The sequence below is a fragment of the Cupressus sempervirens genome, chromosome 1, assembly GCF_028749045.1.
Source record: "Cupressus sempervirens isolate cs-2001-9-10 chromosome 1, ASM2874904v1, whole genome shotgun sequence".
NCBI classification, from domain to species: Eukaryota; Viridiplantae; Streptophyta; class Pinopsida; order Cupressales; family Cupressaceae; genus Cupressus; species Cupressus sempervirens.
Genome location: NC_143118.1, coordinates 774,353,737 through 774,425,825, shown reverse-complemented (window position 1 = coordinate 774,425,825; position 72,089 = coordinate 774,353,737).

Genomic DNA, 72,089 nt, shown 5'->3' with positions numbered 1-72,089 from the left:
AGGAATCAAGGACATGGAGCCTAAGTTAATAACATAACCATAGAAACATAAAATAAAATAGGGATGAAAGTAAATAATATGATTCTTTTCAATCCCTATTCTAAAGGACTAGGTTTAGAGAGATTAGTGTAAACCAAACAAGTAAGTAGCTCTAATGCAAACTAGGTCTAGGAAGAATAACCTAGAAAAGGTGTCCAAATCCTTAAAAACCCTAGATGATGTGAGGGGATAGAGATAGATAAAATGTAGATATGTTGAAGGGAAAAATAAGTTAGAGAATGCATCTTTAGAATCTATTTGTATGCTTGTTGTGCTAATCAAAATAAATGGAAATTGTTGGATCTGGGCTTGAAACTAAGCAATAGATAAAACCTAGAAATCATTTGATAATCTATTAGGAGTGAACTGATGATCATGGGTGGTCTAGTCCCTATTGATGAATTAGGGGTGGCCTGAATGACTATGATAGAATATATGTGACACCAATCCTAATTTTGTAGTTTTGAAGAAAGTCAAAAAGGGTACTTAGATTTGCAACCTATTCATCAATTTGATATCCATAACCTACAATAAAAAGGGTTTTTATTATTGTTGGGGGGTTTTCCTTGGTTAAAATCCAATTCAAGAATTAACCTTGAATTTAAATAGTTAAAATAGCTTGAATGTAAATTAAATATACACATTCACCTTACAATAGTATGATCTCTCAAATCAAATGCAATGTGCTTACTTCACCAATTAACTTAGATCAAGAGGATGAAGATGAAATAAAGGACCTTGAATGGATTGAATAATATCTTGAAGATAAAATCCTTCAATTTATTTAATTCTTGAATCCTTGATCTTTGATGATGGAATTCTTGAATGAATTCTTAAATACTTGAAGCTGTGGATGCTTGAAAACTTGCAGAGAGCTAGAGTGTGGATTCTTGTGAATGAAGTTTATGTATTCTGTATAAAAAATGAAGCAAATGGAGGGGTTTATATAGATATTGGAATTGACTAACTTGTACAAGTGGACCTACGTAGGAATTAACACCCCAAAGGTATTTGGACATAGGATTTGAATATAAGACCCAACATAAGGCCCAATCAAGGGTGTATTGTGACCCTAATGTACTCGTAAGGGGTAAACTATGGCCTTGATTGACCCATCGAGGGTGTACTACACCCCTGATTGGTTAGGGGTGCACTTTGCCCTTGACAATGAGGGGCCAAAACCCATGAGATCCCTTTAGGATCCCAAAATAGGCCTTGATTCCTAAAAATCGGGCACAAAGTCTAAGATATAGGTCTTTTGATGCAAAGAGCATATTTCAAGTGGATAGATGAAAGGAAGAGACGACCTAGGGTTTATATTCTACCTCAAGCTTAATACCATGAAAATAGGAGCTTTAAATAGGATCTATTAGTTTTTACCCCAATTCCACCTAGGAGAAAGGACATAAAAGGGAAGAAAGAAGGAGAGGTGTAAGGATATTGATGATCCAATATTAATAGGTACTAAACCTTCATTAAATTTGAGTGCGTCCAATTTAAGATGGTACAAAGTGAATGGTATATGTGAAAGAGAACAAAAAAGTAGTGAATACACATTGAGAGGTGAAGATGGATGCAAAGAGGTAATTATAAAAGTAGATATAAAGAAAATAGAATTTGAAGTAAGAAGAATGGATTTGATAGGAAAAATATGTCGAAGAAAGGTCAACCAACTTATTTTTACCTAGCTAATAGTTAAAATGAGGGAAATCCCTTAAGTGGCTAGACTTTAACTAGTCTTGTTTTTGTAAAGTCCTTTAATATGGTGGACTCTCACATAGAGTTCTAAAACCTCTAGCTAAGGTAGATCCTAATAGATCTTAGTGTAATCCTAACACTGTACAAAGTACTCCTAATAGGTTGAACTCTTAGGAAGAGTTTTTGTGAGTTCCTAATAGGGTAACATTTCAATTACACTACTTTTTACCTTCTAACGTGGTTTTTTTATGAAACCAAAATACTAGTGTTATGTGTTTTGTGTTTTGTGAATGATTGGAGAGATTATTTTATTCCATTACTACATTTATTTGGTCTAATGGTGTAATCGGTGATATAGGTGGCTTAAATTGGTAGATTATTTATTATTTATTGTACTAATTCACCCCCCCCCCCCCCCCCCCCCCCAATTACCATTCCATACATATAATTAGTATCAGAGTGTGGGTCCTTAAAGAAGAATAGCTTGACAACTTTAGGAAATGAATCCAAAATATGGAAAGGTGCATGTATCAAAAGGAGCTTGAGGAACAAGTAATAATGATTTATGAACTGAGAGATAAGATGAAAAAATCTGTCACAATAAGAAAGGGATTGAATGCAAGATTATGTGAAAGTCAAAATTTCATTGACAATATAGAGGAATTATCTGATGGTGCATTTTTTGAACAATATGAGAAATTGATAGAATATTTGATGGAGAAAAATGAGAAACCCAAGGAGAAAGTAAAGAATCTAAAAAAGGAACTTGAAGGACAAGCTATTAGTACTTGTGAAAATCTTGAAGCTAAGAGAATATTATAAGATGCAAGAAAGCATGCTAAAAATGAAAAAATGTTAGTTGATGATGCATTGAAGATGAAAGAATGATAACTTAACAAAGTTTAAAATGGATTAGGAATTAGCATTTGTGTAAAGACAAAAGTAGGACACTAGTGTTGAAAATCATCAAGTCATGAGTGAAAATGAGAAACTAAAGAATGAAGTTGAAATGTTGAAGAATGATACAAAAATTGAGAAGGATAACAAGGAAATATTGTATAGGTGTTAGAAATAGGAAATAATTCAAGTGGAGGGGTAGGTGGAGGTGAATAAATATTCCAAAATTTTTTCCCCAAATATGGATAAACTTTAAAATAATCTTATAACTTGCATAAATGAATAAACTAATTAAGTAGAACAGTAAACACAAACATATACTAATGCAACACAAAACATTACATTTTTTTAACTAGGGAAACATTGGCCAAGGGAAAACCCTGATGGGGATGGTACGCACAAAAATGATCCACTAATCAAAAGTATCTTGTGAAAGATGTTGACCTTGTTAGGAGTCTATTACATTTGTATAGTATCTCGATCCTTGTTAGAGGACTATACCTTGTTAGAAACCTCAACCCTATTAGGATTTTTTATTACAATTAAAAAATGTGTGCAAGTTGAGCCCACTACCCAAGCATGAAATATACAATTATATACAATATTTAAAAGAGTAGTTACAAGAACCCCTTTACAACTACAAATATCTTCAATATCTAATATGACCTTTATTTATCAACTTTGTATACTATGCCTTTCAATTATTTACCATAAAAATTCTCACTAAAAAATAATCACATACTTATCACAATAACCATCACAAAAGCATTATACAACTTTGCATTGCAAAAAATCTCCTTTATACCAGATTGCTTGTCCAATTGACCTTCTTTCCATTATACGTTTCTCAAAATGCAAAACTATACATTTCCCACTTACGGTTAACATCTAGGATATTTTCCATAATTATTCAAGTAATTATTTTGGTAAACAAAAAAATTCCTTCACATAAAATATATGTTTCATTAATTATGTCTTGTTCAGTCAGCTCATTATTGCAACTGGAAAAAATTTGGAATAACTCAATATGTATTGTATGTACTACCTCATGTTCTTACATGTACTATCCTCATAGTCTATGCTTCATGTACCTAACTTCACACATGTGAATAATACCTATGTGAACTGCACCAATAAAAACTCTAACTGTACTGTTAGATAAACTTCATAATACTTAGAAAATTTTCTAAGTCAAACTGCCCAAAATTTATCTCCATATTTTGCTCACTTGACACTGATTACATGTTTCCATAAATGATAACTCCAACTTATACATCGAGACAAATGTCCAAAAATCTCCCCCTTTGGAATTGATGGAAACATATGGGTAAATTGGCTAAGTCCCAAAAATGCAAAATCTCAAAACTTGTGAAAATATTCACATGGCCATCACAAAACTTCAAAATGTCAAAAGGTGGATCATTTCTATTTATACTTACTTCCTTATATCTTACTCATTATAGTATTACTCCTCCTTTAATTATATTAGATATCACATATTATACTCCCCCTTACATATATAGATAATTTTCCTTACTACACTCCCCTTTTGAAATTAATAATAAAGGTTTGTCAAAACACTATATACAAATGAAAGTTTGAAGTTCTACCTTTACAGTTGTTGACTGGATATCTGTGAGATGTAATCAGAAAAATTTCTCTTCACAATAGAGGAATATGTGTCCAATGTATCCTTCATTGCATCTAATACACTTATCAGTGCACACAATCTATATGATGCAATCTCTACTACATTCAAATATTTATATGAAAATTTTGTATATGATGCCTTGGATGATAGGAATTCGTCCAATCATCTCTGTACATGATCTATATTTAGAGTATGGTGCTCTCTTAATAAGGAAAACCTTTTCAATATCCTTTCTTTCTTCAACTCTAATAGCCCAATATCATCATGAACTTTGCTAATTATTCTCTCCAAGTTGATAATATGTACATTAGGACTTTGTGGCTCATTTACAAGGATCTTAAATTCTTCTAGTTTGACATTCAACTCATACGAGATATCCTTTATGGAAGCATATGACAAGGAACATTTTCCATATAGTTCTTTTCCTTCTTTCAAGCATCTTCTTAATTCTATAACACTTGTATCAAGACTTTTCAAGTCTCCTCTAATGTTTCCACAAATGTTCTTAATAATTCAACATTATGAAGGGTTTGTGCATTTGTAGCTACAACTTCTAATAACAAGTGAACTCATTATCCAATTGTTTGATTACTTATTTTTCCTTTACCTGTGGGTTTGATTCAATAATTGTTGCTGATATAATACTTTCCAAATTTTCTATCACTTCCACTAATATTCCTTGAAGACTTTTCAATCTTTTGTTCTTTTCAATAATTTTCTAAAAGATGATATAAAGTTACATTGATCATCATCATCATCTTTAGAGAATGTTGCTAAAACTGATTCCAATGGTAATCTTGAAGAACTTCATGTTTATGCACTTCTAATGTAATGCCCACCCATAGTTTGTTTTTTCATTATATTTACCAAACTCTTATGCCTATTTCATGGATGTGTTAGTTTCAAGGCTATTATTTCATAACTTAGACTAGAGATATATCAATGATGATTTCTTAGTTGACTAAATTTCATGTGTCATTTAATTATTATGGTTACTAGTGCATTAATGATGTTTTAATGATGATTACTTCATATTCATAATGATGTATTATTTTATCTGAGCATTTGATGTTTGACTTATAATTATTATGGTACTTACCCTATACTTTCATGTGTATGGTGCATGTGTTTGTTTTATCTTTCTATTTATTGTGTTTGATGTGGTTAAGGGAGGGAGTTGTAGTCACCTACTACTTGAGATCTATACAATGTACCACTCCTTACCATTGCTTATTTAGTTTAGATATATTTATATACATGTGCATGCTCATCTCTTATGAAGAATGTAGGTACTAGACATTGACTTCCCTGAATTGCTAAGATGAGTGTGCCCTATCACAATAACTCAATGGTAAGAATGGGGAGATAATGTTTAGGTCCAATCCTAGCCATAGCCTAATTACTTGTCCTGAGAAGGAGGACGTGTAATTGACTTTTTACCCTTTAAAAATTATGAGTTTATCTGTGTTTGTGTTGTTTGATTTTGAGTTTTGATTTGTTTTGGTAATGTTTCTTTTATGTGGATTTTTCTCTGTGATTTATTTGGTAAATGATTTAATTAAAAAACTAATTAAATATGTGCTTTAATTTAAAAGTCTTAGTTTAGCAAATTGGTTAAAGAGAAATTAGAATATGATGACATTTAATTAATTAAATACGTACTTCAATTTAAAAGATTTAATTTAAAAGTCTAATTTAAGAAGCTGGACAAAAAGAGAATTAAATTTAACAAGTTTGATTAAAGTTCTAATTTTGGTGTATTTATATTTATTTAGTTTAATAATAATTTATTTAGGATTTTTATTTTAATTAAATAAAATCTAAATAATATTATTAGTTAAATTAATAAATGTTATATTAAAAACATCGCATGATTTAATAAGAGAGAAAAGTTTAATTTAATAAAGTTTATTTTAATTAAATTGCATAAAGTGTGTACATGAAAATTAAAATATAATAATTAAAAGACAAAGAGTTTTCACATGATTACATAATCAAAGTAGTTGCATGGTCAAAGCCCTGAATTGGGGAAAAGCTCTTTATTAGGAAACCATAGCTCTTTTCTCCATACACAGGTTTTGGGGAGCAAAATTCAGAATTGGATCAAAATAATTGTTGAAAGCTTAGGGTCTAGATTTTCACGTGTTCATAGATTGTCTCTAATTTTAGCTGTGGTTTTGAGGTAGGGTTTGAAAACCCATTGTAGAATTTTATTGAAAGATCTATTTACTTTGTGTCTTCTTGGGTGCTTGCATAATGCTTATTAATTTATTATATTGATTTTTGGATAGAGAATTGTGTTGTAGATTTTGAAAAGAAAAAAAAAAACTTATTAATTAAGAAAAAATGATTGTGAAAAACTATAGAAAATTATTATGACTATATTCTTTTAAAACCCATTCTAATTCCATTGTAGAAAATTGGAAGAAAATAATAAATTGAATAGTTAGGGTTTCAACTTTAAATTTATCATTAGAACTATGCGACTATCATGAAATTTCTAAATATAGATAAATATTCTTCTTACATCTAAAATAATTTAATTGCAATATTTATTTAAAAAACAAAAGACTAATTGAGAGGAAAACATGTTGTAACTAAACATATACATGCATGTAAAAATAAATATGCAAAAAATAGAAAGCTAAGTATAGTATGGTTACATGCATGTGAAAATAAATATGCTAAAAATAAAAAGATAAGTATAGTATGGTTACATTCATGTGAAAACAAATATGCTAAAAATAGAAACTAAGTATAGTAAATGGTTCCATGATTTGAAAGATCAAAGACATGCAAAATACTAATTGAGTGTGTATTTTTATTTTATATAATTTAACTTTTAGGTTTAATTATTTAAAAATTATTATTATTATTATTTATTTATTTCAAAAATTAAATTCATATTACTCATTAGTTATAAAGTGTGTGTTAGTATTAGTGATTATTTAAGTCTAATTAAACTCTTAGTTGCATATAAATAATTTTATATTTATTAATGCAAGAGGGAGGTTAATAATAAATATTTAGAATTTTATTATATTTTAAGAGAAATTGTGGTAGAGTTCACTTTGTAATCATTATTTAATAACTATTTGACTTTATGAGAGAAATTATAAATAATTTATAACTTTATCTCTAGTTACATTATGAATTAAAGGAAAAGTAAATGTTAATATTGAACTTAAATAGAAGTCAAATTAATATTTTAGAAATGAAATTGATATTAGTATTTAATCTAATAATATACATTTATGTTATTAATTAAATAATTTATGATTTAAGATTATTTAAATTAATAACACAATAGTATTGCATGATATTTTATATGCACAAAAAGATTGGATATTTAAATTCTTATTGTTTTAAATAAGTATATTAGCATAACAATTTATATTAACATGTATATTCTTACTTTATTTCTAAACACATTCTTATGACCCAAACTAAACAAGAGAAATTGGTGGAATTAAATCATGTGGCTAAAAACTATGTATTTTTTAATATTCTATTTATAGTCTTGTGATGTTTATTTTCTTGGTAGTTTTTATTTGTGGGTTGTTTAGCTGGCCAACTTAGGATGTGAACTAGAGGCATTTTTGAGATTTTCTTTTATGATTATTTGACTAGATGTCATGATGAACTTTATGATTTGAATTGAGATTTATGTTTTATGAGCTTTATGCTATTAAGCATTTATGAGAACTTGAGTTTCGAGAACCAATGTTATTTTTGGGTTGCCTGTTAAGGAACCAAATTCGATCAATGTTACTCTATGGTATGGGACACTATTGTGATTTGTGATTTTTGGGAAGGTAGTCTAGGTGCATGCCTATGAGATGGCTTGCAATGGGGGCCGGGGCCCAAAGTGGCTGCCAAGATAACTCATTGTAAGTTGTGTAACAAGTGATAACATTGTAACTAAAATATCTTTCCTAACCCTTTCCTTAAGATACATTAAAAAGATAAGTTAGAAATGTTTTCCTTATCCATGCCTTGAGTACTTGTATAGACTAAGGATGGGAATGAGATTATACCTAGTGAGAGGTATGACTAGTTTCCTCATCATCATGAGAGGGTATTCTAGTTCCGCATAGAGTCACTAGGGGGTCTGGGTCTTGAGAGACTACTAGGATAACCTTAGAGCTGGCTCATATAATGACACTCCATACTATGTAGCCTGAGTCTCCTTCATATTTTTTTAATATTTGCCTCTAATTATGTACTTGTTGGATATTACTTTTGATGGTGCATTTATTGTGAGTTTTTACTCATTGATTAGATGTAATTTATTATTAACAATTTACTTTTTTTAATGAATGATTAGTTATTCATTGGTGGTGTTCTTTTTATTGTTGGAGTTAGTGATTTTTTAGTTTACTTTTATTGATTACAATTGTTATTTGTTGGTCATTGTGCTTGTGACACTTGACATTGATTTTGAGGTGACTGTATATTTTTTATCTTCGCATTTATACATTGAATTGGTATGAGATATTAGTATTGGAATGATTGTCCTTTCAATTTTGTTTATCTCTTCTTCTTGAGTATTTTGTGTTACACTTGAGGTAATTTTGGCTATTGTGATTCCTTGCCTATGATCATTTTATGATTTGATTATTTGTGTGTGGATTGTATATTATCTCTCCTGCACAATGGGAGTGGGAGCCTGATTAGGTGACCACATAGTCGGGAGGTAGTGTATTCTTACCATTTGGGTCCCCTTTAGATTGATAGATGTTGGATGCTCCTTGATACAGTGGTACCATTATCATTCTTCCTCTTATCTTGGAGACTTCTATTCATTTGATGTATCTATGTATCATGTCTTTTGAGATCCTATGAGATATTGTATTGTATATTTATGTTCTTGTATCTATTTTCACATACCTTGTGACATGTGTAGTGGATGCTATTCATTAGATGTGTTTTTATATTATTAGTTGTACTTATACATTTTCTTATATTATTATGTATGTGTTTATTCATTTTATGATTATGGGCATTGTAATCAAGAGACTTAAACTTATTAATAAAACTTTCTCAAATGTGACTCAATGTGAAAGAAACCTTGAGAAATTGAAATTGTATTTTAATTGATTACATGTATTTTATGTGTATGTTGATTCCACATTATTGTTACTTTGATGTTGTTTAAACTTCAAAAAAAGAATAGTTCATTAAATTTTATAACATATTAGGTTTATTTCTTTTGGGTTCCCAAGTGGGTCATTACATCTGATAGGAGTGACCAATAAACTGTTACCCTCATCTTAGAAAATAACTCTTTCAACCTTAGTATTAGTGTGTTTCAACTGGGGTACACTCAAATATGTTTCATGTGTAATTATCTATCAATTTCCTTGTAAATTCTTATCAAATTTCATAATTCCATCTACTAAAGTAGCTAGTTCATCATTCTTTTTCTCTTCTTCCTTCTTTTCTTCTTCTTTTTATTATGTTCATCTCCATCCTTTTTTTCTTCATCTTCAGAGCTTGTGTAACCTACCAAATTGTCAAGAGAGGGCCAAAACCATTCATAGAATATTCTTTTGTATCCATTGTGATACTTGTGATATCAATGTTCATGGTATCTATACTAACTATGATCTGAGGGGCCTCTCCTAGTGCTTCTGCTACTCTATTCTCTTCTACCTCCGTTATTTTTGTATCCATTATTAATTTTGTTGCAGATCTAATGGGGAAAGTGGGATACTAAGAGGAAGGGGCAAATAACGATCTATAAAACTTTTCACACCTCAGACATGAAACATCTTTGATATCTTCACATAGACCCTCATTTTAATATTAACCTCATATTAATGTAATCATTCACTTCAACATAACATTAGATCTACCTTTGAACTACATGAATGAAAACTCATTAAAACAAAAATTTGGTAACACAAAAACCTCCAAGGTGAAGGTAAAACTATGGTGGGGATGACAACCAAAAAAATTTCACTACTAGAGCAATAAAATGTGCATGTTAAGGCTACAATGTTTGATCACTCTTGATGATCTACCTTGTGAGGGGTCTTTCCTATCAAAGAATTGCAAGACTATTAGGTCCTACCTTTATTAAATGACTTTTACATCACAACTAAGTGAGTAATCTATTAGGATATTTATAAAATCTTGTTAAAGCTACTATGTTAAGATATTTTACCCTAAAACACCTATTAGAATGTTCAGTATCTGATCCTTTGGTTTTCACTTACAATGTTGATATAAAATCTCCTCTATAATGTAATATCTCCTTATTGTGATTGATCTTCTTTGACTCTTCTTAAAAGTATTCATTGCATTACTCAATCTCTTCTGCTTGATTCACCTCCAAACTTTTGCATGCAAAAAAAATCTTCATCCATACACTCACACACAAAAACTAGGTCATAAAACCTCCTTAAATAGCTATTTAGGTGAACCTTCTAGATCCCAATCAATGATCTAGATTGATTTATTTTGTTGCTTAGTCTTTGCAACTTTCTAATTGGTGGATTTCCTCATATAGGGATTAATGATTGATGGGGACACAACCCAACAACAGAATGGACACAATAGAAAAGGGGAATTATATTAACTGAGAAAAGATGCTAGTACAAATAGTGCAAAGAAAATAAACTTCTAAACATGCCCTACGGGCTTACAATAGCATAAATCTGGAGAATATTTCTCCTTTTAGCACCTCCTCTCAAGCTCCAATCCGAACTGTCTTTTACAATGCCAGAAATCTCCTTAAATAGACCCCGGAGGGTTAAGGACTAGGAGTACATTCTAGAAAGTGCTAGTAGGCATCCACCAATGGAATAGAAGGTTTCGGAAGCTGCGTTAGAAGTCAGTGCAAATCTAGAAGAATCCAGAAACGGTAGCTGAACTTTCGGGAGGCATAACTTTTGAACCGTAGCTCCGATTGACGAACAGTTTACATTTTCGAAAAGGTCTCGAAGCGCTCTATAGCCCAATGGACCAGCTTCGCTCGTCCCCCATTTTTTGGCCCTTTCTGAGGTCATTTAATGCCCCAAACTTGACTTTGAAGCATTCTTAGGAGGTCTCCAAAACTCGAAAAATTGTAATAACTTTCAAACCGTGGGGCCTATTGACCTGATTCTTTTTTTGGAATGCTCTAAATCATGATTACATTCATCTGGCCAATTCACACCTTTTAGTTTACCAAAATGATGGCCCAAATACATGCTCCTATTTTTTCAAGATTTTTAAATGCACTGATAGTTGAACTATGAGAGTTGGAACCTTTATTTGAGCCAAATGGGTATCCAAAAATGTAAAGACATGAAATAGAAACTAAGCGTAAGTACATTTTTTTTTTGGGTGACACAAGATTGCAAATATACCTCTGGATGCTCCTGCATCAGACACCCAGGGTAGATTGAAAAGTGACCCTGTCACTTTATGGATTGTAGAGGAAATCCCAAATGGGAAACCTCAGTTGTTGAAATCCAAGTTGAGTCCTTGATCGACTGTCCTTTCCATTTGACCAAATACTCTTCATACTACCTGTTTCTGGTACTCCTACCCACACGATGATCTAGAATGTCTTCTATCTCCTCCTTCTTAGAAGCAGGAATTGGACATGGCTCTAAAACCAGCTCCTCATCTACACCATCATCATGATACTCTGTTAAATTTGCAATGTTGAAAATGGGAGAAATGTGAATACCATCTGGCAGCTCCACCTCATATGCATTTCCTGAGTTATGTTTCTTCAAAATTTTGCAGGGGCAAAATTTCTTCATTTTCAACTTGTTGTAAGTACCAACTGGAAATCTTTCTTTTCATAAGTGCACCATGACAAGATCCCCTACTTGGAATTCCTTATGTCTTCTCCTTGCATCAGCCCTAGCTTTATACTCTTGATTCATCTTGATAATGTGTGCTTGAACCTCCTCATGTAGATGCTTGATGTGTTCAGTAAATTCCTCAGCTTCAGCACTTGTTCTCTCCCCTTGTTCTATCTTCCTCAATTCTGGTGCAATCCTTGGGCTATTTCCATATACAATTTGAAATGGTGATTTTCCAGTACTCCTATTTACAGAGTTATTATAAGCAAACTCTGCCTGTGGTAGAATCAAATCCCATCCCTTGGGCTTATCTCCAACTAAACATCTCAGCAAATTGCCCAGACTTCTATTTACCACTTCTGTTTGGCCATCAGTCTGTGGGTGATGCGTGGAATTGAATTTCAAGTCTGTTCTCAACTTCTTCCACAATGTCCTCCAGAAATACCCCACAAATTTAGTATCTCAGTCAGAAACTATACTTCTTGGAAGACCATGTAGTCTTACCACCTCTTTGAAAAACAAGTCTGCAATATGGACAGCATCATGAGTTTTGTGGCATGGAATGAAATGTGCCATTTTGGAGAACCTATCAACCACCACGAATACTGAGTCATTACCCCTTTGTGTCCTTGGCAATCCAAGAACAAAATCCATACTTATGTCCTCCCATGGCCTTGATGGAACAGGCAATGGCTGATATAGGCCAGTATTTTGACTAAACCCCTTGGCAACTTGAGAAACCTGGCAACTCTGTACAAACTTCTTCACATCCTGTGTAATTTGAGGCCAAAAATAATGTTCTCTAAGAATGGCAATGGTCTTATCCCGACCAAAATGTCCTGCCATCCCTCCATTGTGTTTCTCCTTAATCAGATTTTCCCTCATGGAACTCCTTGGAATGCACAATTGACTACCTTTGAACAACATGCCATCCTGAATCAAATAATCTAACCACTTGGTTCTATCTACAGCAACAGATTCTTTACAAGCTTTCCATGCTTCAGCAAAATTAGGATCCTCGGGGTACAAATTCTTGAGTTCATCAAACCCAACTACTTCAACCTGCATTATTGTAAGTAATGACTGTCTCCTACTTAGTGCATCTGCAACCCTGTTAGATTTTCCACTTCTATGCTTCAACACAAATGTATAACTCTGCAAGAATTCTACCCACTTCATATGCCTCTGATTCAATTTACCTTGGCTATTTAGGTACTGTAATGCCTGATGATCAGTATACAAAACAAATTCCTTTGGCAATAAATAATGCCTCCATTTCTTTAAGGCCTGAACTATTGCATAGAACTCTTGATCATAAACAGAATACTTCTTCTTTGCATCATTCAATTTTTCACTAAAATATGCAATAGGCTTACCTTCTTGGCTTAATACAGCCCCAATAGCGCTACCAATAGCATCACAGTCCACCTGGAATACTTTTCTAAAATCTGGAAGTGCCAACACAGGCTATTCAGTCACCTTCTTCTTCAGCAATTCAAAACTTCTTGCAGCTGCTACAGTCCATTTGAACTCTTTTCTATCCCCTCTTATTGTATCAGTTAGAGGTGCACATATGCCACTGAAATTCTTAATAAACTTCCTGTAAAAACTAACCAGACCATGAAATGATCTTATCTCAGTAGCAAACCTTGGAGTAGGCCATTCCAAGATGGCTTTTACCTTCTCTGGATCCATTTTGAGACCTTCAGGTGATATAACAAATCCTGAATAGACTAACTCCCTTTTTATAAAGACACACTTCTTTAGATTAATTAACAGTTTCTCTTCCCTTAGCCTTTCAAAAACACTACGAATATGCAGTAAATGTTCTTCCAAAGTCTTGCTGAAAATTAAAATATCATCCAAATAGACAATAACAAATTTTCCAAAGAACTTCTTAAGTACCTCATTCATGAGCCGCATGAAGGTGCTTGGGGCGTTCGTCAATCCAAAGGGCATGACTAACCACTCATAAAGACCCTCCTTGGTCTTGAAGGTTGTTTTCCACTCATCTCCTTCTCAAATCTGTATCTGATGATAGCCACTCTTCAGATCTATCTTTGTGAAGTACTGAGCTCCACTCAAGCAGTCCATAAGATCATCCATCCTTGGTAAAGGAAACTGGTACTTGATGGTTATCGTATTTATAGCTCGAGAATCTATCCACATCCTCCACTCTCCATCCTTCTTTGGTGCAAGTACTGCAGGTATTGCACATGGACTCAGGCTCTCTCGAATCAAGCCCTTCCTCAATAGCTCCTGAACCTGTCTATTTAGCTCCTCTGTTTCAGTAGGAGTCATCCTGTGAGTAGCCTTCTTAGGCAAACTAGCTCCTGGAATCAGATCTATCTGATGACTGATTTACCTTACTAGTGGCAATACATCTAAAACATTATCAGAGATAATATCTCCAAATTCTCCTAGTAAATCTGAAAATTCAAATGGCATTTCACTACTACCTTCTTTATCTTTCCTAGGAATCAAAGCATAGCACATACGCTGATGTTTCATGCCATCTAAAAACTTCCTTCCATCAACAAGACAAATCCTAGCATTGCTACATAGCTTTTCACCTTCCTTTTTCATGGGCTTCAATTTGTGGCGAACTCCATCCTTTGTCAGAGAGTATGTGTTTGCATGTCCATCATGTATTGCATGTCTATCAAACTGCCATGGTCTACCCATAAATAGATGGCAAACATCCATCGAAATAACATCACAGAGAACTTCATCATGGTAACTCCCAATTTTGAATTTTACTAAACATTGTTCACTTACCAGGACCTTATGATCATCTTTTACCCAAGAAATCTGATAGGGCTGGGGATGTTTCTCCCTCTTGAGCTTTAGCTTAGAGACCATCTCTTCGGATACCAAGTTATCAGTGCTACCACCATCAATGATCACATCACAACATTTATCCTCACACTTGCATCTGGTATGGAACAAACTCCTCCATTGTCTTGGTTCATTTTCACCACTTAGTAGGATTCTTTCATTTACCAAGGTCTCTCCTCTTTCTGCATCCTCTGAATGTGATGATTGTGCATCCTCATCCACATGAGCAACCCTAGCTTGGCCCTCAGCTCTCCTATCTATCCTTCCTTGTCGTTGAGGGAATTCAAAGGCACGATGACCTTCTTCATTGCAATGGAAATAGGTACCACGAAAGCCTCCTCTTCCTTGTCCACATCCTCTACCTCTTCGTCTTTGATTTCTAAAGTCTTGATCATGGGAGCAGTTGAAACCCTCATTCCTCTGGTTCCTGCTAGTACCCTCATCTTCATTTTTCTTTTGAGTTTCATTGTGGACTCCAGAGGATCTATTGCTTCGCCTTCCTCCTTGAACACACCCTCTTTGTCTTCCTTCAAACCTTTTACTCAGCTTCTCTTCAACTCGTAGGGCAAACTGGTATGCTTCTTCAATGCTGGTCATTCTTACTAGACTTAATTCCTCCTGGATGCTAGGTCGTAACCCACTGATATAACGAGCAACCTTCTCCTTATTTGCTTCTGCATGCCCCACTCTAATCAGGAGTCGGTAAAACTCCTTTGTATATTCTTGGACTGATCTTCCTGCTTGCTTTAACCCATGCATCTTCTTAAACAAATCAAGCTCGCAGTCCACAGGAATGAACTGCTTCTTCAATTTGTCCACCATGCGATTCCATCTTGTGATCTTCTCCTTTCCTCTTCTAAGTCTTTCTAGTTGAATCTCTTGCCACCAGATTTTGGCATGGCCTTTTAGTTTGGCCTTTGCAAACTTAACCCTATATGGGTCCCTTATATCCTCATACTCAAAGTATTCTTCCAGTTCATTGATCCAATCGATCAACTCATCTAGTTTCAAATTTCCCAAAAATATACCCACTTCAATTGTAGGTCTTTTCCCAAACCTAGTAATGGCCCTAAAAAGCCTTTCCTCTATAGGATTCAGAACTTCCCCGTCAACTTCCATTACTTCCTCTTCATTGTCATCCTCACTATTGTCATCTGCGGCAATATTTGCTCCTCTACGAAGCTCCTCTTGCAATGCTTGTACCTATCTCTGGAGGGCTCTAACCTCCTTAGGATCAATAGCTCTGGCCCTTCCACCACACTCTCTTTGTGGAGGCATCTTCTAACTTGAACCCACAACCACACAGTCTTGGTGCAAATTGCCTCACAGTCGGCGCTCTGTCTACACACTTAGAAAAACTCGCTCTGATACCACTTGATGGGGACACAACCCAACAACAGAATGGACACAATAGAAAAGGGGAATTATATTAATTGAGAAAAGATGCTAGTACAAATAGTGTAGAGAAAAAAAACTTCTAAAGATGCCCTATGGGCTTACAATAGCATAAATCTGGAGAATATTTCTCCTTTTAGCACCTCCTCTCAAGCTCCAATCCGAACTGTCTTTTATAATGCCAGAAATCTCCTTAAATAGACCCTGGAGGGTTAAGGACCAGGAGTACATTCTAGAAAGTGCTAGTAGGCATCCACCGACAAAATAGAAGGTTCTGAAAGCTGCGTTAGAAGTTGGTGCAAATCTAGAAGAATCCAAAAACGGTAGCCAAACTTTCAGGAGGCATAACTTTTGAACCGTAGCTCCGATTGATGAATCGTTTACATTTTTGAAAAGGTTTCAAAGCGCTCTATAGCCCTATGGAGGAGCTTAGCTCGTCCCCCATTTTTCAGCCCTTTTCGAGGTCATTTAATGCCCTAAACTTGACTTTGAAGCATTCTTAGGAGGTCTCCAAAACTCGAAAAACTACAATAACTTTCAAACCGTGGGGCCTATTGACTTGATTGCATTCATCTGGCCAATTCACACCTTCTAGTTTACCAAAATGATGGCCCAAATACATGCTCCTATTTTTTTGGGATTTTTAAATGCACTAATAGTTGAACTGTGAGAGTTGGAACCTTTATTTGAGCCAAATGGGTATCCAAAAATGTAAAGACATGAAACAGAAACTAAGCCTAAGTACATTTTTTTTTTGGGTGACACAGGATTGCCCTTATAACTCTGGATGCTTCTGCATCAATGATCTTCTATTTGAAATGTAATCGACTCCTTGATTACCTCCTTGATCTATAAGACACACTTCTAGGTTTATCAATATAGTTTACCTTAAAGTTTTTGAAATTCCAAAAAAAAATGCAAAAATGTGTTACTCAACATAGCATATTGACACTCGGCATAAACTATCATCTCATTGTCTATTGGTCTTAACTACACTCGGCATATACTAAATTTCTAGGCCTCTTTATCACTCATCTTCTACAAATGCCCCTAATAAACTCAACAATGATTGGAGTAATTGATGACCTTTGGCTTGCTCGACAATAGCTATTGCTTGACACATAACTTGAAATATATACAAGTCTTGAATGCATGACTCAACCTATATAGGATGGCTTGGTCATAGTGATGACTGGACAACCCTCCCTTGTGAATGGCTATGTGTTTAACTCTAATAAGAAACATGACTTAGGGATCAACAATCTCCCCTTTTGACATTAGTGGCAAAAATAGTTTATCATGATCAAAAATTTGTATTAGAAAATTGAAACATAATTACTCCCCCTTTAGATATATGTTATACCTTGACTTAGTAAACACTATACATGTTCTCATTCTGTGCTCAATATATACATGTTAAAAACTTCAAAATTTCAAAACTCTCCTTGATCATCCTTACATTTCCACCTTTATTATCATCATACATTTACTCCTTTTTTCACTCATGGTTTCTTGGGTGTAGGTATCAAACCAAACTTATCCAAAAATGGTTTGTGGATTTGCAAAAAAATTCTTAATGTGCTATCCTAGTTAGTCATTATACAATCATTAGAATGAATCTCTAACTCCAATTTCACTGCTAAATCCTAGATTATGTGCAACAAATAGATTTAGATCTACCTCAAAAAAATATTTTGCATTCTTAAAATGCATCTGCATAACCTTAGATGAGGTGTCATCATGGCTTGTATATATATTAATTTGGCTCTTATTCTACTAGACTTTGTAGTCAACTTTGTGAGCCTTTCATGTTGAAAATTGATCTTGGATAAGTGGACAACACTAGAACTGGCATCCATAGTTAGTACATTGGCACTATAGTGTAAATATGATTCTATATTATCCATCCTCTCTCTAATGTATTTTTTGTAGGTGGAGATATCACACAATTTCCTAAACATGATATGTACATTCTTAAAAACTTGTTCCAAATTAGTCACAAGTTTTGATATCTCTACCTATCTGATAACAATTTTTGTTGCCACCTTCTCCATAACTATTTTCTCAAAAAATAATTATGACCATCCCATTAATATTTCATTGGAATCTATATTTGGGTCATTTATTATGTTTACAATTTTAATCAATTTCTCAATGATGGGAGCATTCTCATCCAAATTATTAATAACAAAAGAATGATGAAATATCTTTTTAATATCAATAGCATTTGTTTTGTGCTATATTTTGTTGTTGTTCCCTTTCAAACTTGGCTTACTCAGCCTTCCTAGCAAATAATTCACTTAGAATCTTCATTTTCTTTTATGTCAATCTAGATTTAACCCAATTAGGTATTGCTATGTGCTTCTCAAGACTAACAAGCTTAGCTTGGAATGTAATTGGGGATTGGACTCGCTCCTTCTTTATCTATGTGGCTGGAGTACTAGAGCTCAATATTGATACCTAAAGAGTTTTTGTTTGAAGATCCATACTCAGTCTTTGAGTCTCTATTTTTGTTTCCTCGGCCTTCTTAAGCTCTTCACTTGATTTCATGTCCTCTGTAGATTTGAGTTCAATTACAAAACTCTACCATCTTGCCTCCTTTTCTCCATCAATTTAAGGTCCTAAGGCTTGTAGCTTTTCCTTGCCAATAGTAGATTTCTCTATTTGATCATTCTAACCTTAAACTTTCTCTTCTCCTTCTACATTTTTTGTAACATTTTCCTACTGGCCCACTATGTTTCTTAGCAACACTCGCATGTATAACACCTTGACTATCATCTTTACTTAGTATAAAAATAGGGGTAGTTTCAATCTTAGCCAACTATATTTTCACCTATGTCTTGATCTTTGGATAATATTTTATGTGCACTAATACAAGATTAGAGTCCAATAGCTTTGTAGGGATTGGCAACTATATAGGCTTAGTCTCAACTTGGGTTTCAATTTCTTGTCCTGGCTTGCTCATTTTCTTAATAGGACTAGTGTCTGATTCATCATTAATTATTACAGTCTCAATCCTTCCCTCATTAAACTTTACTAGATCATTAAATGTATCTCCTAGATTTTCTTGTTCATCAACATCTTCTATGGTGTCAAGTTCAAGATGACCAACCTCTTTATCTTCCTCTTCCTTTTCATCTTCATCATTAGGCACTAGGCCATATATCTTCTTTGACATGACTTCCACAAAATTTTCTATTTTGTTTTTTTATTCCAAATATTCTCTCATCTTTGGTATAAATTTTTTGGTATACTCTCTCAATGCTAAGCTAATCTGGCCAAATTCAAACATTATCTAAGACAATGTGGATCCTCTTATCTATCTTTCAATAGTTAGAGCATCCATGCACTAACTATCAATATTATTATTAAATTATCCAAGAATTATCTTTCCTAGCTCTATAGGTGTGTATTTAAATTTTATCATCATATCTATCATAGCCTCTTCTTCTTTCACCTTGTCTTCTCTACTTAATGTTTCAAGCTTAATAAAGTGTCCTAATAGATCTTAAATATTCCTAAGGTTGTCACATACCTCATCAAATTTTAGAGGTTTTTTTATGAACTACAACTTTAAATTGACTCAATTAATTAGACTTGGTCCTTTCTGCTTCTTCTTCTTCTTCATAATTTTTCTTCACCATAAGACATCTCAATTTCTTGCTTTGTTTGCTTGGCTCTACTACTTTAAATATTGTCTTTCTCTTTATTGCACTTGGTACTAGTGTAGACTTGGTGATATTTACAACTCCCCTCTTTAATGGCTCAAGAACTGCAAGACTAGCTACATTGGATCTTTGTCTTGTAACCCTTAATGGTATGGTTGTAGGCTTGGTATCCACCTTCTTCAAGTCTTTCTTTAATTTAGGTTCAACCGCAACAATATTTTTATCTTTGGTTTCCTTGGGCTCCACAACAACTAACTCTTTACATTTACCTTCTTGTTCTTCACCATCATCACTTTCATCTTAATCTTTACTACTAAGGTCTTCTCCTTTTAGATTTGTTATCTGTGGTGGTGCTTCACCAAATGTACCCTCTAGACTTTCTATCATTTTATTTTTGTTCCTATCCATCTTACGAACCTTACTCTACATCATCATCTTGATCTTAGTTGTGTCATAGGTACCAAAAGGTTCATCATTCTTGTCTATCTCCTTGGCCAATAATGTAGTAATGGCTATTGAAACTTCATCAATGTTTACCTCATAGTGGAGAGGCCTTAACCATGCAACTCAAGGAATAACAACTTGAGCATATGTATATTATGTATCAACTAAGAAGCATATATCATCATAATATTTCTCAATGACCGACTTAGGGATCTTGAACATGTTCTTCATCTTTTGCTTAAAATTCTCAAAATATGCATCCATAACTATTTCAAACTTATCACCTATCTGATTGATGAAATTATTGATCTTCTTGGTAACTAGTTTCTTCTTATCCCATAGCGCATCTCCTATTGTAGTGAACAACTTTTGTATATAAAAGAATATACAAACAATGAGAGAACCAAACTTATATGAGTTTTTCTTTGCATTCCTTATTGCTCCTAGGTTCTCTTCCAACTTACTTTTCTTCTTGATAATTGGTTTCTTCTTATCCCATACCACATCTCCTATTGTAGGGAACAACTTTTTTATATAAAAGAATATACAAATAATGAGAGAACCAAACTTACATGAGTTGTTCTTTGCATTCCTTATTGCTCCTAGGTTCTCTTCCAAATAAGTAACTTGTAGCTCAACAAGATCATAGCTATGGTCTTTCTCAACAATTTTTTCACACATGTCCATAGAAACACATGACATATTGTTGAATTAGCTTGACTGATAAAACTTGTGTGATATGACCCTAACAACAAACTTGATCTCTATGTCTTCAATGGTGTTGATTGACATGTCTCTTCCATGCCATTTTCCCCAAGTGTTGTTCTTAATCACATCCCTTCCTTGATAGTGAATATTCTTTAACCTGTCTAGAATAGGGTATCCAATGACATGATGGATGATGGTCTTCATGATCTTCACTAGTCCATTCTCTAACCAAAGTTTCATGTCATGAATGTAGATTAACACAACCTTGATCCATTCTACCTTAAAAATCTTTGGAAAATTTAGGGAAATAACTAACCCTTTCTTGGCCACTACCTTGTGTTCATCTCTCAATCTACCACTATCACATAGTTTTTCATGTGCACTCCTTATTTAAAAATCACCAATTTCTCTAATCTTACACATATAACATGACCTAACATCATGAACCATAATAACTCTTGGTGGAATCAATGATAATTCTCCAACAGAGTCTCCAGTTAATGCAATATTTGGGTTTGCCTTGAATTTTTGTGGAGGACATACTTTTTGTTATCTATCTAAGTATTTTTAGCCATTGATGCACCCTTCTTCTTTCTCATAGTTGTGGTTGATTCCATCTCTTTGGATTAGGGTTTAAAATGAAAAAAATTGTTGGAATGCTTTAGAATAACTAAGAGGGGGGATGAATAAATTATCAAATGTCCAAATGTATAGATAAAAAAATTTAGTACTTAACAAATGCATGTGCATGCAATGATCATCTAGTATCTCAAACCATAGTATATTACTTTCCTAGGTTAAATGAACTTTGCAAAAATGTAACCATGAAATACCACAAAATCATTCACACAATTTAACAGAAGGATTTTATGTGGAAACCCAATTTGGGAGAAACCACTAGTAACATTCTACTAATTTTCACTTTTTTAAAGTGAGCTCTGTGAGGAACCATCCCAGTCAAAGGTTACAATGCACACTATTAAATAAAACCTTGATTAAAGGATTTCAATCTTCCTATTAGGAGTGATCCTTGTTAGAGGACTTTAGAAAATTATATTATAACATTACCCTATTAATGGATTTGCTCATGACTACTAGTTCAACCTTAATCCAAAGGATTTATCCAGACTAGTAAAATTGTTAGAAATTAACATTAGGACTTGATCTGATAATAAAACAACTCACTTGCAGATTACAGACCTCTTATTCATTCCTCCATTCTTCTTGGCATTCAATATCCTTCATCTCTGACTACTTGTTCACACTTCAAGCCTTCACCTCCTTAAGCCTTCTTTCTAAGTATGCCAACTAAAGATTTATCCCTTCAGCCACCAAAAGGAAGCAACACCTCAAAACTCCTTTTCTATCTCTTTGTTGCATTATGACACTTTGATTTTGGCTTGTTGTCTCCTTATATAGAGAATTTAGATCTTTTTCTCCTTAACCACAATCATATATCTTATGATTAGGTCAAATTCATCAAATCTACCCTCTTTTCCATTTTGTTCCCTTCTAGAAACTTCCCTTACAATCCTCTTCAAATCCATCTTCAAAACATTTATCTTGAATTATGTGCCACCAACTCACCATACTTACCTTCCACACACTTCACACAATTCAAGAAATCAACTTTGTTGGCTTAGATTCATCAAATCTTTGATCAAACTCATTTCACTAGTACTTGGCAATAACATGTTATTTTCTCAACAATCACTGTCTTTTGATGCTTGGTCAACACGAGGTTTCTTGGCATACACTAAATCTTATGGGTGCTCAAAACACACTAAAATATCCCTTACAATCCTCTTTAAATAGATTATCTTGAATTATGTGGCACCAGCTCATCATACTTATCTTCTACACAATTCACACAATTCAAGAAATCAACTTTGTTGGCTCAAATTCATCAAATGTTTGATCAAACTCATTTTATTGGCACTCGGCAATAATATGTTGTTTTCTCAGCAATCACTATCTTTTGATGCTCAAACAACACTAGGTTTCTCAACATACACTTACAATGCACATTATTAAATGTGACCTTGATTAAAGGATTTCAATCTTCCTATTAGGAGTGAGCATTGTTAGAGGACTTTAGAACATTCTATTAGAATATTATCCTCTTAATGGATTTACTCATGACTACTAGTTCAACCTTAATCCAAAGGATTTATCTAGACTAGTACAATTGTTAGAAAGAAACATTAGGACTTGATCTAATAAAAAAAAAACTCACTTGTAGATTACAAACCTCTTATTTATTCCTCCATTCTACTTGGGATTCAATACCCTTTTTCTTTGACTACTTGTTCACCCTTCAAGCCTTCTTTTCAAGTATGCCAATTGTAGATTTATCCCTTCACCCACCAAACAAAGCAATGCCTCAAGAGTTCTTTTCTATCTCTTGTTCACACTATGAAACTTTGCTTCTAGCTTGTTGTCTTCTTATATAAATAATTTAGATCTTTTTTTGCTTAACCACAATCATCCATCTTAGGGTTAGGTTAAATTCATCAAATCTACCCTCTTTTCCATTTTTTCCCTTCTAGAAACTTCCCTTACAATACTCTTCAAATTTATCTTCAAATAGTTTATCTTGAATAATGTGCCACCAACTCATCATACTTACCTTCCACACACTTCACACAATTCAAAAAATCAACTTTGTTGGCTTAGATTCATCAAATCTTTGATCAAACTCATTTTACTAGCACTTGGCAATAACATGTTGTTTGCTCAACAATCATTGTCTTCTGATGCGTGGTCAACACTAGGTTTCTCAGCATACACTACGTCTTATGGGTGCTCAACACACGCTAAAATTTTCCTTACAATCCTCTTTAAATTCATCTTTAAATAGTGTATCTTGAATTATGTGCCACTAGCTCATCATCCTTATCTTCCGCACACTTTATAGAATTCAGGAAATCAACTTTGTTGGCTCAAATTCATCAAATCTTTGATCAAACTCATTTTATTGGCACTCAGCAATAACATGTTGTTTTCTCAACAATCACTATCTTTTGATTCTCAGAAAACACTAGGTTTCTTGGCATACACTTACAATGCACACTATTAAATGTGACCTTGATTAAAGGATTTTAATCTTCCTATTAGGAGAAAGCCTTGTTAGAGGACTTTACAACATTCTATTAGAATGTTACCCTATTAATGGATTTACTCATGACTACTAGTTCAAGGTTAATCCAAAGGATTTATCTAGACTAGTACAATTGTTAGAAAGCAACATTAGGACTTTATCTGATAACAAAATAACTCACTTGTAGATTACAAACCTCTTATTCATTCCTCCATTCTACTTGGCATTCAATATCCTTTGTCTCTAACTACTTGTTCACCCTTCAAGTCTTCACCTCCTTAAGCCTTCTTTTCAAGTATGCCAACTACAGATTTATCCCTTCAGCCACCAAATAAAGAAACACCTCGAGACTTCTTTTCTATCTCTTTTTCACACTATGACACTTTGATTTTGGCTTGTTGTCTCCTTATATAAATAATTTAGATCTTTTTCTTCTTAACCACAATTGTCCATCTTAGGGTTAGGTCAGATTCATCGATTCTACCCTCTTTTCCATTTTGTTCCCTTCTAGAAACTTCCCTTAAAATCTTCTTCAAATTAACCTTCAAATAGTTTACCTTGAATAATGTGCCACCAACTCATTATACTTACCTTCCACACACTTCACACAATTCAATAAATCAACTTTGTTGGCTTAGATTCATCAAATCTTCGATCAAACTCATTTTACTGGCACTTGGCAATAACATGTTGTTTGCTCAACAATCATTATTTTTTATGCTTGCTAAACACTAGGTTTCTCAGCATACACTAAGTCTTACTAGTGTTGGACACACACTAAAATTTCCCTTACAATCCTCTTTCAATTCATCTTCAAATAGTTTATCTTGAATTATGTGCCACTAGCTCATCATACTTGTCTTCCACACACTTCACACAATTCAAGAAATCAACTTTGTTGGCTTAGATTCATAGAATCTTCAATCAAACTCATGTTATTGGCACTTGGTAATACCATGTTATTTTCTTAGCAATCACTATCTTTTGATGCTTAGACAACACTAGGTTTCTCGGCATACACTAAGTCTTATTGGTGCTCGACATGCATTAAATTTTCTTCGCTAGGAACCTACTAGATTTCTCTTTGCTTGACACATTCTAAATTTCCTTAGCTTGGCTTCAACTAACTTTCTGCTTGGCCTATACTAACTTGCTTGACTTCCACTATTTGCTCAGTTAGGCTTGGTAGGTACATTCATTTTCTTAGCCTTCCTCTTGTCTTTTCTCAAGTATCCTTTCATTATAACCTTAAGTAGATAAAAAATATGCTATATCATCAAATTCTTACTTGGTCTTAGTGCTTCTTTTATACACCATATAGCTCAACCTTTCTCTAGGTACACTTATTATTCTTTCTTTTCAAATCCTCTTCATCAATCATTGAAATGATAGCATTCACACCAAATTCACAATTATCTCACCAACAAGTAGTAGGTTTGATATTAGTGACAAAATAGTGATTGTTCCATGATAGGTTTCATCAATCTCCTTATTTATATACTTCAACAATCTTCTTCATTTCAACAATCTCCCTCTTTGGCATTGATGGAAAACCAATAACAACAACAATACCAAAAAGAAACTTAATAGCTTGTATTGAAATCTCTCCCTCTATCAGTATTTGTCTTTCTTTTGTATAGGCTACAATCTCTCTTCTTCTTCTTCAAATATTTAGTGTAACTCTTCTTCTTTATGATCTCTATACTAACTCTCCCTCATACTTGTAGTAAACTCTCTATATATTTTCCCTTAATATATTCTCCCTCTTTGACAAAAATTCCAAAGACTTGAAATCTTCTCATGTAGATATCAGCAATCCAAATTCTCCCTCTATCACCTTGCATGTGATTGTAAATATTTTTTTTAAGCTCCTTCTTACTTCAGCCAGTTCCTAAAGTAAGATCCACTACATCAAGTTGTAAAATATGTCATTCAAATTAGTTGATGTAGAGCACTACTTTTCCTTCAAAATTAGCTTTGTATAGGGGTATCACCCCTAGTTTTCCTCTTAGACATTTATGTGCATCCTTAGGTAAAGCCTTTGTGAATATATCAGCTATATGTTCCTTTGTATTCACATATTTCATTCTCAATTATTTGTCTTGAAAAAACTTTCTCAAGTAGTTATACTTAATTTAAATGTGCTTTGTCTTTGTATGCATCACAATGTTCTTAGTTATGTTTATAGCACTTGTATTGTCACAGTAAATTACCACATGTTCAATAATTTTTTCCTTCATTCCTTTGAGTAACTATTTGATCCACACCACATTTGTGAAATTCACAATAGCAACCACATATTCAGCTTTAGCAATAGATTGTGAAATATAGTTTTGTTTCTTGCTAGTCTAGGTAACCAATATTTTTCCTAAGAAGAATTCTCCTCCAGTTGTACATTTTATGTCATCAATATTTCTAGCCCAATCAACATGTGTATAGGCTCTCAATTCAAACTTGTCCTTTTTTTTGTAGTATAAACCATAGTATTTTGTACCTTTTAAGTATCTCATAATCCTTTTAACAACCATTAAGTGATTCCCCTTAGGATTTGTAGAAAATCTTGCAAAAATCCAAATAGCTAGTGTAATGTCAAGTCTACTATGAACTACATGTGGCAATTTTCCAATCATAGACTTGTATAATGTTTGATTTACTTTAGAAAAATCATTAGTTTTGGATAGTTTATGTCTTATCACCATAGAAGTACTAACTAGTCTTGAATCTTCTATACCAATTTTTTTCAAGATTTCCTTTACATACTTGGACTGAGTAATGTAAATACCATATTTCATCTGATAAACTTGTAATCCAACAAAGAACTTTATTTCTCCAAACATTGACATCTCAAATTCTTTCATCATTTCATTTGCAAATGTCACACATAATAAATTTTTTCCTCCAAATATGATATCATCAACAAATATTTCAGCTAGTAAAATTCCTTTACCTCCTTCTATCTTCAAGTTTAGATTGTTGTTGTTATCAATCTTCTCAAAACCAATCTTCACAAGATAGTTGTGTAGTCTTCCATACCTTGCTCTAGGAGCTTGCTTTAAACAATATAAAGCTTTGTGTAGTATAAAAATTATGTTCTTATTGTTTGGATCAACAAATCCTTCAATTTTCTCAATGTAAACCTCCTCTTCTAGTATATCATCTAGAAATACTGACTTAACATCCATTTGATAAACATTGAATCTTTTATAGGTAAAATAAGAAAGTAGGGTTCTTACTTCTTCTAATCTTGCAATTGGGGAAAATGTATCTCCATATTAGATTCCATCTTCTTGTGTATAACCTTTATAGACTAACCTTGTCTCATTCCTTTTTACTTCACCATTCTCATCTAATTTTTTCTGCACACCCACTTGGTTCCAATAACATTCTTGTCCTCTGGTCTTAGTACTAGTGTCCATGTTTTGTTCTTCTTAATCTGATCAATTTCTTCTTTTATGGCTTAACTCCAATCTTCATTCTTTAATGCATCCTTCAGTTATTCAAGTTCATGAAAGCTTAACAAACATGTCTCATTCATTAATCTATTTCTTGTCATTGGTCCAACCTCTTCTTCTTCGATGATTTACTTAGTGGGATGAAGTCTTCTAGCATATTTTGATAATCTTGGCTTTGTTCTCCTTCCAATAATAGGTCATTCATGAAGTTCAATATTAGGCTCATTCTGTACTTCTTTGTTAGGTAACTCAACATTCCTCTTTTGTAAACTAATCTCGGCATCATAATGTACCTCAGCTTCTAATTGTAACTCAAATCCCAAATGCAACTCAGAATCCACTATATGTGACTCAAAAATCACTTATTATTGTTAATTAGTAGCTACAATATCATCAACATTAGGTCTCCATAAATTATTTGTACATGTATTAGGTGCATAACAATTGTCTTAGCCAACTTAGTAAAACTTGATACACAAACTTCCTTGAACTTCACTCGGTTAGTATCACAACTTGGTTCATACTAACATTCAACTCAATACATTAGTCTACAACTCCATACATACTACAATTTGGTCTTGACTAGACTCCATTACTAGCACTCAGTCTTTACCAGACCTCTACTCGTTGCCAAAAAACATTTTTCTTTTAAAAACTTATATTTTTCCTTGTACATTTGCTATCATGTTGATTTACTTACATGCATATAATATTAGGAACTATTGATGATTTATCAATTTGAAACATAGTTCCATACATACCTTATCATTTTAGTTTGAGGTGGGGGAATCCCCTAATCCATTAGATTTGGTGATCACAACTTCATAATTTTTACTGGCTCCTCCATCAATTTTCTTCTTCCAAGTTTGATTCATTTGTGTTCTCACATCCTCAGTATTGACCTTTCCCTTTTCATTGTTCTCCTCAACATTGGGTGTTGATGCTCTATTCATACATTCCTTTCTTAGTGACTAACCTTTTGATAATTGAAATATATCTATAAATATGCTTCTAGCTCGATAAAAATGGTTTACCTTAAAGTTTGTAAAATTTCAAAAAAAAATGCAAAATTGTATTACTCAACTCTTATATCATACTAACACTCAGCATAAACTATTCCATCATATTATTTCTTAGCCTTAACTACACTTAGCATGTACTGAATTGCTTGCCTTCTTTATCACTTGGCTTCTACTACTATCCCTTATAAACACAAAAATCACTGGAGTAATTAGAAACCTTTGAAATTTCTCAATAGTAACTACTGCTCAATAGATAAGTTTAAATATATACATGGCTCAACCTATGAAGGATGACTCGGTTGTAGTGATGATCGAACAACCCTACCTTGTAAATGAGTAAGTGCTTGACACTAATAGACAACATGACTTAAGGATTAAAAACTATTCTAGCTGCTAATGTTGCTACTATGTATGATGTTGATGTTGTTACATAAGTAGGAAGTGATTCCCCTAACTTCATACTTTCCTCTATAGTTGTTATTTTTTGAGGACTTAGTTTCCTAAGTTCTGTCTTTATTCTTACTATTTTTTCCTTAGTTTCTTTATTTAATTTCTTGTAGTTTCCTACCATTATCAAAATAGCTTGTCTTGTTCCTAAAGCAAGCTTCAAAACTTTTTATCAAAATTTTTAGATTTTCTTCATTGTTTAACTTGCACAATTTTCTTATCATGTTTCTCTTATTTTCTTGTCTACTTCTTGGACTCTCATCTTCCTATTCACAAATATTTCATACAAATATATAGGAATAATTATTTATATATCATTGAACTTCTTCTTTTTTTCTAGATTGTGTGCCTTATTACTACATTTTCTAACTCAAATTTCTCAAAATTGTTTTATGAATCATAATACTTGTTTAATTGCACAAATTTCCATCATCAATGATCATGCAATTTGGATTCTCAAATTTGGACTTCAATGGCTTTCTTCCCTTTTTCAAACACTCTACTTTAGCCTTTTCTTGTCCTGTAACCTTAGGGATATCATTTTTTTCTCTCATTTTCTTTTTCCCTTCAAAATACATCAAGACTTTTTGTCTCTTACCAAGTCTAGCAGCCATTTTCATTCTTTTTGTTTAGGAGCCTATGTTGGTTCTTGTTTTATATTTTCTAACCTTGTGGACTTTCTCTTCACCTCTACTATGTTGACTTCTTCTTCTTCTTCTTCTCTTAGTTGAATAGGTTGAATAAGTAGTGTGACCTGTGGTTGTAATGGTGTAACTAATACATATGGGATGGTGCATGCTTTAGCTACTAGTTTAGCTACTATAATTCCCTATTCTAATGATGGAGTTAATGGAGAGGGTCCAATGTTGGAAATATTCTTAACTTGACTAAGTTATTGAGAGGGGAGGGGTGAATTAGTAACTTCTAAAACTCTTGTAATTTTAACTCTTAATCCAATAGTCCAATTAGCATTTAATTCTTCACATATAATTTTATCTAATTGCATGCATAAGAAACTAAAAACATGAAAGTATTCATAACACTATGATGTAAAGATTTGGTGACCCAGAAACCTTCCAAATAGAAAGTAAAACTAGGGTGGGGATGATACCCACAAGCTTTAATCTGCGGTATAAAGTTGGCCTGTTAAGGCTTACATTGATCACTTCTGATGATTTTCCTTGTTAGGAGAAATGAGGATTGGTAGATCCATCTTGTGAAAGGATATACAAACATACAATGAAGTATTCACTCAATAAAGAGATTTACAAAAGACTATTAGGTCTACCTTGTTAAGGGATTTGACTAATCCACCTGTTAGGATGAAACAATAGCTAATCTCTAATCTACAACTTGGTTTGCTGAATGAGATTCCTTTATGTACTAATCACCTTGTTGTGATAGATATGTCTTTGCTGCTCCTTATACTTTTGTAGCCTTTGTAATTCATTATTTTTTCTCTTCTCTTAAGATTACATTACACATAATACTACTCACATTGGATGTGATATGATACCTTATATATATACCAATCCAATTATACAAATTACAAAGTTTGCAACAATACAAGTTTACACAAATATTACAAAGTCAGCTCAAGTGAAGCCACTCAGGATCTGAAGACTGACTTGGTAAATTTCTAATACTCAACATCATCATGCACTCAGTAGATGTAGAAGCTCAGTCCATATTGATCACTTCCAAGTAGTCTTAAACTCAGTCTACACTAGTGACTCAATAGATACTATGAAACTCATTGTATAAATTGGGCCTCTTGGTTTACATTGTATGACTTGGTAAACACTATCTCCTCAAGCCTAGTATAAACTAAGTCAATAGATTAACACTAAGTAGCTCAGTTAACACTAGACTCATATCACATAAACTGTGAACTTGGTAAGCACTAAACAACTTGGTTTGCACTAGTAAACTTAGCATACACTGAGATGCATGGTTTACATTGCTGATTTTCACTATAACTGTAACTACTTGGTAAACGCTGGAATTTGTCCAAAAGACTAATAGCAACCGTAGAATAGGTGACAACTAAAATACTTGACAAATGATGTTAACTATATAATAAGCTTAGTAGCTATTTACAATCTAAATAAGTGTATGTCACTAATAACAAACTTGACTGATATTTCAACATCCAACTACTACATATGGTGACACAAACATATTTATTTACTATCAAAACCTCCTATGGAGTCATCTTCATTGCCTCCATAACCTTCCCTAAGGTGTTGTCAACTTTCTTCTTAATTGACTTCTCAAGTTTCACTTGATATGCCATGTTTATGTTCTCTTCATATGTGTCAAGCCTATAAAATTCTTCATCTAAATTAGACTTAGGGATTTCATTCACATTTCTTTCAATTTCATCTTTACTAGTCTCATATCTTAGGGGATCAATATATAACATCCTTGGTTCAACATCCTCAACATATGTGAAATACCATAAAATGTATATCTTCCTTATGCTTGATCACTACAAATTGTGTAACTCTAAATCTTTGTTTCATCTCACTTTGGAATATCTTGAAAATCAATCCTACACTACTTTTAATATTATCAATTGGATGTCTTTTGTACAAATTAGTAATTTTCTCCATTTTTCATTTATCACAGTTGGTTAACTCATAAATTGGCATGAATGTGAATCTTCCTAATAGGTGGAAAAAAAAAAAGGTAATCAAGGATTGAAACCTAAATTGACCATTTCTTACTTTCTTGATTCTTTCTAATTTTTATACCAACTAAGCTTTTAATATCTCACACAAACTATCTTTTTTTTTTTTCAACACAAAGTTTGTACATTGTATTGACAAATCCTATTACCAGGTAATACTTTATAAAAATGGAACAAATATTTGTGGCCATAATTCTTCTCACAAACTTTACATCATTCTATTTGATCTTACTCAAAACTATTCCTCTTCCATTATACTCATATTTGGTGTTCTCAAATACTATCTTCTTTACATTTTTCTCTTTCAACGGGATGATACATTCATTACTTAAACTAGTGACTTTGTGAATAAGGTTAGTTGATATCTCAAATAAATTATCACTCATCCAAAAATTTCCATCATAAATGATCTCAGTACATTACTCCCTATCAAATTCATGTTGAAATAGGTATCTAAGTCATTCTTCCCTAGGTGTTCATAACTACCTTAATGACATGTATTGATTATAAAATGGTCAAAATCTATTGATATGTTTTCTTTATCTACAATCTTGAACTTACTCCTTATGTAACTACCAGTATCTTCCATGTATAACAAATCATTTGGAAATTTACAAAAAATGTGGTTGAAGGGTTATCTTCCAAAGGTGAGATAAGGTTCAAATTCATCTGAGGTCTACAAATATCTTCCAGATTGTGAATCATAGACTTATCCATCTTGAACAATAAATTACTAAACACAATTCTACAATTTTAACCTTTACAAGATCACAAAATACCTCAAATGTTGCAGAACTAGGGTTTTCTATTGTACACACTTTAAATTTACATCAAACTACTTCACTTTTCTCTTATATTTTCCTTAAGTCACTCCTTAACTCTTCACATGACCAAATGATACATACAAATCTATTTTTTATCCTTAAATCCTTTTGAATTGACTTACACATTAATTGTAGAAGTACATAGTCACAAAAAGTTGTTCCTCTTTACCAAAGAACTTCTTTCTCTTTGTGCACTCACATATGAAGTCCAAAAATCATGCACAATTAACCATAGCTTCCTTACATCACTTTATACCTCATACTAATTGTAAAAGCCTTAATTCTTCATCTAAAGGTCTCAACAATATTCTGATGCTAATCTCCTTATATTAATAAATGAAATGAAGTGCTCAATATAATTGGAATTGGTTGATAACTATCATTGATTTCAATCTATTTGTGAGTGCTTCACTTGACTAATTTTCTAACCAAAAATGTGAACTTTTTGGTTCCTTAGCTTTAAAAAATGATTCATCAAGGTTTCTTACAAGGTTTTTCATATTTTATTTATGACTATTATTGTTATTCTCATTTCTTCTAACATTGTTCACATTCCTTCCAGAATTTGGGTTTCTTGTGTTGTTTGGAATTCTCATATTTTTCATCCTAAAAAGTCTTCCAAATCCAACATGCTATCACATTGTTTCTATATCTAGGTCATGACCTACTAATATGTAATTTATAATCTCTAGCAATATGTCCAAATTTGTTGCACTTAGAACACATGATACCATTCCTTACAACATTGGTTCCTCCAATAGGTCTACTGGCTTCAGGGTTAGTGCCTCTAAAAATTATACTATTATCATTATTAAATTTAGGTTTCTTAAATTCAATATCTTTATGACCAAAACTATGACAATTATAACAATAATAAGAAATAGGTTTAAAATACTTACTTGTATTGTCCTTCTTCATGTTACCAAATTCATTGCATGCATAATGTTGGCTTGATTTTTCATTTTCCTAAAATCTTGTTAAAATATGTAAAAATATGGAAGAATTATATCTAAGATGCTTCGGGTTTCTAAAAGTCATGTTAGCCCTCATGAAGAACCATAGTTCATTTTTTTGTCTTGATATGTCATTTGAGTTCATTCAAATTACATTTACCTTTTAAAAGGAGATATATGAAAAACCTTGTTATACCTTTATATCCCTAAGTTTTAAGCCAATGTTTTATCTCTATATTTCATTATCTCATTTCTTTTTAAGTTGTGATATTGTGAAATCTCTATAATTGCAACATCACTTTTCTTTGCTTACTAACCATTTCCAAGGTGGCAAAAGGGTGAAATGGTTTATTCTAAGCTTAGCACGACTTCACAGTAGTCAGTGATAACATCAAGGTTGAATATGTGAATGAGAAAAACTAGGAATATCACATGATTGCAAGTCATTTTGACTTAAAGAAATTCATGTTGCAACCATGCAAATAAAAGGAAGTAGTTAGCAAAGATGTCAGTGCAACATCATGAGGGATCAGATAAAATCTGAAGATTAAGCCACGAGGATGCAAAAAAGAATTGATGGTTAAGAATTATAAGCAAGTGCAACTTCACAAGTGGGTTAAAGAAGCCTTTATTTAATGGAGTGAGGTTGCAAAAGCTTATAATCAAACCTTTATAGGGTTACTTGCTAATACAAGAGTTTGAGCCATAAAGCATCAAAGAAAAGAAATGAGTTAGGTTCATATGATCATGTGGTTAAATTATGAAGGTGATGTCTAGGATGCAAAACCACAAAAGATGCCAACAATTAAAAAAATGCTTGTTGCTAGCTCACAGAGGTTTGATGAAAAGTAATATGTTAAGTTGCAATTAAGTGATTCATTGATCACTACAGTTAACATTTTATACTATCACACCATCAATGGAGTTAATGAATAAATTAGAGTAAAGGATGTGAGGTCATGAATGTTATGGATCACGCCTTCACAAAGTTTAACTACAATTGCCAATCTGATGTTATGAACATACAATGAAAAGTTCATAATGGCTAAGGTTAAAGACTAGCACAAGTCTATAAGGGTTTACATAATACTTAAAATTCAAGTGGTGAAGATGGAAAAAGAGGATAATAGTCAAACAAAACAATGAAGTGCATCTTCACAAGTCAAGAGTAAAGGTAAACAAATAATGATGTGAAGTTTTGAACAAAGGAATGTTTTCAATTAAGAATGTTTGTCTTTCTCTTACACAATTCCATAAATAGGCAGGATATTAGGTTGTGATGTTGCAAAATAAGAAAATGTTAAAGAAAAATGCTTGGCATAGCATCACATGGTTAACATGAACATATTTTCTGATGGTTGTAAAGGAGCGATAAGGTAAAAATATAACATAGTGCACTATCACAAGGATAAAAGATGTTAGGGTATAAATGATAGACAAAGTGTGAAATAATAAGTGAAGCATTCATCATTAGATCACAACAGTCAGAGAGATAAAGTAAAATTAAGATACAAAGAAGTGAACAAAGACATTCACAACATCACAAGCTAGTTTTAACAATTGAAGAGATAAGGTATGAGTTTACAAAATGTCAAAAAGGTAACCTTATTTGCATGGTTGCAACTATTAGTTTTAAGGCATGAAATAATTTTTAGTGCCCACATCTAAGATGGATAAAAATAACATGAGATGGAAGTATGAAAAATGAAAAAGCGTAGATTTTTCCTTCTTTTCAAGAATGGATAGGTTTTCAAGTGTCCTAATCTTAAATACCATTAATGCCATGCTCCCATTGTACAAAAAAAAAAAGTATAAAAGATAGGAAATTTTCATTACCATTTTCATAATTGCTTAAGTTTTATGAGTAAATTTCAAGTTGCAGAGTGATTTCTAGTGACTTTTCAACATCCAATTTATAGATTTGATAGAATTCCTTTTAGAAATGGCTTAAAGAGAAGGTGAACTAATTGTATAAGAAATTATTGAAGACCTAGCTATTCTAATGAAAGTTCCTAGCACATTTGTAGAAGAATGGATACATATTTTTCCTGGTTCTACCAATTCTCAAAATACAAATGATCTTGCTTTCAAAAACCCATATGCATTATGTAGACATGCAAATGTCCCTAAAAGAGGGTATGAATTATTTTGGTATTTCTATAAGAACATAGAAATAAAGGTTCTTGTATGTAACACTTGGGTAAGGAACTTGGGCAAGTTAATTATGCCAAAAGTGTTTGTAGACATGGACTTGGTGAAAGCATTAATCAAATTTGACAAACATGCTAACAAGTCATTTCACAAAAAGGATAGAAGTATTTTCTATTGGAAGCATGAATGCTAATTATATTCCTATGGGGAAATATTGTAGAAACATGATTAGATCATTATCGTGATGATATGTTACATTGATGACTATGTTTTCATTGATTTCAACATAATAGTTTTTTATGATATCTAATACAAGAATAGCAGTAAAGATAAAGTTGGTATAGATAGATCATTGAGTAATTTTAGTAGTGAGGTTAAAGGGAGATTATACTATGTGTATATTATATGTAGATAGCCATGGAAATATAAGATATTAAGTCTGGAAGAAGTTATGCAAGTTTCAGTGAAGACTGTTTTGAGATAGAATTTACAGAGGCATTTTTTGGTAAACCTGTTATATCTCTTGGCAGAGCTATTATTCTGAGAAGCCAAAGCTAAATATGTTAAGAAGACATGTTGGTGATGATGTGGCCAAGCTTTCTTATCATAATTTTATATGTATGGAAAGTTATTTTAAGTTGCAAGGTGAAAGATTAATGTTATCGCTAAGTGTAATGTGTTCTTAATGTGGTCCTATAATAATTAATTGAGAAGGTGTAACAACTAACTTAAGAAATTGTTTTATGGGATCGATATAAAGTAAGGACATTTTCCTTTAACATGTATGATGGATGTAAGGAGGAATGTAAATGATTATAAGAAAAAAAAGAGTGGAATGTGAAGATAAGCAGAGTAGAGAGAAGGTGAAGGAAACTTCATTGTCAATGTTTTATGATGTGATCCAAAGTTGGATACATGGATCTGAGGTTCATTACCTAGTCTAAAAGGTCTAATAGTGAGTGGTCTAGTTGACAAGATAGAGGAAACAAGTTAAAGTATAGTACATACAATTATTTTGTAAGGAATAGTTGAGAGATCAATTGGATAGTGAGTTTAGTGGTCTTACCCCAGAAGTTGTTTAGACAATGGATCCTGTTGGTGTTTTAAAATGTTGGAGGGTTTTCAATTATCCCACCGAGAAATTGACATGTCTAGGGGTAGCTAACTCCCATTTTCAACATGCCATTTCTAACAATAGGCCAACTACAAGGCATGACCCTTCTTCTACTTTAGGCTCTGCAAAACCTAGGCAGGTGGACCTAAGATTCAATCGATACCGTACTAGTGCAAAAACATATCCCTAAATCTATTAAGTAGATGAAAACCCTTATATCTCCTAATTACTCATGAAATGAAATAGATCTATAGTAGCTAAATGCAAAGCTATGAATCTCATAAGTTGAGTGAGGGTGAAACATTTAGGTCCTTCAACATGAAAGGGAAAGAATGTTTGATTAATAATGTTCAATTCAACAAACCCTCAGATATGCAACAGTAAGACTTTAATGATCTTGTAACTAATTAGTGCCTAATCCATCTGGAAAATCTATGAATCAAGTGCATACATATGGATATTTGATACTTATTTATATATTTAGATATATGATCTATCTATTGACCTTGTAAATAGACATATGTGCTCAGTCTGAACCTCATTCTTGCATGATATCCCATCAGTAAACTTGCAACCTTGTTGATTCCACGAACAATTTACATAACTTCTTGAGTCATAAGAAACAATGAAATAACATATAGCCTTAAGGGACTACAACTACAACCTAAGCTCTTTGTTCAAGGATCATAAAACATTGAAGATCACTGATAAAGGGAGATGAGAATCAGACTGAAACTCAATCATCTGCTGCTCTTTGTATTATTTCTTTGAAATTACATAGTCATATGCATGAAATGAAAAATATGAAACAACCTAATAGATCTAAACTATCTGTATATTCTTTCCTACTGCTATTCATACAAGAGAGAATATGTTGAAGAATGAAGGTGGAATCACAATCCTGGATCCAAAGAAGTTGTCTTACAGAATGACTGAAAATCTCCTACCAACAATGGTCTCACAGTGAAAAACTGGAACCTCTACAATGAAAGAAAGATAGAAAGATATAAGAAAGAGAGAATTCCTAGATCTAATCTCAGAGTGACATGTGTCCACTTGGAATTCCATCTCCTATAGTTGTAAAACCTCTCTCTTCTCTCTACCATTTGATTTGATTTTGTTTTCATCATTTCTTGTAACAAATTTGAAAATATTCTCTTTTCAATGATGAAAACTCTTTTTGCATCCAAAATATCTAGTTTGCCTTATGAAAATCTAGTGAAATTTTGAGTTTTTACTGACTTGGAAGTGGTTAAATTCACCTCAAACTACATTTTTACTACCTTTTAGCTATATCTAGGTCATTACCTTGCTAAGAATCAAAATTGAACTTTGATACCTGAATTCGGTTGCAAGATAGGAACATGAGACAAATCCTCCTATAGCTTGAACCAATGGTATTATGTGCAAAAATTGACCTCAGAATTGGAAAGTTCATCTTCTCACAATTTCGACGATATATAACATTGCATATTTCACCTCTTGAAAACTCCTTGAAACTTAGTTTGAAAAATACCCCCTCTGTTATAACACTCAAGCTTGCATACTCATTTTTTTGCAAAAAATTAAAAATTTCTAAAGTCTAACTTTTAGAATTAAAACCTTTTAATTTAAAAGTCCTGAATCATGCAAATTATTTTGAAAAAATAATTAAAAATAATTTTTTAACTCTTCAATTTTTTCCTCTATCGTTCCACTCCATGGTCAACCCCTCGTTGATTGAGCGCCACATGGTAGTTCCTAATTCATTAGCCTCTACACACTACGACATCATCATTTAGCCAGGACCCATTACCACTTGGCATCTTCCTACAATCTCGCATTATCTAACATTCAGGCAACTTCAGAAAGAAGGCTTGCACCGACCGTTAGATCATGACATGTGTCACGATCTGAGTACCTCCCTCTCAAACAACTCTGTGACACCACCTCACCATGTGCAGGACCTATTGCCACATGGCAGCATCCCGCATTCTTGCAATATTTAGTTGGCGAGCAACTTATTATTGCGGGCATGCGTGTACTGTAAAATCTTGCCACGTGTCAACATCTGGTGTGATCTTCATCTTTGGCACCATGTCACCAATCTCTCATTTTCATTTAAAATTGTACATAAGTCACCTTCAGCTGACGTCATTTGGCCCTACCTACGCAATGCATCTCTTCCTTAGCTTGGAAAAGCTTATCTATCTTAGACACTTTATAATTGTATTGATTAGTATTTAAAGAGGTTATAATTTTAAAACCCACCTAATGTGGGATTAAACTCTTCTAATTTTCCCTACGGCTTGGTCTTGTTGTTGGTGACTCCTTAACATGGCTCTATTCCTTCTTGCACTGGGTTTTCATGCCATGGCCCCTTTTTAATGGCGTGAGCTTGTTTGTAACATGGGCCTTCCTTCTGTACTCAATGTGTATCTCCTAGGGTCTACTGTGTATGCCCACTTGGGCATTTTCTCTTGTGTGGAAATCCTTTAAAAATGCTTAGGCTTCCTTTTTATAGGCAGATCCTAACAATCCATCTACCTTCTATGAATCTTTAACCCATCCATCCACCTTCTACCAATGTGGGACTCATTTTGATTGGAAAATTCCTTAAGTTACCTCACATCTTATTTTATGGTGTAGGGTCTTCATTTTGTGACCTGTGGCCTCATTTTCCTTGCCACGTGTGGGGTTCTTCTTTTGTTTACAATTGGCATGGTCTTTGCTTTAACTTTCATGGCTTTGTCTTCATTGCTTTGGCATCTCTTTTTAGATGCATGGGCTCTGCCCCTGTTATGTGTCTCGGCATTGCTAATTTCATGCCATGGGCATCCTCCTTGTGATGCATGGAGTCTCTTTCCATGATGCCCCTTGCTACTGTTGAGTAGAATTTTTTGTAATATGTGGTGCTTCTTTTAAATGTGAGTTGTATTTTCATCATGCAAGTTGACAAGAGAATAAGCATTTTGAAAGACCAATACTCTAGGTAGATCATCAGTGAAGACTGTAGCAAGCTTGAGAAAATCTTTAACATCATACAAAGCCTCCCATGACCAAATGAATCGACTCACTCTAGTCATGCATGTGTGTGGATCCTTTATTTCTTGTAAACTTTTGACCAGTTAGGGCCCTCCTATGAATGGCGTGAATGGTCTTTTAAGCCTGCACTTTTCTCTACTAAGTATACTTTGATTTGCATTGAAAGCGTGGGTTTGTATACTTTTAAATTCAACTACCCTCTAATGAATTCATACATTGAATTCCCTCCTTGCCTGTGGCTTTGAATTAGCGTGAGGTTCTTTTCTTATGCTTAGTGTAGGGTTTCTTTTTAATGGTGTGGAGCTTTGTTGAAGTGGATTCCCTCCTTGTCCCTCAATGTGTGAGCTGCTTTGTTCCAATGGCGTGAACTCTGCTGCCCATGGGTCATCAACCTTAATACATGGCCATTTTTTAATATCCACGTAGAGCTTCTTTATGCTCTCAAAGTGGATCTTTGGTAGCTTCGAATTCTCTTCAAATGTGTTATTTCCTTCCTTTTGTAGTGGGTTCCTTCCTCTATATTGTGAGGCTCCCCTTTCATTGCTTGCACTTTTTATCTCAGCCTACTGCTTTTTGTTTGTTCTTTGAGTTGACTTCTCTATGTTTATATTTTAAAACCTTACCTTTAAATTTCTAATTCTACTACAAGTTCTTCTTTTATACACAAGGGCTAGGGGTTACTATTTCTTTGTTGAGGTAATGCTTTTCAAGAAAAGGAACGAAGGGATCTTGCTTTGAGGCACAGGCTTTTGTGTAGGACATTCTCTTTTCCAAATACTCTATCATTAATAGGTCCATTCAAGCTTTGCAAAAACTTCTATATTTATTCATATTTGAAACAAATTAAAATTCGTCCCTCAAAAATACATTCCTTATGTTTCAAAGGCTTCCAAACTTCAATTCAAATTTAGTTGGCTAGCATTAAAATCTACACCTTAAGTACATGGATACCAAAATACCTGGTTGATTCAAAATGACTAAATGTGCTTACTGAGAATTTATAATTTTTTCAACCATTATAATCTCCACTTCAAAACAAAAAATCTTGAAACATAATGCTTTACCAATTTGATGGAATTAGTCGGATCCAAAAGTGGGTCCGGCTAAAAAAAATTTCATTTTCAAACACATGAAACATCAAACTAATCCACTGAACCCATTATACTGATTGAAGTCGAATTTGATCACTGAACTATCATTAAACTCAATCTATCACTTCCTTGCAAAGTGTCAACTTAATGCCAGAGGGTCCTTTGACTGGCCTTAAAAACTGATCCAAACACCTAACTAAGCTCTAAAATCTGGCACATTGAATCTCTATTCTACATACTTATACCATGTCGAATCTTGTCTCATGAGGAATTAAGGGTCAAAAGATATTCATTGTCAAATTTGACCTTTTAGAACTTCCTACAAGAAAACATGTCAGAAAACAGTAAATTGGGTTTGGATTTGGCTTTGAAAATTGGGCAAATGGACACTTAGGAAGACAAAAATGGGGGTGATGGTTCTCTGTCATGAGGACATTATGGATCTAAAATTTGAGCTCATGAAAAATAATAGGATGCATTTGAAAAGCAGTCAAAGTAGGGTACTTGGATTTTGCAAATTGAAAGCATTGACTGAAAACATTTTTTTGCAAATGGAAAGGACCTGGAAAAGTGTGAAAATGGATTCGTCATGACTTGCAAACTAGCACACTTACAGTATTTTTGGAAGAAAACATAGTGGTACAATCCATTCGATATCACCTGTCACGAATAAGAAGTTATAACATCACGAACAGGGGTTCCAAAAAATCTGCAAATGCTGACACCAGTAAAAAGATAAAAATTGTGTTTGGAATCGTGTTTGAAAACTGATCAAACGGATTCGTCATATGCTGAAACTTGAAACATAACAAATTGTTGACATCTACAATGCAACACAAAAGGAAATTTAGCATTTTGGTCAATTGGGTCAAAGATATAACTCGTCAAACAAGGTTTCCCAGAATTATGAATTAATGTGCATTAGCATGAAAATAGAAAATGACCAACTTTGAGGGATTCAAAACCTAGTCAAACAAACTCAAAATGACTCAAAATCTAAAACATAGGTTCTTGGGTATGGACACTAGACATTCTCAAAATGGAAAATCACAAAACATTTCTGGGTGCGAGATATTCAGATGCAAACATGGCCTCCTGTCACTATTTGAGACCTAGGTGAAAAATGTAGATTTGACAAATGCTCAAAATAGGACTTCACGAAATAGCTTTGAATGTTAGTTTAACTTCATGGAACACTTAAATGCACTGAATGTAGGGTGTTATAAACATTAAACACCTTAGGAGGCTCAAATGGATAGCCGGGTACATAGGCATTAAAAAGAATTTATAGGGCTCAATTTTTCAACGATGCTCAAAATTTGGACTACAATTTTTAGCACCAAAAGATCCTTCTATCCTCCACAACTCCTAATAGGGTTGGAACAACTCCTAACAAGGTTGGAATCTTCTAACAAGGATTCAAAGTCTCCTAACAGAGACTCATATGTACTAACTATTGTAATAGACTCCTAACAGGGTTCATCCTCTAACAAGGAATATTTATATTAGTACATTATCTTGTGAGCATCATTCCCATTAGGGTTTTCTCTCTAATCAAGGGTTTTCCTAGCTAACATATCTGGTTTAATTATCTATGTGCATCTTGATATGGTTGTTATTTACTTTGGTTAAATGGATAAGATTGTTTAAGGTTGATAAATATTTTAATTATTAGATAATTGATTCACCCCCCAAGGTATTTTTTTAGTAGCTAATATTCACAAACTGGCTAATTTTACAATTTTTTTGCTAATAATTTAATATTTTTTACAACCCAAATTGCCATAAATTTATAAAATTTAGATCTAGAATATTTAAAATGGCTCAATAATTTATTTTATTAAAAAATTTAAACTCAAATGTTCACCACAATATTTGTTACATCATTAGATTTGAGTCTCATAAATACAATATATTATAAGAGAAATTAAATTTAACTAATCAATCATTATCATAATTATTAGTTACTTTAGGGAGATATCACCAATATTTAGTTTTCACTATTGATTTAAAGTATACGTAAAGACCCTCATAATATTCCATGAGGTAAAAGTATGTTCAATTTTGATTTGTAATATTTCATGGCGATTAATGAACTTCCTATTATTATTGAGATTCATCGATATTTAAAAAAAAACAATTATGATTTAAAAATAATTGCCAATATTAATAATATTTAGAATAAATTATTGAGAGATTCACCAATAGAAATAATTTTGCTTGTTCAAAATAATGAAAGATTCACCAATATTTGATATCAGTTTTTGGAGGGAACTTTCTTAAAGTTTACTCTATACCCATCCCTCACCCCCCCATCAGTTATCTTGGTGGACTATTGTTTCCAACAATTGGTATTAGAGCATCAAGTCCTTGAAGATAAAGTTTAACAACTTTGGGAGATCCATGGTGAACATATTCAGAAAGGATAGTCCTAAATTGAATGGAGGAAATTGACATCTAGAAGATGGATCTTCTTGGTGAGAGATCAGAATTGTGTACAAAATTGAGCATTGAGTTTCTAGATAGAAGCACAAGTAAAGACAGATCCAAATCCAAAGAAGATGTGAATATCAAGGAAGGTATTGATGTACTTTAAAAAAAAGAACAAGAAGGTATGGAAATTTTTTCTTGTTGGACATGTAATGAGTTTGGTCATTTTTCATCTACATGTCCCAAGAGAGTAAATAAAATTAGAAAGAGTTCACTTTTTGATCAAGATGATGAATTTAAAAAAAATATGGAAATATTTTAGAATGACTATGATGATAAAAGTGAATTGAAAAAGGAAGTAGTAGAAGAGTTAGTTTTGGGAACTATTATTGATGATGATGAAGAAGATGATAATTTTGGAATTGATAGACAAAATGATGAAGTATTCTTTGAGACTAACAATGATTTGAAAAATGAAGGAGAGATGAGGTAGGAACAAACCTTAAAACCTTCAACAGAGCTAAGAGTTGAGATAACAACTCCTACTTTGGGTAAGAATATGATAAAGAATCATGCACCTAAGTAGATCATTTGAAACAAAGATAAAGGTGTGATGGAAAGAAGTAGAATCAATGAAGAACTATGTTTGATACTCAAGTTGAACCTCAGAATTTAGATGAAGCATGTAAAGATGACTATTGGAAGCAAGCTATGAAAGAGGAATTGGATTAGATAGTAAAGAATGAGACATGGGAATAAGTTCCCAAACTAGTAGACAAGAATGTGATAGGAACTAAATGGGTATTCAGAAACAACATGAATGAACAAGGTGAAGTAGCAAGGAACAAGGAAAGATTGGTATGTAAATATTGTTAAAGTAAATAATTATTATTTATGCTTTACTTAAGTTTACTTAGGTTAAATGCATTTACTTATTAGTTTTCATCTAGGAGTTTTTGACAACTCAAGAGTTTCTTCCTACCTAGTCATACTTATCTTCCCACCTACATGGAGGATAATTCACCTTTGTGGATGTATGCTTAGTTTTCAACCTTATCTCCTAGTGCTTTCTAGCTTGTTCTACAAGCTTCCTAGAGGCCTTTATAAAATGGCTCTCCTAGTGTATTTGCATCTCATTTATTGTACAAAAATTTCATTTTTCATTGTTGCAATATAATTTCTCTCACTTTGTTGAGTTTCTCCAAGCCCTACCTTTCCTTCTTTGGTTTCTCTTTAACAAGTTATTTGCATTCAGGTGATCTTAGTGAGCTATGAAGTTGGCTTTCATCAACTTCTACATGGTATTAGATCCTCCTTGCTGCTTCTTAGTTTGAAGGATTTTTGAAGCTGTGATTCAGAGACACAAACCCTAGTTTGTTGTGATTTTTTTCTTCAATTAGGAGGAAGAGAATTTTTTTGGAGCACTTTGGGCCTAAATAGACACTACCATTGAGTTCAGAAGGCCCATTACAGTCAAGATCCATATAAAACTTTCCATTTTTGGTGATTGTAGCGTCTAGCAAAATTGTTTTGCCCCCCTAGAGGTCGTATAGACCTATATAGATGATTTTTTGAAAAATATAAATATAAATATAAAAGTGGCCACAGAGGTTACTTAGCCTAATGGCCACTATTCTACCACCCTAGCACCACCATAGTGCCTCTTGCACTCAGCCCAAGGTCTGCCATGGCAGGTTGTGTCGTTGTTGTGATGACAAAGCCTAGCTGCTATCGACGAGCCGCCAATCGACCAATTCTATTGACTACAAACTACCTCCCACCACCATGTAGCCAGTAGTGCCTCCTAGTAGCTGCCCCTTTAGCCACCTCTATTGGGTTTGTCTGCTCTATAGCCCCTAGACACTTGGCAGGTTCTACGCGTGCCACATTGGAACTTGCTACGTCATTTTTTTTAGGTCATACTACCATGTGGCAAACATGTGGCAATCTTTTTTTTGCCTTGACAACCTCCAAGCCATTAAATTTAGCATAGTGATATGCTAACATCAGCATGAAGTTAGCATTGCATCAGCACTGTTGCCTCTCCTTCAAGTCATTTTTGAAATACAATTTTTTGGCCATAACTTGAGCATACGGAGGTCTTTTTCCAATCTAAAAGAAGCATTGAAAATTTGGTTCTGAGACAAAGACATTGGTGCAGTTATTTTTTGGTTTTGATGTAGTTTTGTTGCCTATGTTCAGATCAAATTTATATATTCTATTTTTCACTTCGGCGAGCATATCTTGTGCGTTTCATCTTCATTTTTTTTTTAATGTTATATTTTTGGAAAGGTTCAATCTACTTTTCAAAAATGCTATAATTTCCTTCAAATTTTGTCCAATTCTCTTTCTATCATGTTTTTTTCTTTTCTACAATATGGTAGATATCTTAGGTGTTCCAGGTCTAAGGATCATTTTCATCGCATGGGATCTTTTCTTTTGAGCTATACTATTTTTTGTATCATCTTTTTTCCCTTTCTAATCATTTTTTATATCATTTGCAAGCATTTTTATGAAAATGCACTAAGATAAAGTTCCACTCTTGCATTTTGAGTTCATGAATGTTGTTTTAAGACAGTTGTACTCGCACTATTTTATAAAGTGCCATATGGTGGTTAGTTGTTTCTATTTTTGTGCCCTCTTCATTTTTCAAGTGAGTGTCCCTTCCACAACATTACCCCCATGATGTGTTGGTGACACATGCCTTTATAGGTGTTTGTACCTCTTCCTCTCTCTCACTCTTCTTGGTTCTTTCTACAAAGGATTTTGGCCCACTTTCTTAGTTGCTTGTCACCTCACCTTGTCTACATTAAGGGGGGGTTATTTTGTTATTTCTAATGCTTCCTTAGTTTCATGGTTTGATGGAGTAAGCTATGTATTCAGTATTTGATCCTATATACTAGGTGATTGCAGTGGTAGGCTACCTATGCATTTCGGTTAGGTGGATGATCTACCATATAGACTCTCTTTGGTTGTAGCCTTCTATTTCTGTGGAGGTTCTTCAAATCAACAATTTCCTTTGGATAGATTTTGTGGCTTCTTCATGCTTCAGTGATGTTCTTCATCATCTTTTTTTTGTTCCTATTTTCTGGGACTTTCCTCTAGTTGGAGACTTCTTCAGTCCTACACTAGGTTTTTCACTCTCTTTTTGGAGAGGGGTTTTTCCCACTGGGTTTTCTCCTTTTTCTTCAGTTTACAGAGATTGCATTGCATTTTTTTGCATTTGTACATGGGTACCTAACATGGCCTCATTGTCGAGACCCATTATGCATTTCATCTTAGCTTTTGTGAGCTTAAGTGCATTCCCCTAAGTTGCACTTAAGGGGGCTGTTAGAGTAAATTATTATTATTTACACTTTACTTAAGTTTACTTAGGTTAAATGCATTTAGTTATTAGTTGTCATCTAGGAGTTGTTGACAATATGAGAGTTTATTCTTACCTAGTCATACTTATCTTCCCACCTACATAGAGGATAATCCACCTTTTGTGGATGTATGCTTAGTTGTCAACCTTATCTCCTAGCGCTTTCTAGCTTGTTCTACAAGCTACCTAGAGACCTTTATAAATAGGCTCTCCTAGTGTATTTTCATCTCATATATTGTACAAAAAATTCATTTTTCATTGTTGCAATATAATTTCTCTCACTTTTTTGAGTTTCTTCAAGCCCTACCTTTCCTTCTTTGGTTTCTTTTTAGTAGGTTATTTGCGTGCAGGTGATAGACTATGATGAAACCTATGTTCTTGCAAAAAGAATAAAAGAAGTTAGGTTATTCTTAGTATATGCAACATATAAGAAATTCAAAGTATATCAGATGGATGTCAAGTCAACATTTCTGAATGGGAACTTGAAGAAGAGGTATACATAGAACAACCTAAAAGTTGTCCTTTGACAAATGAAAAGGACATAGTATGTAGATTGAAGAAAGAATTGTATGGTTGATGCAAGCACCTAGAGCTTGGTATAAAAAGTTGGACAAGCATTTGACAAAGCTTGGATATAGCAAAGGTATGGAAGATATATTCTCTATTGGAAAGAAATTGATGATGGATTAATGATTTAGGTAATATTTTTTTATGATATCATATTTAGAGGAAATGATGATGAAAGTGACAACTTTGTAGAAGAAATGAAGAAGGAATTTGAAATGAGCATGATAGGAGAAATGAAATATTTTCTAGGATTATAGATCATACAGGACAAAGAAGGAATCTTTATTTCTTAGACTAAGTATTTGAAAGATTTACTAAAAAGGTTTGGTTTGAAAACATGTAAACCCATCAGAACACCTATGGTAACTGAACATAAGTTATCTATAAAGAATGAGACACCTATTGTTGAGCAGAAGAAGTACAAATCTATTATTGAAGGATTGCAATTTCTAAATCACACAATGTCAGATATAGAAAATATAGTTGGAATTGTTGCAAGATTCCAAGTTGGTCCAAAAAAAGCACATTTAGATATTTGAAAGGAACACCAAAGTTTGGAATATGGTATGATAGATCTAATGATTTCACTCTATATGCTTATATTGATACTAATTAGGTAGGTAGTATGGATGAAAGAAAAAGTACCAATGGTGGAGCCTTCTTTCTTGGAGGAAGATTAGTTTCTTGGCTAAGCAAGAAGTAGGGTTGTACCTCACAAAGTATAGTCAAAGTAGAATATGTTGCACTAGCAAACAATTTTAATTAAGTTGTTTGGATGAAGTAGATACTAAAGGATATAAGGATAGAATAAAATAAACCTATTTTCATACATTGTGACAACACAAGTACAGTAAATATGTCTAAGAATCTAGTGTTGCATTCTATGACCAAGAACATTTCTATCAAGTATCACATGTTGAAAGAGAAAGTTGTAGAAAAGTAAATTAGATTGGATGTTGAAAGAGAAAGTTGTAGAAAAGGAAATTATACTGGAGTATGTAAACACCAAAGAAAAGATTGAAAATATCTTCACTAAGCCTCTTCCCAAAGAGACTTTTGAGTATTTGTGAGGTATGCTAGGGGTTATGCTCCTTCCTACATCAGAGTAGATGATGCAAGAGTGCATCAGTCTAGTGTAATAGAGCACTATTGTTTTTCTAGATTGAATGTTGATGCTTCCTATATGGGGGAGTATCTATGATGGACAGAGTCATCTAGGACTCTTGTTGGATTTTGTTTTTGAATAGTTTCTTTGGACAATTGAGCTAGTGAAAAAAACTTGTTGCAGAGTTTGATGGTTGCTAAAACCTTTGACATTGATGTCAACGGGGGAGAAGTAAAACATGAAAAATAAGTACAACATGGAAAAATAGTTCAGAAAGCATGTAAAAAAAGTACAACATGTTCATAAAATTATTTGGAAAGAAGTACACTAGGAAAATTACAAAATGGAAAAATAGTTTGATGTAAAGCCCACCAAGGTATTTTAATGGGGAGAATGATTGATGAAGAGGATTTGAAAAGAAAGGATAACAATCTTTTGTAGTTGTCATTCTTTGAACTAGATGTTTTCCATCTATGTTGCCATGATTGTAAACAATGCAAAGAGCATAATGCAAAGATAAATAAAGCAAAGTGAAGATGAAGTAAACTTCATTGCCAAGGTTTTATTGTGTGATCCGAAGTTGGATACTTGGATCTGAGGTTCATGACTTGGTCTACAAGGTTTGATAGTGACTAGTCTAGTTGACAAGATAGAGGAAAGATTTTAAAGTATAGTACATACAATTATTCTACAAGGAATAGTTGAGAGATCAGTTTGGGCAGTGGGTCCTTCTATCTTCCATAATTCCTAACAGGGTTGGAATCTTCTAACAAGGATTTAAAGTCTCCTAATAGGGACTCATATGTACTAAATGTTGTAATAGAATTTTAATACGGTTCATCCTCTAATAAGAAATATTTATATTAGTAAATCATCTTGTGGGAATCATTTCCACTAGGCTTTTCCCTCTAATCAAGGGTTTCATTTCTAGTGTAATTGTCTATGTACATCTTGTCATGGTTGTTGTTTACTTTGGTTGAATGGATAAGATTGTTTAAGGTTGATAAATGTTTTAATTATTGGATAACTGATTCACCCTCCACCCCCCTCTTAGTTATCTTGGTCTACTATTGTTTCTAGCATTTTCTTATCCCTGGATAAAGAAACATTTATAGAAGCATTTGAATTAGGAGTACATGTTTCATAGACAATTGTGATAGAGAAATTGAAGAAAAATTTCAAGAATTAAAAGAGTTTCTACATGGATAGGAATATGAGCAGACACATTCCTTCATTAAAGAAGAACATGGGAGACATTCCAAAGAAGAAAGATACTAAAAATATTATACCCTTGGAATTATTCCAAATATACTTTCAAAATACCATGTTTGGAATCAACAAAGACCTAGGTTCATATAGAACCATGAATGCTTTGAGAGTGCATTACATCATGGCTTTGACTATCCAAGACCTAAATCATAATGTTGGACATGATTTTATGGAATATATCATTGATAGTGTCCATAAGGAGATCATGTTGACATATCTGTCAAGTTTGTTATTAGTGACATACAGTTATTCAATTTGTATATAGCTACCAAGCTCATTGTATAGTTCATAGTGTTTTCCATGTATTTAAGTTTTCACCAAGTTCTACAGTTGCTACCGAGTCCTTTGGACAAATCCTAGTGGTTACCAAGTAGATTTAGTTAATGTGAAGACCAGTAGTGTAAACTGTGCATTTTAGTTGATGTCAAGTTTATCAGTGGTTATTGAGCAATGCAATGTTCACCAAGTTCATAATGTATGTCATGAAAGTCTAGTGTTAACCAAGAGACTCAGTTTATACTGATCTCAAGGTGAGAATGTTGCTCGAGTCATACAATGTAAATCAAGAGACCCAGTTTCTATGATGAGTTTCACAATGTCTCCCAAGTAACCAGTGAAGACCAAGTTTAGGACTACTTAGAAGTTATTAGTATGGATCAAGCTTCTACATCTACTGAGTGCATGATGATGCCAAGTAATGATAGTGGATGTTGAGTATTAGAACCTCACTGAGTTAGTCTTCAGAACCCAAATGTCTTCATGTGGGCTGAATTTGTAATATTTATGTAAATTTGTTTGATGGCCAACTTTGTAATTTTTATATTTGGATTGATATATATGTAATGCATTGTTTTATATCCAAGTATGTAATGGATATAATGTGTGTAGAAATATGAAGATGTGAATGTGAATTACATCAGAGAAAAGTAGAAGGACCAAATTGTAAAGGCCATAACAACATAAGGAGTAGTAGATACATATCTATGATAGAGAGGTGATTAGTACACAAAGGAATCTCATTTAGCAAGCTAAGTTGTAGATCAAAGATCTACTACTGCTTCATCCTAATAGGTGGACTAGTCAAATCCTTTCACAAGGTAGACCTAACAGTCTTTTGTAAATCTCTTTACCAAGTGCATACTTAACTGTATGTTTGTAAATCCTTTCACAAGGTGGACCTAGTAGTCCTCATTACTCCTAATAGGGCAGATCATCATAAGTGGTAAATGTAAGATTTAACAGGCTAACTTTATACTATAGTACTAAAGTTGTGGGTATTATCCCCACCCCAATTTTACTTTCTATTTGGAAGGTTTCTAGGTCACCAAATCTTTGTGTCTCATTGTTATGAATTCTTTCAGTATCTTATGCATGCAATTAGATTAGAATTTATATGATGGATTAAATGATAATTGAATGGTTGGATTAAAGGTTAAAATTGTTGAATTTTTAAAAGTTACCGATTCACCCCTCCCCTCTTAGTAACTTAGCCTAGTCTTGAATATTTACAACAATTGGTATCAAATCTTTTTTGATTCTCAGGAGAAAGCTTAACAACTTGAGCAAAGATCAAGGCCATGGAGATATTCAAACTTGAAAAAGCCATTGACAATGAAAATTTGGATTTAGAAATGGTCATTTCCGAACTCAAGAAAGAAAAGGACCAACTCTCTCAATCCTTGAAAAGAAGAAAATAACTTACAATTCAAATGAATGATCAACTCTAAATTGAAGAAAGAATTGAAGGCATTCATTCAAGAAATTTAGATGAAGCCAATATAGAAATCAAAGAACTCATAGAAAAGAATGGTTCCCTACAAGAAGAAGTAAGAAAGCTAATAAGAGAAGAAGAAATTCAACCAGTAAGGTTATGTGAAGTCTTATAATAGAGAAACAAGATAAAAGAAGAGATAGATGGAAGGAATAATGAAATCCAGAACCAATCCCTTTATCAAGTAGACCTTATTGATCAACTCTCCAATGAAAATGAAGAAATCATGGGCCTAATATTTGAAAATGAAAGAATGAGAAATGATCTAAATTATGAAAGGAAAATTAATTAATGAATGCAAAATGATCTAAAATTTGAAAGACAAATCAATGAAAGATTGAGGAATGATCTAAACTCTAAGAAGAAAATCAATGAAAGAATGATGAAATTGCAATCAGACATGAATCAATTGAATGAGAAAAACCTCTATAAGCAAAAAGGAAAAGCAAGAATTGGATATACAGAAGAAGGAGAATCATCCAAGCAAGGAGCTCAAAAGAACCAAAGACCTACTTGCAGTCATTGTGGTAAGATAGGTCATACATCAAACAAGTGTTGGAGTAATGGACAAGCAAAATTTAATGAAAAATGTTACAATTGCAATTAGCATGGTCATAAGGCTAATGAATGCAAAGAGAAACCAAGATTTGAAGGAAAATGTCACAAATGCAAGAAACATGGACACAAGTCATTAGAATGAAAAACCAAGGTATTGAATCCAACAAAGAAAATTGTGAAAGCAATATTTGGATGAGACTACAACACCTGGTGCAAATGTCATTACTATGGAAAATTTGGATACATTGGTATGAATTGTGTTAAACATCATATGAGGAAAAGAGATACCACTAAAAGATGTTTCATTTGTATAGAACTTGGTCATCTTGCCAAGAACTGCATGAATACTAGTAGAATTGAAGATGAGAAGAAGGAAAAAGCTGATAACATCCAAAAATAGATGAGATAGCAATGGGTTTCCTAAGTCTACCAAGGATACAAGTCCAAGTAATGATCAAGTCACTCAAGAATTGGGTGACTCTACCATTTCTAATTAAGTTCTCATAGGAGAACTGGGACTAGGCTATCAAAGATGACATCCAAATTAGTTATAATTGAAAGGTGGCAAAGATCCAAATCTATATTTAGGATACAAAAGGATCACTGAGTGAGATCAGTATTAGTTACTACCGAGTTACTTCCCTATAGAGTGAAAATGGCATCCAACAATAGCAAGCTTAAGTGAGGATCTGACATGTTGGTTCATGGAGTTGAGTGGAAGGTGCAAGATTTCAAGCTCACTCCTATGGTTGCTGAAATCCTATGGTTGCTAAAACCCTAGATCCAAGTGGTGCACAATCCCAAATTCCTCCCAAGGTACTTCTTATCAATGATATTTGCACTCATTTCAAATGTGTTTTTCAAGAGATTGGTACACTAGAAATGGATGATGCCCTTGGTCAGTTATGTGTGAATGGAGTCCTAAAACCTGGGCATCAACATCTGGAAGCTAAAGGGTTGACACACATCCCTCACATGCCCCAAGAATTTCAAATCAAATGGATTAGGTTTATCCTCAATCGGGTACATAATGGGAAGCTATGGCTAGAACAACCAATTCTAATAACCAAGAAGATAATTCATCAAATCACTAGCCTCCCTATGCTAGCCAAAGCCAAAATGAAAAAAACCATAGGTCGGGCAAAACTAGAAAAGAAAACCTTGGCTGAATGGGATGACATAGGAATGAAAATTAGTAGTGTCACTGATCCAGAACTAGAGTTTGGTATTCATGTCATTGCACAAAAGATATACAGTTCATGCAGACTGAATAGTGTGTCATGTAAAACTATGGACTTGGCTTACAAGGTGGTTAAGAATAATTTATTATATGACCTTACCAAGCTATTGTTGAGACAGTTCAACAAAAATATGGAAAGCATAAGAATTTTGAAGAACAACCCATGTAAGTTTGGTTCCTTGTTGACTTTTCTATTTTTCTATGTTCAAAAATTCTTTCCCTATAAAGACATTATGTGCTCTATAAAATCAATGAGTATATTGCTGAGATGGGTGAAAATTACATCAGTATCATGGAAAATTATTTTGATGTATTTAAGGAGGAAATGAACAACAAATTTAAAATCCCCAAGAAGCTAGTTGCGGACTATAAAGATGATATATGTTCCATGGTGGATAGTTACAAGGTGTATATTTAGGTAGCTAAGCCTAGAACTATGTGGGTAAAACCTCTTGGTTATGAGGTAAACATTGATGAAGCAAAGGATATCAGTGAAGCTCTTATCAATGAACCAGTTGATCCTAAGGCTACATACTTTGGAATGTATGATGAAGCAAAGACTAGGATTGAACTTGAAATAAGGCTCCCTTAGGTGGTAAACAAAGGGAAGAGAAGGATTGCAAAGCTTAAATCAATTACATCTCCTTTGTTAACCAAGGGAAAAGGTGAGCATGAGCAAGGTGAAGAAGCAGAGGGTGAGGAAGAGTCTGAGGAAGAAGAGCCACTAAAGAAGAAAGGCAAGGTGATCATCACCAAGCTAGAAAATCCATCCACTATAGTTTTTACAAGGAGATCTTTAAGGAAGAAAGCTAGCAAAGAAGGAGGAGACATCATATTCAACAGACCTACACCCACCTTGTAGGATAGATTAAAGAAATTGGAAGAAGGGGTAGGCATAAAAAATTTCAAATCATTGAAATATGAGACTAGGAAAATAGAGGAATAGAAGTAGATTAAAGATCTAGTGTTGAATAAAATGGGTAAGTGGAAATACTCACTAGATCAGCTCGCTTCTCAAGTTCCTAGTGAATTATTCAAAAAGATAAAGTCAAGATGGGATTTTTCTATGCAAATTAGCAAGGATATATATGGGAAAACCTTGAGGCAATTATTACTAAGTGTATTAGATGTTGAGGTAAAAGAGTCATTGGACAAAAATGAAGAAAAATTGACTCTAAAGTTTAATAATTTTCTAGTTTTGATTAAGGACATTCAGCATGTGGCTAAGAATGCAACAAACACTTGGAAGAATATTTATTTTTTACATAAACCAAGTAATTTTCTAGTCAATGTCAAAGATGATGATGATAAGAAGATAAGGAGAAAGATGAAGAAGAGAATGTTGAAGAAGTAACTCACTTTGACAATGAAGAAGATGAAGAGGATCAAGGAAAAGAGGCTGTTGAGGAAGAAAAGCAAGATGATGAGAAGGCTGACCCAGTCAAGATAGTCGCAATAGCCATTGGCTCACTTCCTCACTACCCAAGCAAGCCAGTGTCAACATCAAGTGTGGAGACAATGTTAGCAAGTTTGATTGTGACCACTAGTGATATATCAAATGTCCAATCACTCTTTGTTCCTACTCAGCTCAGCACATCACTGAAAGAAGTGACTTCCACTTCATCTATTGAGCTGTAGATTCCTCCTTCATCTACCAAGTTGAGTAATTCAATTTTGACTTCTCCAATTTTGAATTCTTCAGCTGTAAGCACACCAGTTTTGGGTTCCTTAAGTATTTCTATAAGTATTAATTTAATTAGTATATTATCAGTTTTTACTGCAAGCCCAAGTATCTCTACCATTGTTTCTATTCTAGGTACAAAAGCAATAAATGTAAGGATAGTTGAGCCCAAGGTTCAACCGAGTATAATTTTTGTGTGGAAAGGAAAGGAGATAGAGGATGACATTGATTTAGAGAGGAAACAGTAATCCCCAATTGGGATATTTACAAGCTTACTCCAGACCAAATACAACCATTTGGTGAACTCCTCTAGAAAAAGGCTAAACAACAAAGGCTAAGAGAGGAGAGAGATAAAGAGTGTAAGATAATTGAAGATGCTAAGAACATTTTGATAGAGGCTATAGGAATTGAGATTGATTCTTCTCAACCTATTTTGGATCAGCTAGCAGAAGTAGTCTAGAAATTTAATGAAGACACTAATGGAAAAAATAAGCTATTGGAGAAGGCTAAAAAGAAGTTTGACAATAAATTGCTAGAGAACATTGCTCAAAAAATTTCCATTCAGCAAGTAGAACTTTCTATAATTTTGGGCAATTTAGAAGCATCATGTTCAAATGTGTCATCACTTTTTGGGAAACTATGTGATGTTTCTGAATTTACAAAGGAAATAAAGGAAAAATTGTCCAAAATAGATGAAGATCTAAATGCTAGTGCTCAACAGCTACAACTTGAACCTAGTTCAAGCTCTACATACTTCAAGAAAATAATATTTTTGTCAGATATGCAAGAAAAATTGCTAAGGGAAGAAGCGAGGATCAGATCCACATTGATTGACATACAAAACATGATCCTTCCCAACATGGATGCACTACAAAAACATTGCATATTCAAAAACTCTAATCTATGACAATAACTTCTCTATTATAGACCATATGATAGAATTGTCAGTAGTGGTACAAATTTCACTTCATACATGTAAGGTCCTATAGAAAAATTGGGATAAAACCTTGGCAATCATTCTTAAGGTACATTTTGCATTTTTGTCTCATTTTGGTGTTTCTATGTAAATAAAATAGAATAAATCTTTGGCATTACTATAAAAAAGGGGGAGAGAGACACATAGTATGAGGAGAAATATGCTATGGGGGAGAACTTGTAATAAGTAAGGAGTAAATAGAAAGAAATGTTGTATTAAGTAGGAATATGTGTACTATACTGTATATACCTTACAAAATCAATTTTGAAAAATCTCAAAAACAATATACTCTACCAAGCCAATATCACGTGGTGATGGATATAAGGTACTATGTTTTGGTTGATAAGTGTTTTTTTCACTAATGCCAAAGGGGAAGATTGTTGACATATTGGTCATGTTTTTAATTAGTGACACACACTTATTCAATTTGTATATAGCTACTGAGCTCATTGTACAATTCAAAGTGTTTTTCATGTATTTTAGTTGTCAACGAGTTCTACAGTTGCTACTGAGTCCTTTGGACAAATCCCAATGGTTACCAAGAAGATTTAGTTAATGTGAAGACCAATAGTGTAAACAATGCATTTTAGTTGATGCCAAGTTTATCAGTGGTTATTGAGCAGTGCAGTCTTCATCGAGTTTATAATGTATGTGATTAGAGTCTAGTGTTAACTAAGCTTCCCAGCGTTAACCAAGAGACTCAGTTTATACCAAGCTTGAGGTGAGAATGTTTACCAAGTCATACAATGTAAATCAAGAGACTCAATTTATATGATGAGTTTTACAATGTCTACTGAGTCACCAGTGATGACTGAGCTCAGGACTACTTAGAAGTGATTGGTATGGACCGAGCTTCTATGTCTATCGAGTGCATGACAATGTCGAGCAATGACTATGGATGCCTAGTATCAAAACCTCACTAAGTCATTCTTCAGAACTTGAATGTCTTCATGTGGGCTGACTTTGTAATATTTTTGTAAACTTGTATGATGGCTGACTTTGTAATTTGTATATTTGGATTGATATATATGTAATGCATTGTTTCATATCCAAGTATGTAATGGTTGTAATGTGTGTAAAAATATGAAGATGTGAATGCGAATTACATTAGAGACAAGTAGAAGGACTAAATTTTAAAGGCCATAACAACATAAGGAGTAGTAGAGACATATCTATCATAGAAAGGTGATAAGTAAACAAAGGAATCTCATTCAACAAGCTAAGTTGTAGATCAAAGATCTACTATTGCTTCATCCTAACAAGTGGATTAGTCAAATCCTTTCACAAGTTAGACCTAATAGTCTTTTGTAAATCTCTTTACTGAGTGCATACTTAATTGTATGTTTGTAAATCCTTTCACAAGGTGAACCTAGTAGTCCTTATTGATCCTAACAGGGTAGATCATTAGAAGTGGTCAATGTAAGCTTTAATAGGCTAACTTTATACTATAGTACTAAAGATGTGGGTATTATCCCTACCCTAGTTTTACTTTCTATTTGGAAGGTTTTTGGGTCAACAAATATTTGTGTCTCATTGTTATGAATGCTTTCAGTATCTTATGCATGCAATTAGATCATAATTTATATAATGGATTAAATGCTAATTGAATGGTTGGATTAAATGTTGAAATTGTTGAAGTTTTAGAAGTTACTGATTCACCCCTCCCCTCTCAATAACTTAGCTCAATCTTGAATATTTCCAATAGATCACTACTACCGAGTAAGGAGAATTGAAGGATTTTAAATTATGTCACTATTCCCTAATCATGCATCTAATCTTATTCAAGAATGTTGATACATTTTATTAGACCTTTTTTGAATGTAAAAAATAATAGGGAAAAAGAATGCCAGTAAAAAGATGGATAAGGGTATGGCAAATGTTCTACCTATATTCTAATGTCATTTTCTTTTACATTGATTTTGTTTATCCAATTTTGAAAATGATAGGATTTTTAATTGAGAGAATCCCTAGCAGTGTTAGAAAGGTTGTTAAACCTATAAAATGTGCTTTGATGTTGGAAAGAAACTAATAAATGATTGGGGAAATATTTTATTATTTGAAGAGTATAATGTGATAAGGATCTTTGGATGCCCTCAACCATCCCATATCCTACCCCAGTATGTCCCTAAAATATTAGGGTTTTTAGAAGTATTTTGGCAACTAATTTCTTTGAATAGAGAATACTTGGGCAATGGTGTCAAGAAAGGAACCTTTTTGTATAGATGCACTAAGATAGGAGATAGATAAAAATGCAATTAAAGAAACCAATTCATTTTTGAGAAATTTTAAGTTGCCAACTAGGCTAGCTAGAACTTATGATCCATTCAATGTAGTTAGATATGCCCTAAAGAACATGAGGGGGTACAACTTACCTCCCAAAAAAACTATGCGGGAAGAAGATGTCATTTCTGATAGGTTAAATGAGGATATCTATAAGGAAAGCATGGTGAAGTATAGGGAAATTATTAGTTTTTAATATGAAATGAGGAAAGCAAACCCATCATTCAAAGGTTATTATCCTAATGAAGACTATGAGTCCAAATTGGAGACATGTGTGGTGAATTTTGATGAATTAGTATCTCAAGTTCCTGAGCCAATTAAAAAAATGATTAACCTTGAGTATTTAGATGATGAGATTATGGTTGAGGTATTTGATGATGAGGACCAACCTGAAGAAAATCATTCTAAAGAGGATATCACTGAGAGTTATGAGTGGGTAAAACAAAGAAACAAAAGGAAAAGGATGGTAGAATTTCCAAGAAAAGCTCAACAAAAGGCCCTCCAGATTATGCCAAGGGGCAATAAATACTTTGATGACATTAGAAGGAGGTTCCTGATATCCCAAGCATCAGAGGATAAGAAAAGAATGAAGAAGTTGTAGCTAGAGGCTCAAATGGTTGATGATAGGATTATTGAAGCTCATGAGTGTATCAGTGATGACAATTTCATCAAATATGATGAATCAAAAAAATTATTGTTTAAAATAAAACAAAATGAACTAGCTTTGCAGATGAAGCTAGGAGATTTTGATGATGTAGTTGTTGGATTAGTGCAAAAGTTACATGAATATGACCCTACCAGTAAAACCTTTATTGTTGAAGAGGTAAGAGATTTGGTGACAAGGAGAGGTATGATTGGTTTCCTAGGATGTGATATTAGCTCATCTTTTCTTTTGGATCAAAAGAGGAGACAAGAGAGATCAATTTAATTTGAGGATGAAAATTAGTATGGAGAGCTAAGAGGGTTAGGATATAACATAGATTCTCAAATGATGGTAATATGGAGTTTATCTCTAGAGTGTGATAAGCCTACCCTCATGGAGATCAAAGAATCCCCTAGGGGGAATGTCATTTTCTGGCATGCACAATCTACTTCTAGTGATCAAATATATGGGATATATACTTTAGTAGCATTAATGGGAAAGAATAAGATGGATACTTTTTAGGCATAGCTAGAAAAAAGCATATGAAAGATTTATCAAGACAAGAAAAAGCTATTAAGAGAAAATAAAGAAAACATATGTCTTTCAGCAAAAGACTATTAAGCTAGAAATGGAAGTAACATCATTGAAGAAAACTATTAGAACTACTATAGAACTTAATGAAAAACATGTGCAGATAGAAGGCTAGCCACCTAAAATAGGAGAGGCATTAGGTTGTGCAATGGAAGTTGATGAAGTAGACTTAGAAGAAAGCAAGGATGTAGAAATCAGAACAATGAAAAAATTATTGATTCATAAGATAAATACACAAAAAATAATCTCTCAGAATGTACATAGTAGTTACCTTACATTAGAGGGAGTAGAGTATAGATGTTCAAAGGTTATTCCTCTGTTATCTCCACTTTTTTGTAAATGGGGTGCTTACATGTAGTTTTTTGATAGTTTAGTTCTTTTGCTACCTTAGAAGAAAAACTTTCCAAAAGTGACCATTGTAAACACTAGGAAAATGATCCATAAAATAAAAGATTTAAATGGTTTCTTTGGTAGTAAGATACAGCTGATCCAAAATAAGATGAAGATAATTGATGCAAGTAAACCTAATTCTATAAAAAAAAATTGGATAGTGAAAAATGAAATATGGGTAGAATGGTCACCTTCTCTTGATGAAATTCTTGCTCATCTAAGGTTTTTTTCTTATTGCAATAATGAAGCAAGTGCTACAATAGTCTATGATATGATTTATAAGATAGAAGTTGAAATGTCTAAAGTAGTTGTTAAAGTCAAAGCAATAACAAATGCCAAGTGGACCAAATTCTTACATGAATTGGAGGCAGTCAAAGATGTCACTTAGCCAAATGTGGATATAGGTATTACTATATGAGAACTTATTCCAGACTTCAAAACCCTACCATCAGGTGATAGTGACTAGTGTAGCAAATGGATGTAGTTAGGATGTAGTTAAAGGCACAAGGGACAAACAAAAGTCACATATGGTGACAAGAGTTGAAGACAAGTTGAATTTGTTAAAGAGATATCTGCTGACAAATGTCACCTACCATTTTTTGCAACTGTGTCCAAAGTTTTGATCTAAGTACAAAGAATGTTTTGTATTATAAAAAAATAGAAATATCTTTTTATTTGTTTTCAAATAGTTTTTTAACAAGTTTCCTCCCATCTAAAGCTTGTTGCAATCCTTTCTATAAAAGGATTCCCAAGATATGGAGTGGAGGTCTGAAATCCATGAAAATTTTAGGGTGTTATGCTATTTGCATTTGGTCCAGTCAATCTTTGTGCCAATTTTGTGATGTATTCATCTACACATGTGAGAATACTAATGAAAATTGAATAAGAAGTTATCATGTTTTTGAAGTTTTTCAAAGTTCATATAAGTATTTATTTGATTTTTCAAGAAGAACTGATACAAAGAAAGTTTTCTGCCATATCATGTCTCTCTAAATTATATCTCCATTGTTATGTGTTGGTTGTGTTGGGATTGTATTAACAAGGTTTATACAATTTAATTCAACTAGGATACATTGTATATTAGTTTTTTGTTGCTTTTAATTCAAGGGATTAAATAAATGCTGCAATGAATTGGTAGGATTTCTAGTCATATAACAAGGGTATTCATAAGAATGGGGTTTAGGGTTAATTTCTTATATAATTGATCATATGAGAATTAGTTAGGTCAAAATTTGTTGGGTAGATTCTAAATACCAATGGATAGGGTACTAATCATTTATTTAGTTGCATGTTAAAGAAATCACAAGGTTGCATGAATCACAATTTTAAAATCAAATCAAATTTTACTTTATTGTATGAGGAATTTAATTGTTGGTTAGCACTTGTTTGCAATAAGTCTCTGTGTGTTATAATTAGCTATTGTAACCAAGAATTATCTATAAAACCAAGAAGAATTTTGACCAATATCTTTTATAAGGGATGAGCATGATGAAATAATATAAGTAGATGAGTGATATGTGAAGAGAATATCAAGTGTCATAACATTTTTATCCCTAAGGTGCACCTGCCTGAGCCCTATAGAGCTTAAAAAGTAGGGAATCCCTGAGATTCTATTAAAGTTGGATCCATATTTGAAAATTTTTTAGTTGAATATGGGAGGTAGCTAACCCTTAGACTAAGTTGTGTCATCAACATCCTAGTATCAGGTACTTCATTGCCTAGTGATTTTCAAACTCCAACACATAACATATTCTCTTCTTCTTTCACATTCAGAATTCATAGATAATCAATACAAGGTTGAAGTTATATTTAGATGTAATATACTTGATAATGGTAAATTATGGAAAGTCTTCACCAGTGATAAACAAATCCAACATTTCCTAGAAGAGGCTAAGCCTTTCAATAACCAATACTTTGAATGAAGTGAAAGTACTTGTCGAGAGTTTTCCCCAAATGGTAAGAAATATTTGGAGCTTGGTACTAAGTAGCTTGAAGATAAAAATATTCCTATATGCCTCATTTCTCTATAATTTTTTTTGATAGACATGATGCATATATCAAAAGGGAAAGGGGCAGGAAAGGTGGAACCTCTAGAGAGTTTGAGGGGATGAACATAAGCACTGAGTCCAAACTTAATATGATTAATATTGGTATTAGTTTGTCAAATGAAGAAAGGACTAGGGGAAAATACTTACTTTTTGAATAATTGGCTTAGTCATCAAGAGTATCTTAACCTGGAAAGAGATAGGATGTAATACTAGAGGAGCTTGGATAGCCAAAGTCGAAGAGTATGATATTGAGTTGAAACCAACAAAGTTGGTACATGGAAATGGCTTATGTAAAGTAATTTTAGGAAATCATGAGTCTACTCAAGAAGAAGGAACATTAAGAGCAATAATGGTTAGCCTCCAAGATCGTTGGTTTTCAAATATTGCTCATTTTCTTACTTACAGAGAATTGTTTGATGGTCTGACATATAAGAAAATAAGAGATCTTAGAAATAAATCCAACAAGTATGTCATCTATTATGATCAATTGTATAAAAAGGAAATTGATGGAACCCTCTTGAGATGCATGGATAAATCGTAGCAGGAGAGATTACTTCAAACATTCCATAATAAGGCCTACGGTGGACATTTTTCTTTTATAGTGACAACTTATAAGATTCTGAGGAAGTTCTACTACTAGCTTGGTATGTTCAAAGATACCTATGTGGGTGGCCAAGTGTGAAAAATGTAAAATATTCTCTAGTAAACCTTAGTTAGCCTCTCTACCACTAAAGCTAGTAGTCATTAAAGGACCCTTTTAGTAGTGGTGAATCAACTTCATTGGTCTAACTACCACCCCTTCCTCTACTGGTCACTTATACATTATAACTGCTACTGACTACCTCACTAAATGGCTAGAAGAAAAGCCCACCAAGAGAACCACATCTAATATTATCTGTGAGTTTGTCAAAGAAAGAATCCTAGTGATATCTAGGGTACCACTAAAGCTTGTCATGGATAATGCTACCTAAATTTCTTCTACAAAGATTTTAAAGTTTTCCTATGACAAAAACATTCACCTCTATCATTCTCCAGACTACTTTCCTTTAGGGAATGGTTAGCCACAATCTAGCAATAAAAACTTGATTAACATCATGAAGAAGTTGATCTCTAAGAATTAGAAGGACTGGCACAAGAGGCTACATGAAGCTCTTTTAGTAGATGGAGTGACACCTCAAAGGCCATTGACATTTCCCCATTTTATCTTATATATGGAGTTAAATATAGCCTTCCCCTAACATTAGAACTATCCATCTACAAATTGCAACAAGTAATTGAGAATGTAGTATTTCATAATACTTTGGAAGAGTGAATTGTGTACCTCAATAATGTTGTGAAGTGGAGCCTAATCAAACTTAGAGGTTTATTCGATGTAGATTTCTCCACCTATTGTAAAAGGTGTCAATTGTTATTTTCCTATTGGATGACTTATTCTAGCCCTAATTTTGTAAGTGGTAAAAATCTTGTATAAAAAGGCTTATGGTTAGGGATTTCATAATGTAATGGTGATATTGTAGCTTCTTGTAGTGGTATTGAGCTATAAGGGATTGTAGATTGTAATCACTAGATAATAATAATATTGGACTTGTTATTGGTGGACATAGCATAGAGATTGGGTGAACCATGTTAAATCTTGGTGTCTTGTGTTCTCTTCTATGTAATCTATTAGTTTCTGATATTGATTATATTTGCATGTAACTATTGTTTTTCTCAAAGGTTAATCCTAATAAATAAGATGGAAGAAGATCATGAGAAATTGGTCAACCACATCATAGAGCATCAAAAGCACATGATGAGTATTTTTGACAAGAAATCCAAACCAAGGAAATTTGCGGAAGATGATTTGGTCCTATTATGCAATAAGAGGTATGAACAAAAAGGTCTGCATCATAAGTTTGACACTATTTGGAAAGGTCCTTTCATAAATGTGTTTTTAAATTAGAATAACTCCATTCTAGCCTATCCTACTAGTGAGATTGTGTCATTGTCTTATAATGGCTAGAACTTGAAGCTTTATCAAATTCACAATTGAAAATAGGTAATGCCTTACGTTAGTATTAATCTAGGTGGGCTTTTATTTCTTTTTTCTTCCTTTCATTGTTTCCATTCTTTCCTAGGTTAGTGTTCATTTCCATAGTGTGCTTAGCTTAGTTTTTTCCATTATAGTTTGTCATTCTAGCTATGTGAAACCAGAGATTTTGGGGCCTGTTCTCATACATTTGCAATGCCCAAGTCCCTAGTCAAAGCTAGCTATTGCCAAATTTTAGTCTATCCTTTTTATGCTTGTATTTGTTGGAAATTCATTGATTTTTTATCTAATTTCTTATCTAGATAGCCCCAGATGACTCACTTCTCATCAATTTTCCAAGACTCCTGCTTTGTGTATTTTCTAGGTCTCTCTTGTTTCACTCTTCCTTATTTCTCCATGTAGGTTTCTTGTCATTCTAATGCATTTGGGATTAGGTGATTCACGTTTGGTTGGAATATTTTTTGAGTATCTTCCTAATGAGTAGTAGACATTTCTTGTTTTTGTGACATTTCTTTTGCTCCAATATTCTCATTGCCTTTGAATTTTAAATCATCTAGTTAACTATCCACCTTGGTAAACTTCATCAAGCAGGAACCTAAAGACCAAATAAATGATAGCATTCATAGACTTGCACTACTTGACCTATGATCAAAGGATCAAAAGAAGTGAAAGCTATGGTTAACCAAGTCTCAAGTCAAATTTACAAGGTTAGAATCCATTTTTGTGCACAGAAATATGTTTGCATATTTTTTGATGATAACTGATGAAAATGAAGTTGTTCAGTTCTACTTCTAAAGCCAACGAGGCTTGTGTTGCATTAGAAATTTGTGTGCATCAATGAACCTAGGCATGATACTAAAAAGCAATAATTTAGAGCTTGTGGTGGTGAATCTATGCTCGAAAATTCATCTCAAGGATATAAAAGGTAATTAACCAAAACAAGGGGAAATGTTTTAGGGTGGCCCTTCCTACAAAAAGTGTTGGTCTCTCAGGTGTTTTCCATTTATCAAAAAGATGAAAGGCTACTTCTCCTAAAATACTAGAAAGACAAAGAACTATGTAGGTATATTATGAAAATATTTTATGAAGATGCTAGAAAGATGCTTCTGATAAAGTCAGTTGTAAAGGGGCATTTCTAATATAAAGGAGATCAAGTATTTGGATACTCGATGTGGATAATAAGAAAATAAAGTGCCTGAGGTATTAAAGGATTATTTCTTACACTATATTTTTGAATCAAAGAAAATATAGGCTTATGGAAAAATGGATATACACTTTCTCCTCTATATATAAAGACTTATCATGTGAATTCTTGTTCCAGATTCTTAAGTAAATGAGGGATTTTCCATTAAATTGAAATTCCTTGGTTCAGAAAGACACTTTTCATGCTACTATATCACTTTGAGAGAGTAATATATTTTTTAGGTTCATGGATCCTTACATGCATAGAAACAGAAAGTCTTAAAATTATCAAATTTATTGAAAATCCTACCATTCTGATCATTGGTTATATTTAATTTTGTTCGTGTGGCACCAACGTTTAGATTTCTACATATATTTGATCAAATTTTCCTCAAACTTTCTTCCTCATTATTTTAATGGTTATTTATTGAGCAACTGACCCTTCTTTGAAATCATAATGAAATAGAAATTAAAGAAGCAAGTTATGATTGACTCCTAGGCATGGAAAGTGAATTGAAAGATCTCACAAATACCTCATTAAGACTGTGACTTAGGTGATCTCCACAGAAGGCTTGATTCTCAACCCATACACCCAATCACCCAAACTTTGAAGGAAAGTGGATTGGTGGAAGCTACTAGATTTCTCATGGTTGCGTAAGTGCAAGAACTAGTAAGAGATTGTATTGAGAGATATAATCTAGAAACAAAGTAAATCCTACTTCTTGGTCAAGATACCTTCTCTAGATAAATAAGGCCTTGATGCAATCTATATTTGGTGTACTAGTGAAGAAGGAATACTACAATATTGATTTTGACTCCTCTGCATCTATGTTCAATGAAAAGAAGACTTTGAGAAGAGAGGATATGTAGAGAACCTGGTTCTAAACACCTCATTCAAAGAAGAGAAAAATATCAAAACCATTTTTGGAACCAATTTGAAAAGAGAAATTATCAATATCCTGGTACTATTGCTAAGATTGAAAGGAAAGGAAGAAATTTTAGATTTCATTGAGCATCACTTCTACTTGGTGCAAGCCATATGTGTCGAAGGACTGCTAATCAACTAGGCTGAAATCATATGTGACAAGCTTGCCTCATGGTTAAATTTAGCTAAGGCATTTAACCATTTCTATATCCTCATATTTAATATATTCCTTACCCATGAATCACATGTGGTCAAGTCTTCCTAGAATCAAAGAATATGATGAGAGTACAAGGGTGTATGAATTCTATCCTCACCTTTAGCTATAGAGGAGCTTCAAAGAGTATGTGAAAGTGAATGATGCCTTCACTATGAGATTGTGATGGGAATTACAAGGCTTCCCTGAGTGAAGATTTTCACTAGAAGACATTTCAGCCATAACCCAATTTGGATGCTCTTTCATCCAATTCTTGAGCTTCTCCTACCTACAAATTGGTGCTTTTGGTGGGTTTCCCAAAAGGCTCCCTAGGTATCCTAAAGACAAGGTTGTTCTTGTTGAATTATGATGAAAAATATTACAAGTGAACACCTTATTTTCTAATATAAATAAAATCATTGTAATTTTCTTCCCAATAGTAGTTTGACCCTATTCCCGTGTTTCTAGATCTGATGCCTGAAATCTAGTTAAAATTTTACAAGATAAAGCTAGTGGATTATGAGGTACTCAAGCCTCAACATGACCTAGAAAATTTCATAAGAGATCATTTGAAGCTAGGATATGCTCATAGACATGTTCCAAACATTGAAGATTATTGGGCCAGATGTCATAATGAATACCAAACTAGGGAGAGGTATTGGTCTAGGTTAATAATTATTGAAATTAAGTTATATAATGACTTTGTTTATGTTTATGATATTGTAGATGATGACTCCTATATGCATCCCTCATCATTTGAGAAGATCAAGGGAAATCCCATTGTGTCAACCCTGCCTAAATGACCTATTATTGATACAATGGAGGTCCTAATGCATGGGATCATTAAAAGGATGGACAAATGGGTAGAGTGGATCAAGGTGAGAAAGAAAAGAATGGGAAGTATAGGCTCTACTAGTGAAGTAGCTTTTGGAGTTGCTTAGTCAATTGTAGCTACCTCCACCATTGTTACCACTTTAACATTAGTAGGCCCAACCCAGTCCATCAGTAAAGGAAAAGATCAACCTCTAGAGAAGAATGTCTAGATTACCACTACTTGTAGAGGAGGATCTCTCCTAGACATAGGAAAAGTTGAGGATAAGGGGTAGGATAAAGAGAAGGAGCAAGAGAAATTAGTGTCCAAGCCTTCCTCCCCTATCCAAGTAATCAATCTTGATTGTGACACCAATCCCATAGACGGTTAAGAGAAAGATGCATCTTCACATGATGATACCTTGGCCCTCTCAGTTATTAAAGCAACTACTTTCTCCACTTCAACTCAAAGAAAGAAGACACCCTCAGTGGCAAGGAAGCTCTTCAATCCTACAACCCTTCAATTTGTGATTAATGTCCTCTCAACTGAGTCATGGTTAGAAGAAACCATTGATTGGCCAAAGTAAAGATATAAGGAAGCTACCCTATCCAAGGACCTCATCACACAAGATACTTCTTCTTAGCCATAATCAAAGAAGATAAAGAAGTAGAAGTCTATAGAACCTTTGGCCACTAATCCCTCAATTGGTCATATGTTGATGGAGATAGAAGAACCTCAGAAAGATGGAAAGTTCCATGCGCTTACTGCCAATGACTTTCAGATTATAATGGTCAACATTGGTATTCTCATGCATGGTTCCATGGTTAATTTATGCAAATCAACAATATAAATGATAGAGGATAGACTAGAAGAGTTAAGGGTGGAGAAAGATGTACTCAAGGCCTTGAATAAAGAACTAATTACCTACATAAGCACTGCACTTGGGAGCACTTCTACTAGTACATTTGATCTAAGTATAGAAGAGAACAAGAACTTGCCTTTAAAGCTACAATAGGAAAGGAAATTCATTCAAATTGGTTGCTCATGAATTGATCAAATGAAGATGAAGGTTCCCCTCTCATTAAGAATCTTAGAAATTTATTGCTAGATACTATTAAGTTGAGGGAAGTAGTGTCTAGTCATGAAATGACCATGCACAAATCATTAGATAAACTAACAGAGCAATTAGCCTTGCTATGAGAGGTGACAGATATGAAGACTAACATCACCATGACCTATAAGATCCTCAAAATAGGTCAAGAATAATTTATTGATTAGAAGCAATCATTAGATGTTATAGTGGAAATATCTATAAGGTCAACAAATGAACTCAAGGTTGTGTGTGATCTAGTGCAAAAGATCATTGAAAATATTTTTCAATACTTAAAGGTGTTGCATATGGAATCACATGTATCTAGTAATGGTCAATTGGTGAACATCAAGTGAATGAAAGCCAAATTCCTAGAATTTTGTGATGAGGCCACTGGTCTAGTTAACTTCTAGGTATGAAAGGTCTAGGAGCTTTCAATAGTAGATTCCATCCTAAGACAAGCATCAAAAAATTTCCAATCAAATAATGCTAAAGTGGAAGAGCTGATAGAGATGCATGACTACTAGATGATTTGAGATGATAACATCATAATTCCAAGTGTCAATGAAATGGATAAAGTAATGGATGAAATAAAAGCATATAGAGATAATGATTTGGCCTTTAAGAAAGTTTGATGCTCTGATATTGTGTTAGACACCTCTCTCTCTCATTATCTTTTGTAATCACTTTTGGTAGTAGGCTTAAACTCTGTAATGGACAATGGCCAATCAAGACCTATTTTTAGCTTCCTTAGTTTAGAGATTCTCTGTAGTAGAATCATCAAATGTAACTGGCTATTTTGGAGAGGCCTATATATGTAACTTTTTGTGAAGTTAATAAGATCAAAAAATTATTTGTGGAGAAACCCCTATAGATGGGACTATTGTGTGTGACTTTGAGTCTACATTTTAATTTTTTTGTTCATTTAGTTTTTGTATAGTATCTGGAATGAATGTGTTGTAAAAGAAAACTGAAAGATTGCAAATAAACTTGGTGTTATTTAGTTCTTCTCAGTGGATTAAAATCTTTACTTTTCTGAGTACTTTATTCCTATGTGTTGTGCACCTTAGTTCATGTGTATTTATAATTTGTATTAGAAACTAGGGATTGATTAATGAAGTAACTAAAAAGGGGACAATCTAGATATTGTCACATTTCAATTTTCTAGCAATCTGGGTATTGCTAAGTCAATCAATCTCTCTCTCTCTCTCTCTCTCTCTCTCTCTCTCTCTCTCTCTCTCTCTCTCTCTCTCTCTCTCTCTCTCTCTCTCATTTTTTTGTAGGGAGTCTTGAATGGTTTCAATTTTATATCTCAAATAGAATAGATTACATTTTAGGAGCTAGTTTTGAAAGTCACTTAGATAGTTTGAATTTTTAAGCAATATGCTTCTACCTCTTCTACTCTCTAGTTAAGAGAATACTGCAAAAATCTTTTTAAAAAAATTGTGAATCTTGCATTTAAAGGGAGTTGTACCCTCCAATTCATGGGTCTTTGATAGATTACTAAGCTGACCCATTATGTTGTTAACTACTTTATTTTCCATTCTCTATTGGGCACATTAAGAGTCATGGTATAAGCCATTTAAATTAAGGAAAACAAACTATTAACCAATATATATCATTAACAATGTTATAACTTTCAATAAATGAATAAATTGATTAAGTATAGTAGACACAACCATAAACCAATGCAATAGATAACAGCATATTATTTTAACTAGGGAAATTGTGGCCAAGGAAAAACCCTAGTGGGGATGGTACCCACAAAAATGATCAACTAATCAAAAGTATCTTGTGAAATATATTGACCTTGTTAGAAGTCAATTACATTTGTATAGTGTCACAATCCTTATTAGAGAACCAAGCCTTGTTAGAAGCCTCAACCCTATTAGGATTTGTTATTAAAATTAAATAATATATGTAAGTTGAGCCCACTACCCAAACATGCAATATACAATGACATATAGTATACAAAAGAGTACATACAAAAACTCCTTACAACTATTGATATCTTCAATATCTTCTATGATATTTATAGCTCATTGTATCAACTTTGTATACTATGTCTTTTACTACTTTACCATCAAATTTTTCATTACAAATAAACTCATTCTTATCACAATTAACATTAGAAAAATATTACACAACTTTGCATTACAAAAAAATTCCTTTATATAGATTGCTTGTCCACTTGACCTTCTTTCCTTTACATGTTTTCCAAAATGAAAAACTATATCTTTCCAACTTAGGGTTAACATTTAGGATGTCATCCCTAATTAGGAAATTAATTATTTTGATTAAAAAATAAATCTTTAACATGAAATATATGTTTCCTTAATTTTTTCCTATTCAATTAGCTCATTACCCAATTGGGAAAAAAATACAAAAACTTTGTCTCTAATGTTTGCACTACCTCACACTCTTACCTATAGTATCCTCATAGTATGCACTTCCTATACCTAAGTGCACACAAGCCAATAATATCTTTGTAAACTGTGCCAATCAAAACTCTAACTGTACTACCAACTAAACTGCATGATACCTAGAAAAGTTTCTGAGTCAAACTGCCAAAACTTCATCTCCATGATTTTTTCACTTGAAATTGATTATATATTTCCATAAATGACAACTCCAACTTATCTACCTAGTCAAATTTCCAACAATAGGTATGATGAATGTTCAACAAATCTTGGTGAATAAATTAACAGTAAAAGGAAACACAAGGATACAACCAGTTTAGGGTATACCACTTGAAAGAAACTTTTGAATTTGGAGAATCATCAAAGATAAAGAAGACTTCATGGTATTTTAAGGTATTACCTAGTATAACTAGTAAAAAACCTAGTAAACCTACTTGTTTCTACTATGGAAAGGTTGGTCATATTATAAATGTTTATAGAAGAAGACTGATGATTTCTAAAACATATGTACTTAATGGTCACTACTACAATTATTCAAAGTGTGGTCATATGACATATAACTGTAGCTCAAACATAAGAAGCAAGTCAAGTAGAAGTGAACTTAATGGTTATTTTTATGCTTTCAATAATTATAGATAGAAAGCTAAAGATTGCACCATAAAACCAATGGTTCTTCAATAACCTATCAAATAGGTGACCACACTGGCTAACGAGAGACAATTCAATGTCTACTGTATAGTATGTGGACATTATGGACATATAGAAATTAACTAAAAAATAAGAACCATGAAATCTTATGCAAGAACTTGGAGGTCAACTGGTATAGCATTTTTTGTATTTCACAAGATTGCTCATTTGCAAAAAGATTGTAGGATGAACAATCAGTGATCCAATTGGTCAAATAATAAAAAGGGAAAGAATATTGTTGATGTGTAAAAAGTGAGAAATGAGATGAAGAAGGTGTGGAAAAAGAAAAAAGATAGTAAGGAAAAAGTCCAGAAATAATATCATTTTCTATCAACCACATGTGTTGTGGTCCCTTCATAAAAATAAGTCAAGGATGGACTTAGGGGGACTATTTAAAGAAACATCATTAGAAAATTCCCAAAAGGTATAGATGGTCATTTAAAATTTATATAGGGATATGTAATGTAATGACTAGACCTTGGAGAGTTATGATGAAACTTAATTAGTAATTGTAAAGTGATAGCATTCATAGGTAGACACTTCAATCAATGCAAAGGAAGGTTGTAACAGCTACTAGCTTTAACCATTAGAAGAGATGAAATTACTATTTTGATGTATAAATAAGGGAAAATAGTGATCATTTCTCTTAATACTATATTGAAACACTATTAAGAAACTTGTAAGAGTTTTTCGGAGGGAAAAATTCACCCAAGAACTAAGAACTCAAACACAAGCACAACCGTAGACCAAAAAGAGTATGATTAGAATATCAATATGTATTTGATTCAATGTGAATAGTACACTAGGAGTGCCTATATATAAAGGCCTT